At 37.1% G+C, this 72089-nt stretch overlaps 2 protein-coding genes, 1 long non-coding RNA gene and 1 pseudogene across 4 annotated transcripts; 2 read left to right on the top strand and 2 right to left on the bottom strand.

Moving 5' to 3' along the window:
• The first annotated feature begins 12869 nt into the window (after positions 1 to 12869).
• LOC132612899 (uncharacterized) lies at positions 12870 to 13775 on the top strand. Its single transcript, XM_060326973.1, has one exon. It carries the CDS (start codon positions 12870 to 12872, stop codon positions 13773 to 13775), a length of 906 nt encoding a protein of 301 aa, XP_060182956.1.
• A 19296-nt stretch (positions 13776 to 33071) lies between these two features.
• On the top strand, positions 33072 to 53989 carry LOC132614173 (asparagine synthetase [glutamine-hydrolyzing] 2). Of its 2 annotated transcripts, XR_009572199.1 has the most exons (15): positions 33072 to 33292; positions 34769 to 34907; positions 37582 to 37677; positions 37870 to 38011; positions 48171 to 48266; positions 49128 to 49222; positions 50455 to 50616; positions 51431 to 51511; positions 51614 to 51835; positions 51915 to 52049; positions 52809 to 52889; positions 53162 to 53248; positions 53343 to 53450; positions 53629 to 53847; positions 53938 to 53989. XR_009572199.1 is itself a non-coding variant. In XM_060328557.1 (14 exons), the coding sequence occupies exons 1-14, from the start codon at positions 33213 to 33215 to the stop codon at positions 53791 to 53793; spliced, it is 1689 nt and encodes a 562-aa protein (XP_060184540.1). In that variant the 5' UTR covers positions 33073 to 33212; the 3' UTR covers positions 53794 to 53889. The 2 variants fall into 2 exon arrangements, 1 of the variants encoding a protein (XP_060184540.1); XM_060328557.1 differs by lacking the exon at positions 53938 to 53989 and having other exon boundaries at positions 33073 to 33292; positions 53629 to 53889.
• On the bottom strand, positions 41901 to 48061 carry LOC132615135 (DNA (cytosine-5)-methyltransferase CMT3-like; annotated as a pseudogene).
• Positions 53990 to 54285: 296 nt separating the features above from the next.
• Positions 54286 to 56808, bottom strand: LOC132614174 (uncharacterized). Its single transcript, XR_009572200.1, has 2 exons — positions 56620 to 56808; positions 54286 to 56026 (listed from the first exon to the last, which is right to left on the bottom strand). It is a non-coding gene; the product is annotated as an uncharacterized LOC132614174 (long non-coding RNA).
• Positions 56809 to 72089: the final 15281 nt, after the last annotated feature.

The raw sequence follows: 72089 nt of genomic DNA, 5'->3' as shown, positions 1-72089 counted from the left end.
ACAAACTAAAACTATTCCCAGAAATTTAATATCGTCTGCTCATGGTTTTTATGTCGTACACCATCTCTTTTACACACGGGCAAAGTTCGTACGAAAATTTCATCTGAAAAATCATTACACTTTAGATCATAGGTAATTTTCCCATAGGCTCTTTTTTGTACAAAATAGAGGTGATCAATTTATGCTCCCTGTGGCTAAAATATAACATGTTGCCTCATGGGGTCTTACATTAGAGTTATCATCATCATACCTGTGGCTACGTCTGAGGATGCCCCTGAGTCCTGACGACCTGCTAGAGCATATAAGTGGTTCCGACCTCTGCCTCAAGTATCCTGTCTTGCTGAAGGACAATCCTTTGGATAATAAACCTTTTGACCACATCCAAAGCAACCATCCAAGCCCGAACGACACACTCCTAGGTGCCTCCTACCACACTCATTGCACGTAGGGTGTTTAGGACCTTAGTGGCCCACACTGGCCTGTGGTTGTGAGTCTGCTGCTCCGTAATCTTGATTTTTCTAATTAAACCTGGACCTCAGGACTAGTGCATTAGCTATAGAAGGAGAAGGTCCTGACGACCCATTCTTAAAGAACTGCACGTTTCCACCTTCATGAGATTCCCCATAGTTGAAGTTACCTATGGACTTAGCTGTCTTGCTAAATTCCCTATCTTCCTCTTTCTGCAGATTCCCCTCTTCTTGTATTCTATCCTCATTACCTTGGGTACCCTGTTTTGCTGATGGGCAATCCTTCAAATAGCGACCCTACTGGCCACACCCACAACACCCATAAATGCCTAAGCGGCACTCCCCTAGGTGTCTCTTATCACACTTGCTGGAGATAGTATTCTGAAATCCCCCTTTTTCTCATACTAGCCTGAGCTAGAACACAGTGGTACACAGAGCAGGCCCTAATGACCTACTGTTGAATAACTGTCTAATTCTATCTCCCTGTAGTCCTTCTGGGTTAAAGTTACATGCAAATCCTTAGTCCCTGGAGCGAACTCCCTGAGTCTGAGAGTCCACCGCTGGGGTAGCATCAGTAGCGTCCCTTTGGCTTGTAGCTGCCTTTCTCTTAGTAGACATTTCTAAAAGGAACAAAATACGCATGAGTTAGAAAAATTCCTAAAGGCATAGCTCTAATTGCACGATATAGAGTATGGAAGAAGTGAGATAATCCTGAATGTCTTGGTAGTTAACCATTTATATGCCTGGCTGGCATACATATAAAGGAAACTCTACTCGACACGGCTTCATAGACTCCCTAGGACACTTGAACTTAGTGCTCTGATACCAAGCTTTGTCACACCCCGGACCTGGGCCTGGACATAACACGGCACCCGGTGCCTGACTATATGTGACCGAGCGAACCAACTAGCTGGCTGAATCAACACGTGATATCATAACATGCTGAATGCGAAAAATAAACAAACACATGCTGATATACTGAAAGTCTGAATGATATAAATCAAAGTGCGGAAACGCTAATATAAGTCTGAAGCATAACTGTAACCAACATAGCTTAACCTGAAAAGTCTGCGACTCTGTCTAACTGTTACTCTAGTCTATGAAGCCTCTAATAAAGTACTGAAAATACTTCCTATTTCCGGGACAAGCCCCGGCATACCTGACTGTCTGTAAATACTGAAAGATTGTAAAGTAATGATAAGGCCCCGAAAGAACTGGGGCACACCAATCAGCTGATACTGGAGATCCTAGCGAACAGATGTGTCGTCCTGTAAATCGTTACCTGCATCGAGAGATGCAGGCCCCGGGTAAAAGGGACATCAGTATATTTAAATTGCACTGGTGTGTAAAGCAATTGAAAGAAAGAACTGTAAGTGAGGTCTCAGGAAAGGGCGGCCCAATAAATAAACAGGTAATAAATGTTGAAACCATAAACTGAAATGAACAAGAGAAATGGAGTTATGAGTACTTCCTGTTCTGCATCTGAATCCCCTGTTTTCCTGTATTTATATGTGGGACCTTGGCCTAATAATAACTGCACAAAACTATGGCATTGGCCAAGTGAGTGTGTCAGTCTATGGCCTTGGTCATGTAAACGTATACATGAGACTGTGCCCTTGGGCAAAAATACAAGAGTTTCCCTCGGGCAAAATACAAGGGTGGCCCTCGGGCAAAATGCAAGAGTTCAATATTCAACAATTATTATTACAGAACTGAGACCCCTGGAATAATGAACATTACTGAACTGAGACATGTATTTTAGAACAGATTATGATACTAGAAGTCTTAACTGTTTCTACGCATACTGAGTTTCTACACTGAGACTCATGAGTATAAAACACGAGTCTATTTAGATTACGTTCTATGTTCAGAACGTTCGAAATGAAGTCATGAACAAAATACAAAACTAGAGAATAGAGGTTCTGCAACTATTCATGGAACTAAGGAAACAACTTAACTCTAAGGCAAATCGTAATAATCAATAAACCATATTTTAGGGAGAATTATTAGCATTCCAAAATTTAGAGAGTTAACCTCACATACCTTAATTTCCGGCTCTTGAGCATAAAACGACGTTCGTCAATCCTTTCATCTTTAATCTATAGCAACACAAGTCAAAGGAATTCCATATTCGCAACAATTCTCAAGTTCTGGCCATCTAGGCATTTTATCAAACATTTGGTGGACATAAAGCTCCACAATATTCTTTAATGGTGTTTTCTTCACCTAATTCCCATTCTCTTGCCTCTAGGTGATTGTACAACCTCAATTAGATATAACTAACACCATTCTTCATCACCCATAAGATTACAACAATCCTAAGTCAACAATCCAAAACCCTACTATAGTCCATATGATTCTCTTTATCAAACCCATTAGCTTATCTCAAGAATCTGTGGTTTATAATCATTAATACAATTCTATACTCAACTAAGGGATAAAAATGATACCTTTTTGATGTTCAAGAAGATTAAATTCGAATTCTAGGGCTCCTCGTCCAACAATGACGTTTCAATCGAAGTTCTATGGATTAGAATGAGTTTAATCAAGTTAGAAGGGTACTAGGGACTTGAATTCATGCTAGAATCATTGAATAAATTACCTTGGAGGGTTCTTGAGGCTTGGTACTTGTTATCTCTTCCTTTAGGATGATTTTTCATGATTACGGGTATTAGGGAAATAACCCCAAGCTTAAATAGGAGTTAAAACACGAAAATCCGACTTTTTGACTCGAAACACAACCTTTTCTGTGACAAGCCCGCTACGCATGGCCATCGCGAGACCCCCTGCAGGTCATAGTTCAAAGAGGGTGATTTTGTACACTAGGCCCGCATCGCGGGGCCATCGTACGCGCCCTCACGAGCGACGTGTGGCTATTGCAGTTGGCCCGTGTCGGCTTCTGCGTAGTGTTAGGTAAAATGGTCATAACTCTCAGCAAAGAGCTCTGTTTCGGCTACATAATATATTGTTGGAAATTATTTCAAAGATCTACAACTTACATATTTTAAGTTTTCTCAAATTCCCAACGGATTTTCACAAAATCTGGCTGGAAGACAGACGTATCAAAAACTTGGCTGATTCTATCGAATCTTATGCACCTCACTATCTGTCTTGATTCCAAAACAACTATTTACGCCCATACTCATCCCAATAGTACTTCACATGTCTAAAATTTCACGTTAATACTCATTTAACACCTTCACACCTAATCGGATTTACGGAGTGTTACATTTATGATCGGCTTAAATATTTTGCAGGATTTATGATATTTCAATACACCCCTTGAGTGGATTTGAGATTTCAGCTCATAACAGTAAAAGTGACTGTGAATGGAAGATTGATATTGAATTATTAAGATAAAGGCATTATTACTCTCGATTTGGAAGGATTAATGTTCATCTTCAGAAAAGGGACTTGAATTCGAAGCAATGAGATTACTTGAGTGAGTTATGGATTATGGTGGTGTTATCTGCATCATCCAGTTAAGGTGTTAATAGATAAGTATGATTGAAAAAGGAAGTCTACGGACAATTTGACTAAGTGTATGACAAGTGTCATGGGGCTCTGCGATTGGTGATTGTTGAGGTGCAGATTTCGGATGACTAGCATGACAAGATTGATGAGGAGGTAACTTGTGCAGCACCAAGATTGGTAATTTCATGACTTCCTTGAATGAACGAGTGTTGACACCCAATTTTGGCCCTCCATATTCTCAATTAACTAGTCATAGTTCTTTAAATTTAAATAGAGCGAAATAACCATTTTTCTATAATTAAAAATACCATATATGGTTATTTTTTCATTTCATTTGGCAAAATAACCTAATTTCTAATTAATACATTATATATGTTATTATAGTATTAATTATGTTTATTTTGAAAATCAATTCACATCAAAGATGTTTTAATTGAGAAATTGTTTTTAAGTGTCAAATCAAGATTATTTATAATTAGTATAACTATTATAGTAATTATTCTGCTATGTTAAATTAAGTAGTTTAATTGCATTGATTTGTTATTAGTAGTTCATTTTAATCTTTATTTATATGATATTAACTGAAAATGAGCGTTTTCAATTAAATGATTTTTGGTTACTTTTTGAACTCCATTGGTCGTGTTTTAAATGTTTTGGTCGTACTTTAAATGCCAAGAGGCTATTTGTCACGACCCAATTTCACTAAGTCATGCGGGCACCTACCTTTCCCACCTGGGTAGGCGAACCCTTAACCCAACAATCATAAATCATATGTAAAGCAGAAGAAGATAGAATAATGTAAGTCCTGCGATAATAATATAAGAAAGTGCGGAAGTAAGAAATACACCCCAGTATCTGTTCTGGCCATATAAGAGCAACTAACTAACTACTTCAAGTCTGAATGATAATAAAACATCAATAGTCTCAATATGTCTCAGAATATCAAATAAGACATAAATAAAAAGGAGTCTCCAGGTAGCGAAGCGTCCACGTGCTCACTCCAACAAGACTCGTATCAGCAACCTCGAACTCTCAGCCATAAGGGGTAGACGTCGATCCCACCTGATACTCTGCATTCATAAAAGAATGCAGCAAGTGCATACAACAAAGCTAGATAAACACATAAACCAACAAGTACAAGTCAACACGAATCTATATCCACAGAACAAGTCATCTCCTATGTTATAGCATCTAAACCCAACTATGCCAAGTCTCACTATAATCAATCTGAACCAGTACATCACAATAGTATCACAAGAAGTCATCACCTAGGTTATAGCATCTAAGACCAACTATAATCAATACCGAATCTGTATATCACAATGGTATCACAATAAATCACAGGAATATCACAGGAAGCAAAATGATACAATGCAATGCAATAATCTATGAAGTGTGAATGCAATACATATGCATCGTACACATGTACTCCGATGATGGAACATCACATCTCGGCAACACAACCCATGGGGGACCTGCGAAGTCCATGTACCATTCACTTCAGAATATGACCTTGGATCACGAGCACACTCTTACGATCCCTGTAGAGACCTCAAGCATCGGACACTCCATCGTTCCCATCAAGAAACCTCGGGTAACGAAGACTCATCTATCTTTTACGCTCTCCGGCAGAAACCTCGGAGGCTACACTCTCTCACATATCATCATCAGTACAAGAACCATGCATATGTCTGTGTATCATGGAAATGCGTATGAATATGGTAAAATGTTATATCAACAACCAATTATATCTAAAACAATACCACACATAGCACCCAATTAGTATCAATAATAAGGCTACACAACACGCCACAATGGAATCATTATTCTCAACAGTACTTCCCAGGGCACACAAGTAATATCAATGATAAGGCTACACAATAAGCCACAATGGAATCACAACTCTCAACAGTACCTCCCAGGGCACACAAGTAATATCAATGATAAGGCTACCCTAGCCCCCAAATCACACAACAAGGCCCAACCTAAGACAATATTCAACCCAACTTCATACCCGAAGTTTTACATGCATCCTCCGACAATATCATCTAAACATATGCTTCGCTAATCGAGGTCTCACCATAAGGTAAACCATAGCCAACCTGGAAGGCCGAACAACTAAGTCTCCAATAATCACTCCTTAGTCTTCCATTTCCTTTGAGCCTCGAGATAATGAAAGACTAACATATCCAAATCATGGAATTAGAAATAAGAAGAACATCATTCAAACCCTACTTCTATTCAAGACCTAAATTCCCAATCTACGGAAAGGGGTTTATGAACTAGAAGGGATAAATTAGGAGTCTAAAGGTCTCAACATGAAATTAAAGCTCTAGGTGATCAATTCCCATCAATATCAAGCTAGAATAACCAACAATTTACTCAAATTCGGATTCAAGGCAAAACCCCCAAATTTGGGTATAAACTCTAACTTCCAATCCTATAATTTAGCCACTAATTAGGAAGAAATCATGCAATTATAGGTTCTAGTCATCAATTCTATGCTTAAAGAAGCTAACCCAATCAATAAATCAAGATTAAAAACACTAGAATGAAGAACTCATTGAACCCTCTTTTAATTCTTGAACTCTTAGTGAACTAGCATAATAATGGAATCCCAAGGTGATCATGAAACCATGGAATAGGAAAGAGGATAGAGGGACTTACCACCAAGATTTTCCCCTAAGAAGCACCTTGAAATGCTCCCAATAACTCAGTTTTTGAAATAGTAATGAACGGGGAACATAGGGCTTTTAACACTTCATTTAAAGAAATTAACTACTCGTCACCCGCTTCCGCGACCACTATACCGCTTTGGCGGTCCTGCCCAAATCACTTAGTCCGCTTCAGCAGCAGGGTGACTACTAAGTACTGCTGCCGCGGTGCTGGTGCCGCCAAAGTGGGCACTAGTCACCAGAAATTCCCAAGTTTTTCACAAACTCAACCCAAAATCCCGACTATCACCCGAGGCCATCTGCTCACATACCATATATGCAGACATACCTAAAAACATGCTATGAACACACTCGTGGCCTCGGAATTCCCATCAGATGTCTCGTTGACTGAGTCATCCCCTGATACCTCAAAACTAACTTTCCAACCCAAGTCCCAAAATGCACCTCAGTGAATTGGGAATCGAACCGAACCGAATATATACGGAAGTTCTAAATGAACATCCGGACCTCTCAAAACCGATGAATTTTCGATAAAGATCCATTTACCCAAAAGTCAACTTTGAGTCAAACAGTTTTCACTTAAACGCCAAATTTTTCAAAAGTCACATCAAAACTCTCTCCAAGACCCAGGGAACCGTGCCATCTGCCCCCGAGGGCTAAAATGGTACTAATAAGGCTCGAGGATGGGTCAACGGGGCAAAAAGGTCAAAAACGCAATAACGACCGAACGGGTCGTTACAATATTGACTTATTTAAATTATTGCACAATTCGTTAATTGAAGTGTCTAATGTTAATTCCCAATTTTGGGTTATTTTTTACTCGTACCCAATCCAAAACTCGTTCAGGCCCACTCTTTTAATCCTGACTCGGCCCATCAACAAGTTAAATGGAGATTCAACCTCATTTCTGATTTCATTTCTACGAACATCCAAGGGTCAAAACCCTAACTCCTCTCGTCACTTTGCCGCCCCCGCCGTTGCCAAAAATAGCAAATTTCAAGGCGTATTGCAACGTTTAGTCTATGTTTGTCCAATTCGGGCAGGAGAAATTAATGTTCTTGCCCTCTTAGTCCTATCTCCACCCAAAGGTAAGGATAATCCTCCCTCTCTCTTTTCCTTTTGTGCTCCACAACTGCTATAAATACAGTCAAAAAATTTACCTTTTATACATGAGATTCATGACTTCCCAAATGACTTTCTCTATTTTTCTTCTCTAGTTTTCATTATAAAAACGTATTTTATGAAAAACTTTGTTTTTGAAAGGCTTCATAAATCATGGAAAGTCCTTATTCATGGCAGATCAAACATCTTGAAAATCAAGCCTACATAATTCGTTTTCATGGTTGATGCAGCAAGGAGGGTGTTAAGTTGTTGCTCATTCTAACAATGGTAAAACTTCAATACGAAATATTTTGTTATACTTTTTTATTTATTATATTTTAACATAGTATTGCATCATAACTTGCATTCTTTCTTTATTGGCGCTTCTTATTTTTGTAGATTTTATAAGTTTCTTCCTTGTCCCTCACAAATTTTTGGCTTAATATACACTTTACCTTCTTAATTTGAACAAAAGGTTCCTTTTACACATAAATTTTTTAACATTCTCTACCCATTTTACCTTGTTATTTTCATAGTTAAAACCCCTCTAAATAGCCTAATACTATTTTCTGCATGACACGTGCTCAAACTTGGGTGAGGCTCATTTGATGGGTCAGTTTGGGCTAATGATTTGTGATGGGTTAACTTGGGCTAGCCCAAATTAGCTCAGCTTTAAAATTACTCTAGTCCAAAATCATTAAAATTTGGGCAATTTGGGCGGGTTAAATGAGTTTGGGATATGATGGACATTTCCCTAATGAAAGAGTATGTCCGACATAATTCCTTTCATATCCTTTAAGTTTGTTGAGATTAAGAAATTCTTGTGTACCATTATTTGTACATAATTTGTCACTGATTATATATCTAAGCAGAAACAACTTCTAGGATCATGGCATCAATAACAGCAGGAGAGATCAAGAAGATATTGACACTGAAAAACTAGCAATAACAAGGAATTTTATCTTGAGGAATCATTGGCCTTACAGTCTGAACTTATTAAGAACATGGTGAAACATGAAGGCATGTCCTGCATCCCATTGTCCATCATGGTCAAGAGAGAGGTACTTGTTAAAATCATCGAATACCTTAAGAAGTATGCTGACATGACCGCCTTCGATTTTCCAGGAGGTCCTGACAACTAAATCCCATTTTTTAGGAGGGTCCTGACAAACTAAATCTCATTTTACATGACTGTCCTGATGACTAAATTTCATTTTCCATGAGGGTCCTGATAAACTAATCCCACTATCCAACAGGAGGTCCTAATGACTAAATCCCAAACCTCATTTTCCAGAAGAGTCCTGATAAACTAATCACATTATCTAGGAGGCTCTGCCAACTAAATACCATATTTTTTAAAATTTTGTCCATAGTCAGAGAGTGCCACCTAAATTGAGAAGGAGGGAGTAATATTTATGTAAATTTTTAAAATTGTGTATAGGAACAAACTAGAGACTAATCTATAGCTAAGCGGTTCTCCTCCCTCCGTTTTAATTTATTTGTCTTATTCTCCTTTTTAATTTGTTTAAAAAAGAATGCATCTTTTCTAATTTGATAACTTTTTAATTTCAACATTTCACATGTTACACCTCAAAAAATTTCGCGTCGTTTCCGTCGTAAGTAAACTAATGTAAGTTCTAAGAGGTCATGGAACCCTTATAGTGTTAAGGAATACCTTTAACAAGTGTCATTCAAGTGTCTAAAGGTGTCGGGATCAAGCAAATCGAAAAAATTAAGTTTGTCGAAATTTTGGAAAACTTGGCAGAATTTTGGACAGGAAATTCTGGTCCAACTTGAGGGAGGTGTATCTCCTAGAATATGAGGAGTTATGGAATGCATAATCTATGTAAATTGAAGATCATTGAACCTAGTTTCCAATGCAACAAACTGTTCGTCGATACGACATCGGAGTAGAATGTTATGGGCGTTTCAAGATAGGCTGCCAGATGGCTTCTCCGGGGCCCATTTGGAAAGTCAGTGGAACCGACTTTAAAATGGTATAAATACCCCCATTATTCCCCTTTTATCATCATTTACACTTATTTTGATCTCTAGAAACATCCATATGCTTCTCCTAAACACTTATAGCCCCTTAGATCAAGAATTCAACAAGATTACACTAAACTAGTTCATGAAAAGTGATTGTTATTGCTTCTACTTGATGTTGTGGTGAGTTTGGTCTTGAAGAAAGTTGGTATGGCTAAATTTCTTCAAGTATAAGGTATGTTCTTCATCTTGAATTTGATATTGAGATGTTTTTGGAGGATTTTAATGGTTTAAAGTGAAGGAAAACATAGTATAAAGGTCGTAGTTTGATATGTTGATGTTGTTGGCTTATGGGTTGATTTTCGAAGGAAGTTTCGGACGGATTTGTATATGTTTTTCATGTAGTATCTTGATTATATTATTGTTGATATTGTTAATGATGTTTGGGAGTTGTTTTGGAATTTGGAGGAAGTAGATGATATAGGGGAAATGTTGTCCGAATTCTGTTAACTTATTAACTAGCTAAGTTTGAGTGTGTAAATGTTCTTATGGCCTGATTGTTGTATGAATCATCTTGGATGTAGATTTGCAGGCTCGGAAGGTAGACTTCGAGTGGCTACGTAAGCACCAAGGTATGTTAAGGTTGTCCCTTTCTTTCTTAAGGCATGACCCTATTGTTATGAACTTTCACAAATGATGTCCACAGTGTCCCTATTCCTAGAAATACTAGAAGCCTATGGTTCTTGATGTTCTTATGATATCATTGATGTTGATCTCATCATATGATTATTGTTCCTTCAAGGTGAGATATATTCATGATGATAGCTCCATAATGAAAATCGGAGGTATAACGACCTTACGTCACTCCGATGAATTCAGAAATGTGTTCTCAAGGAGTGTGTTGTAAGACATGAATAGTATGCTAGTTATAAGATTCTCTAATGAGGTACTTAATGTTAGAACTTATGATGTATCCAGAAATTGACTAAGGATTAGTTAATTAGGAAGAAGTCTTAATGGCCTGGAAATGTGTTTATAAGTCTTATGAAATCATGTAGGCATTAACGGATAAGTAATGATCATGAGAAGTGCATAGAAGTCACCCATAGAGGTCTGGTTATGATGTTGATTATACTTACCACCGAGCTACGGCCGGTTGGGCAGATATGTATTTACCACCATGCTACGGCTGGTAGGGCAGTTATTAACACCGAGCTACGGCCGGTCGGGCAGATATGTATTTACCACCATGCTACGGCTGGTTAGGTAGTTACCACTGATCAGTCGTGCAGATGCGCTCTACCATCGGGCGATAATCGGATAGGCAGTTACCACTGTGCTAGGCCGGTCGGGTAGTTACCACTGATCAGTTAGGCAGATAGCACCAGGATGATAAGTAGGTTAGAGACACAGTATTGTACATAGATGTAGTTAAGAACAAGAGAGTATAGAGAGAGATACATGCTAGATTCTCATTGGTAAGTTAGAAACGCCAAGTTGATTCTTATTCCGCTTCTTTCCAGTATATGTTTATTATGTTTCCTTTCCGCCTTACATACTCGATACATTATTTGTGCTGACGTCATTTTCTCTGTGGACGCTGCGTTCATGCCCGCAAGTATAGACAGACAAGGCGAGGATCCTCCACAGTAGACTGCCTCCAGGTACCACCTCTGACTGGTGAGCTCCACTTCTTCCTGGAGCATTGCCGAGTCACGGATTGTATATGTGTATTTTTGTGTTATGGGTACGTCAAGGACCGTGTCCCGACTTATACGCTTTGGTTATGTTCTTAGAGGCTTTGCAAACAGTTTCTTGTATATAGCTTAGGCATGTCTTGTCAGTTGTTATGTTGGCCTCGTAGGCCCATTGTATGATATTATTTTCATGGTTGTCCTCCTTGGCCTTATTTTGTCATTCGAGACATAGACGATGCGAGATATATTTTGGTTCGCTCGGCCCTAGTAAAATGCCGGGTGCCAATCACGCCTCACCTAGGCTGGGACATGACATCATATATCATGTTTGACATTACATGATTAAAGGATATTTTAGTATATTATAGTCCCTCCGTCCATTTTTATTTGTCGACTATACTAAAAATAGTTATCCACTTTTACATGTCCAGTTTGAAAAATCAAGACAATTTATCACTTAGTTTTAAATTTACCCTTATTTTATTCCCAATGTATTTTCCAGAATATTGAATTATATTCAAAGTGTGATGTACTAAACTTTTCATTTAATTAATTACTTCTTAATTAAGGGGTGTACCAAACCAACCAAATATGGACAAGAAAAAATGGACTGAGGGATTATATAGCATTAGATTAAAAGATCACAAGATTCAAAAGTATTCTTTAATTTCTTAAACTTCGTGTCCCGTCAAACTAATAACACATCGAAATTGAGAGTATATTTATGCAAAAATAGAATAAAAATGTGGCTTCTATAAATTCCAAGGCAAAACCGAGAATAAAAACTAGAGTCAGAAAAATCTAAGGGGTTGTTTGGTACGCTGGGCAAGGTGGAATATCCAACAATTAAGTTCGGGATTAAATTTTGGGAAAATGGCATTTTTCGTCTACGTGTTATTGCCTAATAGGGCTTTTAGTCCCTAATAAAATTGTTCTTTTATATTTTTTTAGTACCTAATTTTTTTTTATCTTCTTTATTATGGATATATATAGCATATCAAACAAAAATAATATCTTTTGAAAAATATTAGAAAAGCTTATATAAAACAAAAAAGTTATAGTAACTAATGATTTCTCACACATATATGTTGTTCATATATTTTAACTCAACAAGAATAATTGATATTCCTATATCTGCTTTTCTATACTTATCTTTGAAATTTCTTGCTTGAGATAGAATTTTGACACATAAAATTTATGTGTTATAAACTCGGTAATCTCATTTTACTTTTAAAAAATCACGATTTAGATGAGATAGTATTATGCATGAGGTGGAAAACCATTTGACTCGAAGTTAGAAAAACACTCTCTTCTCTCTCCTAATCCCATGCAAACCCTAACCCTATTCCAAACTTCATGGCGGCGCCGACCACTGGTCAGCCACCTTTGGTGGTTGGCCACCTTTGGCTACCTCCTCTACACTACAATTCCCTCCTTTGACCATCCCTTCTTCATCCACGAACCCTCACATGGCAGCATCTTCCTCAACAAACCCTAAGAACCCCAACCCTAACAACTATGAAAACTATGCAGAAACGATGACAAAAACTAAGAACTTTGCAGCAATAGTGAACAATGATGGTAATGCCACCATGCAGACGATGGAAAATGTAATTGATCCTATTCCAATCAAACCAGTCGAGATAGTTGATGGAGAACACGTGGTGGAATGGAGAGAAGAAAAAGTTGATCGTATGAACATAATTGAGAAGCTCCAATATGTTGTAGTTGGTAAGTTTTCATATGGCTGGCCGGAGCTTGAAGAATTGAGAACTCAGATCCCATTGCAATGTGGGATTAAAGGAGATTGTTGTATTGACTTGTTTAGAAATAGACGTTTTCTTATGAGGTTTGAAAGGTTTGAAGATTATTTACAGATGATGGCAAAGACGGCTCATTACATCAAATCGAGAGATGGAGGAATGTACCAGATGAGACCCTTGTTATATAATACTAGATTCAAAATTGATGAGGAAACTACAGTGGCGATGGCTTGGATATCTTTTCCAAATCTATTGCCAACTTTCTTTATGAAGAACTCGTTATTTTCTCTAGCATCTGCAGTTGGTAAACCATTGCAACTGGATATGGCCACTATTAATAAAACTCGACCAAACTGTGCTAGGGTTAAAGTTATAGTAGATCTTGCTGCTAATCTCCCAAAAGTTGTTAACATGAAGATCACATATGAGAAATCTGAAGTTTCTAGGATTTTTAAGGTACAAATTCAGTATGATGTATTGCCAAAATATTGCACAAGATGTAAGTTGCAGTGTCATAATGAAGAAGGTTGCAAGATTTTACATCCAGAACTGAGAGTGGTACATGCAGAAAAAAATGACAAGGGGAATAGTTCAGAGATTCAAGCTGCTTAGCCAATTAAGGGTCATTATAGGAATTTTAGAAGACCTGGGGGAAGCTATGGTGGAGTTCCTGAAGATTGGAATACTGTCAAAGATAAGAGGGTATTTACAAAAGAAAAGAATCCAGACAAGTTCATAGATGGGAGACCCATAAATGGGAATCTGGCATAAGTTCAAACTCAAAATGCTTTTGAAGCCTTGCAAAATGAAGGTGTTGTGGAACAAGGAGTTGAATCATGCAAGAATTCTGTGGAGGATGAACAAAGACTTCAAGGTGTGGAGGAGGAAGCTAACATAATAGGGTCTAATGCTAATAAAGTTGAAGATAACTTACTTACAACTGAAGTCAAGGAGAAGGAGGACAAGGTTGAAATGGTTGATAGTGCAACAAAATGCAACAGATGAAGATCAAGAAGTTATGCCAACTTTAGGTACATCCAATGTAGAAAAAGGAGTAGACAATGAGGAGAAGATCAAAGTAGATAAGGAGGAAGTTGAGAACAAAAAGGAAACTGGAGAAGTTTTCAGTAATCAAGAGGAGGTGGTTGATGATCATGATGGTATATTAGAAGTTAGTAATCATTCTCCTTCTAATAAATGGGGGGATAGGGTGGATGAGGAAAAGATTATGGGAGGAGTCAATCATGTGGTTAAAGGAGATAGGGTTGTTATAGATGATCCAGGTGGAGGTGGTTCTTATTCACCTCAAGCAACTGCTAAAAATGCTATTATTCTCAGCAGTCCTTTGGCTCAGCCCTTACAGTTATTGAAGAATGATTCCCCTAGGCAGAGGTTACATGATATTGTCTCTCATAATGCTGAAAAAGTTGAAAGTCATTTGGAGGATAAAGAGAATTGTCACATCAATGAGGATGATTTGGAGGAGTCTGTTGAGCAGAGGCTTAAGCAGGCATGCAAACAAGTTGATATTTCTCCAAAATCAAAGGTCAAAGGTGAAAGGAAAGGCAAGAAACAAGTTGGTACAGAGCCACAGCAGCCTACCAGGGTTGTGCCAAAGAGATCTGCTACTAATAAGTCAAAGTTTTAAATGATGATTAAAACATTCATTTGGAATATTAGATTAGTGCAAACACAACAAGTTTTTCACAGGCTTCAAATGCTACATAGACATCACAGGTTTATGTTAGTTGCTTTGATGGAGCCTTTTCAACATGTTATATATATATAAAAATTCAAAAGGAGGTTAGGGATGCATCAGGCTGGTGCCAATTGTAATGGAAAGTTATGGTTCTCTGTAGAGGAGAATGTAGATGTGGAAATTTTATCTGATACAGCACAACAGATCACCTTGAAACTATTTCTTCAGGAGCACAGTAGATTTCTGATAACAACCTTGGTTTATGCTAAATGTGATGAAGTTGAAAAAATGCCTTTATGGATAGTATTTATCAATTAGCTGGTTCTTTTGACTTGCCTTGGCTGGGAGGGGAGATTTAAATGTAGTGATGAATAAAGAGGAGAAAATTGGTGGAGTTCCTGTAGTCCCTCGGGATTATGAGGACTTTGCCTTTTGTATCAATTCATGTGATTTATTTGAAACAGGTTTTAAAGGCAGTCCTTTTACATGGTGGAATGGCAGGGCTGGGGATGATTGTATCTTTGAAAGATTGGACAGAATTTTCTTTAACTTATAGTTTCAACAATGGTTTGGTCACATTGAAGTGGAGCATCTATCTAGGACTGGATCTTATGATGTCCCACTTCTTATTTCTTTGTGTGAGGAAGTTCAATATTTCATAAAACCATTTAGGTTTTTGAAATTTTTAACTGAGCATAAAGATTTCCTGGATATAGTGAAGCTAAATTGGTTTGAGGAGAGTGAAGGCAATCCTTTTTTGGTTTTTAAACAGAAGATCAAGATAGTAAAATGGGCTCTATATGCTTGGAGTAGACTGCTTTTGGAGATATCTTCAAACAACTTATCATAAGGGAAGATATAGTGAGAATTAAGGAGCAACTTTTTGAAGATGACCCTTCTGCAGAAAATAGAATAGTATTGCAGCTTTCTTAAGCTGAGATGAAGAAGTATTTACATTATGAGGAAAATTTTGGAGACAGAAAGCAAGATACACTCGGTTTTCTGAAGGTGATAGAAACACCAGGTTTTTTCATAATTTAGTAAATGGAAGGAGAAAAAAGTTACAGGTGAATAGAATTCAAATATCTGATGGTGATTGAATAGAAGATAAGGAGCAGCTTGCAGCAAAAGCAGTTATATTCTTCCAAAAACAATTTACTCAAGAGGAGAAGGCTTTAGATTTTGACATGTTGAAGCACATTCCTGAGATGGTTTCCTCTGAAAGCAATGATTTGCCTTACGCACTTCCATCCTTAGAAGAAGAAAAGAATGTTGTCTTTGAACTTAAAGGAGAGAGTGCTTGTGGTCCTGATGGATTATCATGAACTTTCTTTCATTCATGTTGGGACATTGTAGGAATGGGTGTATTCAGAATGGTTCAATATTTCTCTGAAGGTAATACTCTCCCAAAAGCAGTAACTCATACTAATTTAGTGTTGATTCATAAGAAATCAGAAGTCCACACTTTTGGGGATCTTAGACCAATTAGCTTGAGTAACTTCATAAGATTCTGCCAGGCTTGATCTCTAGTAGCCAATCTGGTTTTGTGAAGGGAAGAAGCATTATTGAGAATGTGTTGCTCACTCAAGAAATTGTCACTTAGAAAGAGAGGTAAACCTGCAAATGTGGTGATTAAGTTAGATAAGGCTAAGGCATATGATAAAGTGTCTTCGCTATATTTAACTAAGGTGTTGAGAAAAAGGGGATTTGCAGAAATCTTTGTGGATCAGATATGGAGGCTGTTGGCAAATAACTGGTATTCAGTTTTATTAAATGGGCAATCATATGGTTTTTTCCACTCTACAAGGGGTGTGAAGCAAGGTGATCCACTTCACCTGCTTTATTAATACTATCAGCAGAAGTGTTATCTAGAGCACCTAATTCTTTATTTGAGCATGATCAATATAGGTGCTTTGGTATGCATAAATGGAGTGCAAACCTTAATCATCTTGCTTATGCAGATGATACCATCATCTTTGCATCAGCTGATAAACTATCTTTGGAACTGACTATGAATTTTTTGAGAGATTATGAAAAGATGTCAGGTCAATTGATAAATAGAGAGAAAAGTTTCTTCTACGTGCATCAGAAATCAGCAATGCAATTATGTCAAGAAGTTGAGCAGATAACTGGTTTAACAAGAGGCATGTTTCCCTTCAAATATCTTGGTTGTCCTATCTTCCATTCTAGAGAAAGGAAAGTTTATTATAATGATCTGATCAAGACGGTGAAAGATAGGCTGCAGAACTGGAAAGGAAGTGTTACACCTCGAAATAAATCCCCCTTACATGTACTGAGAATAGGACAACGAAGGTCATGACGTATACGGTGTTTTGATGAGTTAGGAATAGTGTTTGATAACCCCAAACGAGATTTCAAAACCATTCGAGATAAGGGAAGGAAGTTGTTAAGGAAAGCGAGTCGTAAGTCGTATATAGAGCAGGAATAACGAGCAACGAGTTGGTGAGGGCATAATGGTGTCTTAGAGATATGAAATGACGTCCCTTAGATTGGTATTGAAGTATTAAACAAGTGTTAAGAAGGTTCCATAAGGATCGGAGATCGAACGAGACAACGAGAACGAAAACGGAACCACTGGGCATTATACGGTCCAACCTACGGACCGTATAATTTATACTGGCCGTATAATTGGCCAATGAAAGGACCAGCTACTGGACCAATTGTACGCCCATACATACAGTTCGTATAAATAGTACGGACCGTATGTTGGTCCGTATAATGGGTCTCGGCCAGCTTTTAAATTAAGTGTAAGGGGTCATTTTTCATTTCACCCATTTCATTTCCCACCTCTTCCAACTCAAGAAGCCTCTAGAACTTTCCCTACTCTTCAACCACAAGATAAATCCAAGGGAAACTAAGATCAACAACACATAATCCATGAAATAAAGTGTATGAAAACTAAGTAGGGTTCATCTTCCTCAAAGAAAATCAAAGGAGGTGAAGAAGGGTTTTGATGCTAAGGTAGAAACTCAACTCAAGGCTTGTTCAACCAACATCCAAGGTAAGTTTTATGATCATTTCATGTTATTTAAGGTATTGGAAGGCTTAGATACTTGAAATGTAGAAGAACATAGAAAGTGGCTCATTATTAAGTGAATAGTGACATAATCGAATGATAGTGGGATTGAATCATGAAGGTTGAAGAGTTGTGATTATGACTACATTATAATGACGTGTATATCATGAAACAAGCATTAAATGCATGAAAACACAAAGACGAGCTATAAGTAGAAATATGGGGAAAATTGGAGGAAAGTGGTGGATTTTGCTAAATATGCATAAATGGTGATTGTTGATTGTGATATGGTGAGTAGTATTGTGAATGTTGGGAATTGATATAGAACATGGAAAAAGTAGTATAAACAAAGGAAGTGCTGCCCAATTTTTCCTAGAATTAACGATGCGTTTTGTAGTCAATTAACTAATGTTAATTCGAATTCTCTCATGAAGGTGACGACGTGATATCGAAGGAGATCAAGTGAGCGATAGCTTAGTTAAACGACCAAGGTATGTGAGGCTAGTCTTTTTCTTCTAATGGCATGAATCCTATAGCGTAAACTCTTTATCCTCTTCATGAGTTTCCATTTTCCGAAAAGTTAAGAGCCTACATTCATAAATGTCTATATAAGATAAGAGATACGATATGATGATGTCATATTATTAATGATGTTATTTATCGCTTACACTCACCTTATGTACTAGTTCCTTCAAGGTGAGGCAGAATGTCAATAATTGCTCCATAATGATATCGGGGGATCACGACCTTACGTCACCCCGATAGAGTAGAAATGATCTTGAGCTTTATGCATGTACTATGAAAAGATAAGCATGTTTTGACAAGTATATGATAGTAAGTATTTTATGATGAGCATGACATGATTGCATCACACCGGGCCTAGTTGGTCGGGCAGTCACCGCCAAGGCGGGCAGCTATACGGATACACCGTGACCTTTTGGCATGGGCAGACACCACTAGTGGGCGGCATGAGATGGTACCCCGGACGCGGGAGGCCTGGACGCGGGCTAATGTTATTAATTATCACACCGTTCCGACATGGACGGGCAGCTTGCATATTATGCATATATGACATGATGATGAGTATGAGTAAGACAGCATGCATTACCTCCCATATGATTGTTATTCGATTCCAGATGTTTCATATCGATGTTCTCATTATATGATTGATGTCTTTCTTCATTGTTTATGCCTCTCATACTCAGTACAATATTCGTACTGACATCTGTTTTCTTTGGACGCTGTGTTCATGCCCACAGGTAGACAGGGAGGTGAGCTTGGCCCAGATCCTCAGTAGCGGTCAGCTGATAGAGAGCACTCCATTGTTCGGAGATGCTTATGGTTATTCTTTTGGTACATATGTGTATTTTGGGGCATGACGGAGTCTTGTTCCGTCTATGTATCTAGTATGTCAGTAGAGGCTCGTAGATACGCAGTGTGGGTTATATGGACTCACATGATGTTGTTATGTATATATATATATATATATATATATATATGTTATTTTGATAGCCGAAAGGCAAATAAGTATAAAGCATTTATGTTTCTACAAAAAATATGCTTTCTTACACTTCCATGAATAAAAATTTCAAAAGGGCTTTAGATGAGTAAGATGAGTAGTAAAGTGAGCAGTGCTCGGTAGCTAGCTCCGGGTACCCATCACGGCCCCTAGTTGGATCGTGACAGGAAGGTTGTTATCACTTGGAGGGAAGGCAGTACTTATCAATAGTGTTTTACAAAGTATGTCAATGTATCTTTTATCTACAATGGCACCTACTAAGTACACACTAAATGAACTGCATAAACTTTTTGCAAGATTCTATTGGAGTAACAAGGAAGAAGGCAAGAGTAGACACTGGTCAGCTTGGCTAAAAGTTTGTGTTCCTAAACAGGAGGGAGAATTGGGATTTAAGTCCTTCTTTGATGTATCAAAAGCTTTATTCACTAAGCTATGGTGGAGATTCAGAACAGCTGGTACATTATGGTCAACATTCATGTGGAATAATTATTGTAAAAAACATATTCCAACCAGGGTTCAATAGAAAAGAGGCTCACAATTATGGAAAAAGATGCTAGAAGCAAGAGATGCAACATAAAGGGAGATATGGTGGGAACCAAGAAATAGTTCTGCTAACTTTTGGTTTGATAACTGGACTAAGCTTGGTCCTCTTGCTGAGCTTATGCCACCTAATTTCCCTATGGATGATAGTATTCAGGAGGTTACAGATGTTATGGAGAATGGGAATTGGAGTTATCAGAAATTGCAACAAACGTGCCAGAAGATGTTGTTGATCATATAAGAAAAGAGGTGCACATTGATACTCCCTCTGAAAATATGGACAAGGCCTGGTGGATGCTCACTAGTAGTGGTAAATACATTGTTAGTAGTGCATGGGAAGTAGAAAGACAAAGAAGTAACTCAAACTGGTGTTATAAGCAATTCTGGACAAAAGGTTTGCCTTTCAAGATTGCTTTCTTCTTGTGAAGAGTGTGGAAGCAGAAGTTACCTATTGATGATGTACTTGCCAAGATGGGGATATCTATTGTGTCTATATGTAGGTGTTGTGCTCAGCCTCAACAATAAACAATGAATTATATGTTTGTGACAGGTCAATATGCTGCAGATATTTGGAAGGTGTTTTCAGCAGCAGCAGGTGTGCAAGGCCCTTTTATTCAAGTTAATCAAGCAATCAAGAAATTGTGGGACACAAAGTGCTCTTCAAAGTTGAAACCATTTTATCAAGCAGCTCCTGCAATAATCCTTTGGCAACTTTGGAAAAGAAGAAACACAGTTTTGCATGGTGGTAACATGTCTAAGCATAGGGTCATATATGAGATTAATCTTAATCGCATTCAACTGGCCAAATCTAGATATCCATGGATGACAAATTTGCCAAACTCTTGGCCTTAGCTGGTACAGCATCTGGAATAATATAGGCCTCAGATACAATAAACACTGGTGCAATGGATTAGTCCTCCTGCAGGGTGGTTCAAATGTAATAGTGATGGTGCCTCCAAGGAAAATCCTGGTCCTAGTGCATCTGCATTTTGTGTGAGAAATCATGAAGGAGAGTTTATTCATCCTAGTGCTAGAAGGATTGCAGATACAACTTGTCTGTGTGCAGAGGCAAAAACAATGCATGATGGAATCATTTATTGTGTAATACAGCAGCATCTACCATTGATATTGGAGACTGATTCACTTGGTTTAATGAAGACAGTAGAAGGGGATTGGGAAGTTCCATGGAGTATTACTATGGAGGTGCAGAAGATCAGAGAATGGAGGAAGAAGGGAATGATACAAGTTGGACATGTGCTGAGAGAGGGCAACCAGCTTGCTGATTTTTTAACTAACTATGTTTTTGATTTTGCAGGTACTCTTAACTTTGATCTATTTACTGAACTACCAACTACAGCTAGGAGACTTGTAAACATTGACAAGATGCATTTGCCAAGCTTCAGATTTAAAACAGTAATTCCTAGAGAACGAGATTAAGGAAAGCAATTCAAAATTCCAGATGCAGCAACACTGAAGGCTGCAGATCATTATTGACAGGAATATATCAAGGTGGAGGAAGATCAAGATTAAGTTTATCTGCTCTTGAGTATGCTGCTAAGCAAATTCTATCCAATGTGTGGTATTAACTTCATGTTCAGCCTGTTGGAAGAATCTCCTTAGTGATAGAGGATAAGTATAGATAAACTGTCCCATGCAAGCATTTCATATCAAAGTTCAGGAGACTCAGATTATATACAGCTTTGGCTAGCATAAAAGGCCTGATTTTGCACAGTTGCAAGTTAGAAGGATACTTCTGTTGGCATTAGATTACATAGCACTTGGTGAGAGCTTGAGGTGACTTGAAATGGAATCAAGCTAAGACTTGGAATGTTGATGCATATATTAGGCTAGATATAGCTATTTAAGTTGTTTTACACTTGGTTTTTAGGCACTTTTGGCCTTGTAATCTTTCCTGCTTGTTGCTTTTTTCCTTCTTTCTTTACTGCTTACCTGTACAGAACCTTTGATTTATAAAACTCATAGCTATGCCTGGTGCTAGTTGTTTTGATTAAAAAAAATATTACACATGAGGTGTCATATTTTTTCCCCGAGGCAAATTATTAATTTTAGAAAAGAAAAAAATAGTACTCTAGGCTAATTTCACTCAAAAAGTTTACTTTTTACGACACACTTCCGAAAAGGAAATTGTCCAAATATAACCCAACTAAATTATGAAAAATCATCAAAATTGGCCATCTGTTAGTAATTTGGATTTCATGTCTTTCCATTACAAAATTGACTTACATTTATCTTTATTAAGTAATGAAGAATATTAACGGTTAATTAGTCTTTTATTAAATTAATTATAATCGGAGTTTTTCACGTGTTCAAACACGTCGCTTAATAAAATCCAACTTTTTTTAATCCTTACCCCTTTTAAGATTGAATCCACCCAGTATAAAACACCGTCCCTTTCCTGATTTTTTCTTTTTCTCCTTTTGCTGCATTCCCCCACCACCATTGTATTAACTTTAAAACTTACTTTTTCAAATATCAATCAATTTATATTCAAACGCCTAAATTGAAAAGTACCCAAAAAAAAAAAAAAAGGGACCAATTCATGTTCAATCTTCAACACTCGTTGCTATTTAATGATAAAATAATGCTCTTCAAAAACTAATAACACCTTATGGATTAAATCTAAAGCAATTATTCATCTAACTAGTATTCGAACCTGCGCGATGCGCGGCAGGTCTCAAAGAAAATTAATCGTAAAAAATATTAACTTATTTGTTTGATGTAATAAAGGTTTTGACATATCGCATTGACATATTTAAAATCAATAATTTTTTTAGATAATAAATATAACTATTAATATACTAAATTTGGCTTCATCAATGATTTATATTTAAGTAAAAAGTTTATATTAAAATTTAAATTGACACTTAATATCCTATCACAATTGCAATTATTTTAGATGTTTTTATATAGAAAAAAAAAATATTCTTATCATATCCCATTGGCATATTTAAAAAAAATTATGATATTAAAAAATAATTACTAATTAGTTGACTTCTATATTTATTTGTTTAATCTGTTAAGACATGGGAATATAATTTTATCTTTTAATTCTAATTTAATATAATCTCCCAATTCAAATTTCCAAGCAAATCATACTTAGTTTTAAAAAATTATTGTTAATTACAACTCAAAAACTAACCTCACTTAACTTTATTGTATTGCCTATTAATATTGTCAAAAATTGTTATGTCGCCTTTTATTATTAGCTTATAACTTGACTTAATATCTTAATCAGTATTCTCCTTTTAGTATTGGGGTAATTTAAGAGAGAACAGTGTTCAATTTTTCTTTCATAACACCAACTTCTTCGAATATTTGTTTTATGATTATTTACCGTTGGTTTATTTTAAACACAAAGATGGGATAGTACGGCGAGACTAATAATAATAATATACATTTCATTTTTAGATATCTAACCCGACTAAAGGTTTCGACCACTCTTTATTTCATGTTTAAAACATTTTAATTTGACATGCACATATACCATTATCTTTTCAAATCAAAGTCAAAATTAAATACAGTTAATTCAATAATTTATCCTTCAATTCGAAGTGAAAAAAAATAACCACACTAGATTCGATTTCTTTTTCCAATACTCTTTATCATTATTCAAATATTGTCATGTCACATATTCACATAGTATTTATGATTTGTAGTGTGCAACTTCCGTTGCGTAATTGAATTATAGAAATAATCTATCAATTTGGCTGCATCTTCTTTCTTCTCTTTGTTATTATTTGATTTCTTCTGCGCACCGTCCAAATTTAACAGCCTCCTCCAGTGCTTGCTTACATTTTCAAGTGACAACAATAACTCTAGAAATTTTAAAATGATTATATTCATAGCGTGTCCCATATCCTTGTGCAGTATGTCAAAAAACATACTCCCGCAGGGAAGACTCGTTTAACAATGCCCACGGACTCCAATAATCAAAACAAATGCTTCAATGGCTCCTACTGTACCTCATATACATCATAATATGCATTTTCTTATACTTTCCTATTTCTTATGGCATATTTCTTTTCATACATTTAGGACAATACCTTGACGCACTTTTCATTAAAACACTTGATTACTGTGGACATTGATTCAATATCACGTAAAACAATTCTATAAGAAGTTACTTGAGAAGAGATGTTACACACACACACATTTATATATATATATATATATAGCAAGATGTTGAATATTGCTTTCAGTTACTGCAGTAATTTTCTTGTTAGAATAATAGGTAGATTAGTTCTAGGATGAGTCTACTTTATTTGAATTTAAATTTTAGAAAGAGATTAGATTGTTGAGTTTTATTAGGCTTTTTAAAATTGTTCTGCAGATTTTAAGCGGATTTTCTGTTATCAAGTTAGTTGTTTAAAGCCCTCCTATGCTTAATAAAATTAGTGAGAGATTTTTTTAATCAACACTTTCAACCCTTTTTGCACCCCATCTTTTCAAAAACCAACACGAGAACAGAAACGTTTTCATAAAATAAATTCATGAAAGATGTAAAGGCCATGCATCCACCTAAATGACACTTGGAATGATAAACTTACAATATATGACATTCACAAACTTATCATGCATGGAAAACCAACGACCTCCTTGAATGATGGTCTTGATTCTTGATTAACTTGAATTCTTGATAGATATATGCCATGGATAACACTTTGGCCGATCAATAAATCTTGCTATATATGGTGCACAATTCCATTTGTATATTGTTCATTTCAATTGTCACCGTTTGTGATAATGCTGAAATATACTGGTATAGTTTGGATAAAATATTTTTTTAGGAATAGTAGGGCTTTAAGAAGATGTGGGTGATGGAGTTAAGGAGTAGTTTTTTTCTTTAAATACGTGGGTTATGAGGTTAGGTCTTTTCTAGGCATAAGGTTACTAATCTTGTGAAATTCAAAATTTTAAATTAATTATTTAGAGATTTAAACTTTGAAATTAAAAAAAGATCTCTCTACACAACCTGACATTTCTTACCCTAGAGAAAATACTCAAAATACCCCCCAACGTTTGACCAAAATCCCAACTACACACCTAACCTTTTCGGGGGTCCTATTACCCCCCCTGGACAAAAATTTTCAGTATCAAAATGCCCCTTTTTTGCTGATGTGGCAGTCCAATATGCCAACCCCCAAATATTAAATGGCGCTTGTCCACACGCGCCTGGCCCACGTGCCACATCTTTAATTTCGCCCCATTTTTGACCCGTAACCCGACCCGTACCCACTTCTTTAATTTCGCCCCATTCAGCCTCAATTCTCATATTCAACAAAACCTAGCACCTATCCCAAATTCGACGATAAACACCATTTTCAGCCCCAATCTTTGTCAACCTATTATCACGACTATATTTTCGTTGCTGCTCATTGTTCATCTAGTAACGGTTAGTTTCGTTACATTTTTTTGCTTTGAAAAATCGATACTACGATTTTGTGCATATTGTTTGAAATCTGGACTATAAAGAACAAATTTTCAGAGTTCCCCAACTGTAATCAGCATACTTATATCATATTGTGCATATTGTTTGATTTGTTTTTTTCAAAAAATGATGTAGTCTAGGGTTTTTAGTTATTGTGCATGTGCTTATCATTTTTTTGATTCCGTTTGACATTAAGTTGAATTAGGTGTTATTCTTTGTTTTTTTGTTTTGTATTTAGGTAGTACATGGTTGATTTCGTGTATGTAACCTTAAGATGGTACCATGGAGGTGTGTTACACTTAAATAATGGGGAGCCAATATATGAAGGTGGGGAAGTTACTGATATATTCAATGTCGATGTTGATATGTTATCTTTTTTTGAGTTGAGAGACTTTATTAAAGAATTAGGATACGCAACTACTTGCACATTCAGTATTAAGCCACCTCATAGTGGCATTTTGGTAGATGTTGATAATGATGAGGTTATTTTAAATATGACTGTGGGTTTGAATGATGGTGATACTGTGGAGGTTTTTGTCAAGCACATGGTTGATGAAGCAGTTGTTGACCCACCTTTATTAGAATATGTTAGTCATGGGGATAGGGAGGAATCTTGTTCCCCTTTAAATAAAGGGGCTGATGACATAGGGGCTGATGAAAGATGTAGTAATGAAAGGGTTGTTGAGGAGCCCTTAGATTATCCTAATACACCTTTGTCCTTTTCTACTCAAACTTGTGAAAAAACACCACCTCCTACCTCCTATACACCTGCTGCTACTGCTGAAAACACACCACCCCATTCCTCTTTTACTTCAATTTTTTTTGTTCCAGAAAAAACACCTCCTACCTATCCTACACCTGTTGTTGCTCCTGAAGAAACAACACCCCATTCCTCTTTTCCTTGTGCTGATACTACTGCTGAAAATACAGCAGGCCCTTCCTCTTCTACACCTGCAGCTTCAGTTGAAAATAATTCACCCATTGTTCTTTTACTTGTGCTGCTAGTGCTGCTGAAAATACAGCAGGCCCTTCATCTTCTACACATGTTGTTCATGAAGATCTTGAAGATGTAGGTCCAGTTGGATCTGATTCCTTAGATGAGGGTTCTAATTTCTCAACTGATGATAGTGAACAATCTGTAGATGACATAGAAGAGGAAGGTGAGGATGAATATGCAAGTGATGAGCTTGATGAGGTAAGAGAGTTGAGGGCTGAAAGGAGGATTGAGTTTCAGAGGAGAAAAAGAAGTGAGAGGGCAAAACTTGATAGTGAAGAGGTTCCAGCAGGTGAAGTTGGTGTGGATCTAGGATTTGATGAAACTACAACAGGTACGGTTAGTCTTGAGGGTAGGTTAGGAGGTGATGAACCTTACATTGATAGTTCTGCTGATGATAGCTTTGAAATAGATGAGGATGAGGGTTGGGATGATGAAGAGGACATTGAATCTGTTGGGGTAAATCTGCCAAGAAGACAAAGGTTTACAAGAAGGAAGAATGATAAGAACAAAATCATTCATGACCCCACTGCCAAGAAAGTTGTATGGCAGTTGGGTATGGTCTTTAAAGATGTTGATGAGTTTAGGAGAGCAGTAACAAAATATGCTGTTAGGAAAGGGTTAAGGTAGAAAAGTGGGTGAATGAGCCTACAAAGGTTAGGGTGAGGTGCAAGGATGGTTGTCTATGGATATTGTATGCTAGGCTTGATAAAACCACAGATGATTTCCAAATTAAAACTTACATTCCAAAGCATACTTGTCTCCAAACTACCAGAAACTACTTGTGTAATGCCAAGTTTATTGTTGAGACTTATAGAAAGAGAATAACTGAGCAGCCAAACATTAAAGTTATTCAGTTGCAAAAGCTAATTAGGACAAAGTTTAATCTTCATGTTGGTAAGACCACAGTTAGAAGAGCAAGAGCAAAAGTACTGAAAGAAATCATGGGAGATCACATTCAGGAGTTTGGAAAAATCCTTGACTACAGGGATGAATTGTTAAGGACCAATCCTGGTTCCACTTGTGTAGTTAAACTTGCTGAATCAAATGCTGATAGTAGGCCTATTTTTCAGAGTTTTTATATCTGTTTTGATGCTTTGAAGAAAACATTTCAGCACTGTAGAAAATGTATTGGTTTAGATGGTTGTTTTCTAAAAGGGGTTTATAGAGGACAGTTGTTGGTAGCTGTGTGTAAAGATTGGTAATAACCAAATGTTGCCTCTGGCATGGGCTGTGGTGGAGTATGAAAACAAGAGCACTTGGACTTGGTTTATCAGAATTTTGAAGGAAGATTTGGCACTTGGAGATGGGACAGATTTAACATTGATAACAGATATGCAGAAGGTATGTTTCCTTGATTTTTGTTGCAATTGTTTTTTCATGAAAACTCATGTGTATTCATCTAAACTAACTGTTAGTGTTTCAGGGACTATTTGTTGCTATTCAAGATCTTTTACCTGCTGTTGAACACAGAAAGTGTACTAGGCACATCTTGGCTAACTTTAGCAAAGATTGGAGAGGTCTACAAAGAAGACAGCAGTTTTGGAGAATTGCCAAAAGCACCTTTGAGTCTCAACTAAGGAGAAATATTGAGCTGATGAAGTTGCTTGGTCCAACGAAAATGATGGACAAACTGATGTATTACAACATAGATTATTGGTGTAAGGTCTACTTCAACACTAATGTAAAAGTAGATTCTGTAGATAACAATATGGCTGAGTGTTTTAATGCTTGGATCTTGGCTGCCAGGTATGAGTAATGCATATTTACCTTGCTGTGTGTTTGTTTTTACAAACTGTCTGTAGATAACAATATGACTGTTTGTTTATTGGCTAACTGGTAGGCACAAAACTATAATAACAATGCTTGAGGAGATTAGGGTGAAAATGATGGCAAGGATTGGAACATTGAGGGAGTTTGTAAACACTTGGAGATGTAACTACTGTCCAATGTGTACGAAGGTGTTAGAGGAAAATGCTAAACTTTCAATGCAATGTAACATCGAGTTTAATGGAGTTGCTGGTTTTGAAATTAGGGAAGGACTATATCAACACACTGTGGATATTTCTAGAAGGCAGTGCAGATGTAGGGTGTGGCAGCTAAAAGGCATTCCATGTGCACATGCTTTAGCTGCAATTCAGTTCAAAAGGTATGATCCACTTGGCTACATTGACCATTGCTACAACAAAGAGACTTACATGAGAATATATGAGCATGTTCTTCAACCAGTCACAAACATGGAAATGCGGCCTGTCTCTACCCACCCTAGTGTGGCTCCACCAGACATAAAAAGCATGCCTGGTAAGCCTCAAAAGGCCAGAAGGAAGGAGGTAGGTGAAATTCCAAAGTCTGGGAAGATGCCAAGAACTGGAATGGCCATGACTTGTAGCAACTGCCATAATAGAGGCCACAACAAGAGAGGGTGTCCAAAAAAAGACTCAGTAGCATGGACAGAACCAGCAAGTTCTAGCAGGGGAAGGGCCAACACATCACAACCACCATCTTCAAGCAAGGTCATGGGGAGACCAAAGAAACCTGTTGAAAAGAGGCCAAGAGGAAGACCTAGGAAAACTGCCCAAGCAGTAGGAAATAGCCCTGCACCAAATGAAGTTCATGTTTCATGTTCTGCCCTTGCAGCAACTAGTGCACAACCCACTGCTAAAAGAGGAAGAGGAAGTGGCACTAGTGCACCATATAAAAGGCCTAGAGTAATGGGAATGGGTGTTTTCCAGGCTGAAAATGGGTTCAAAGCTGTTAATGTGAGTGCCTTAATAAGCACAAGTGTTATTTTATGTGTTGTTTCCATTACTAAGTGTTATTTTATGTGTTCTTTCCATTACTAACTCCTTGTTATTATTTGTGTGAACAGCCTGGCATGTCAAGCAGCAGGATGGTGTCAACTAGTAAAGCAAAGGTCACCAGATTAGTAGAGGTAACTGGTGACATTGGCTACAAGCCAAGTGCAAATAGTAAGCTGAAATGGAGAGGCAATGAAGCAATCACAACCAGGAAACTACAAGAGATACAGGAGAAAATGACAAAAGGTAGAGGTAAATCAGCAAACCCAAGCCAAGAAAGCACTTGTTCACAGTCCAAGCAGCCATGGAAAATCTAATTATGATGAAAACTGTCCCTCCAGTTCTTAAATGTACAAATTTATGGATTGACATTTTAGTATTTTGTCTTGTTCGTTTAATCAAAACAACATTACAGTACATAGCTGTTTAACGTGTTCCAATTCCATTACAGTATATAGCTGTTTAACGTGTTCCAATTCCATTTTGTCTTGTTCGTTTAGCGTTTAATCAAAGGTTATTCAAGACACTAAATCCGACATGGTCAAGGACCATTAAATGGCACTAAATCCGACATGGTCAAGGACCATTAAATCGCACTAAATCCGACCTGGTCAAGGACCATTAAATGGCCTATTAATTCGGTTGTAACCCATCTATATAACATAACATACACACACACCATATCACACATTCACTACACTAAACTACAACAACAACATCAACGTGCAACTAGCAGCAACCACAACAAACACAACAACATACCAGCAGCAAGCACAACAAACACAACAACATATAACATCTACATCATACCAAAAGAAGATGCTAGCTTTCTTTCTGAAAAAGTTAACCCGTTCTTACGTGCAAACCGATGATTTTGTAAGTTTTTTTTTTATATTTGTTATTATTATTTGATTTACGTGAAAACCGATGATGTAAACTATCTTTTTTGTTTATTGAAGATACTTCCACATGAACATCATGACATTTTTCCAACGAGAACAACGCATGCCGTGTTAAAGTATCAGGATGACACCGTTCACAAGATAACGTTCAATATTGGAAAAATGCTCGTTTATGCCAAGGGTGGAAGACATTTATAGATTCAAAAGGTTTGAAAGAGGGAGACACACTAGAGATTTGGGTGTGTAAATGGGAGTGTGGAGATGGCATAGGGTTTCATGTATTTAAAAAAGAGATAGAGATCATAAATATTGACTAGTAGATCTCTATTATTCAATTGTCTATGTTTAACATCTCCATGTATGCTACTATTTTGATTAAGACAATGATTAATGTTATGTGGATGTGATTTTGATTTTAATTTCGGATAAAACACTTCAAAACACCTTAACATCAAACTTCTTCATTCATACATGATAAAATAGATGTATATGTTACAAAATTTGCCATAACAAAAGGCAAACAAAACATAACATAGCCGAGACACTACCACCACTACCACTATCTATGGCAATTTGATTTTTTCATTGTTTGAATTGCCACTACGGAATACAAAACTTATGAACACAGCAATAATACAAACAACAAAACAAAAAACAAAATTCCTATGGAACCTACCCCCTTTAGTCTTCCTTGTGTCTTCTTTTTTTGGTCCATCAACCTCGACCAAACCCATGTCAACACTAACCGAATTATTATCGTTAGTAGTGATCTCATCCAATTCCATCTTCAAACTCTGATATTGCACCAATTCCTTCTTTAAATCTCTAATTTTGTTAACCAATTTTGGGAGGATAAATTTTGATCTTGGATCAACTTCATCTTTGTCCCTCCAACGAAAAAACTTGCATTTTTTAGCCTGAAAAATAACAAAACAGAGCATAATTTTACAAATTGAATTTTTCAATAAATCAAAAAATAGGAGCAAGACCATACACCATAATAGGGACAAGACCAGTATCTTCTTCCAGGGTTGTTTTTAGACCAAGAAGTTTGCATTTGCAACAAATTCCCGTGTTGACATTGGACCACGGTTCTAAGCATAGGATCACTCTCATCCATACACAATCGACCAAGGTCAATATTTTCCATAACAAACCCTAAGAAATGAAAAATGACTAAATATGAGCAAGAATTACTCAAGAAATTTAAAACAATAAATTTCACAGGAACAAATTTAAAGAGAAATAAACCCTAACTAACGAACCTCTTTCCAACGATTGGAGCGATTAAGGTGTTGATTTTTGGAGTATAACGATTGGAGTGGTTGAAGTTATGGAGTTGTTTGCTTTTTTGACAAAAAAATGGAGATGGGTATTAAATGGGGTGAAGAAGAAGATGAAGTAGCCGTTTGGGTGTAAAAATGGAGGGAGTTCAAAATTAATCTATGTGGCAGCTTAGTTGGCGCTCCAAAACTCGTCAGATGCTGTTTTTTAAAGGCTATAATGCGCCACTGAGCGGTGCATCACGCTCTTGTCCACATCAGCAAAAAAGGGGCATTTTGATACTGAAAAAATTTGTCCAGGGGAGTAATAGGACCCCCGCAAAGGTTAGGTGTGTAGTTGGGATTTTGGTCAAACGTTGGGGGTATTTTGAGTATTTTCTCCCCATTAAACATTAGTAGTAAATTATTGGTTTGTGTAAATTTGCAGTTTTTGTGAATTTATATATTTTTGTATTTTTATTATTTGCTTATTTTCTTATAGATTTGCTCAAGCTCCTAGCATTTTTTTTAACCGTGCACTTTATAATTTTTTCAGTTTTAAAATTTTTTAAATTCTATTTTGTGGTGGTGACACTTGTCATCTTATTCGTCTTTTGCCTCTTCTATTTTATGTAGATAGATAGATACTTATAATATAGATTCTTTTGTTTTCATTCATGAAAGCTTCTGCAATATAATTTCTGCAAAGAGGTCAAATTTATCCCTGGGCATGTCTTATACGTCCATACAAGTTTTTGAAAGGACATTTACAAAATTCGGTCATCTTTGGACATATATTTAGTCCAATGTTTCCAAACTATTTAAGTTATCCGTTTATCGTTTATTTTTTGCTAAAAAATCTCGACCTCTTTAAGTAGTTTCTAGCATACCCATAATATTTTATGAACTATAGAAGAAATGGAGAAATTTAAAATAATATATTAAAAATAAAAAAAATGTAAGAAACGAGATAATATGAAATTCTATTTACTTGTGTCGGGTGAATTTGATATATTTCTACCCTAAAATTGTTACCGAGAAAATTATAAGTAGCCAAAAAATGTATATTTAGGTGATGTGGGGTAGGCTTAAATTAACAAACTCCCTCAATTTCAATTATGCGGTGATATTTGAATAAATATAAAATTGATTAAACTTCTTAAAACTTATGATTTAAAATCAAAATAAATTATTTTAAATAAAAAATATATTTTAGGTAAACTAAAATATGTCACACAAATTAGGATGAAGGAAATATTCATTCTGTCTCAATTTATGTAGCACACTCCTATTTAGTCTGTCCCGAAAAGAATGTCACATTTATATAATTAGAAACAACTTAGCTTTGAAATTTTCCTTTTACCATTGATGAAATGATTTATAGCCGTATAAATGTGTAAGGTTTGTTTTCAACCACAAATTTGACAGAGAGTTTAGGGGAAATTTTCAAAAATATGCAGCTTTTGAAAAATTTACGCCACGAAGCTCAATATATAATATTATACAACATTATACCTGGGGCAAAAGCATTATACATAATGTGTCTACCTCGTAAAAAGTGTATAATAATATATAAAAGGTATGGGCTACGTGGTGGAAATATTTTTCAAAAATAGACACGGAGTGTAATTTTGTCCGGAGGCGCAGATCCTAAATGGGACCCGTCTAAGCGAATCTTAATCATCGCTTAAACCCTAATTAAAGTTGGAATCTTTCCAAAACTGGTCAGAGAAATTAACGGCTCTGATTAATTTAAACTCAACATATATATATATATTAAACAACCTCTTTCCTATCATTTCGTTGTAACCAGTAATCACTTTTCTTCATTTCAAAAGAGAGAAAAAAAATGTGTGGAATACTTGCTGTTTTTGGTTGCATTGATAATTCTCAGGCTAAACGTTCAAGAATCATCGAACTTTCTAGAAGGTTTTGTATATTTTGTTTGTTTTTCCGTTATTTGTTTTGAATTTAATACCACATTGGGTGTTGTGTTGGCAGTTTTCATGTCTACATATACACATTGTATGGATGTGTTATAGATTTAGTATTCGTGGATTTGTTGGTCTTAGATTTGTTTTTGTTATAGTTGTTGTTTTCTTTTTTCTCTTTTGAGTCTCAAATGTATTATATTTGATTTCCTTGACAAAAGTTACACTTCTTTCCAATTTATGTGACACAGTTCGGATTTCGAGAGTGAAACTTCACTGTGAATTCGGAAATACAATCTTTAAGTTTTTGAAAAAATAATTTACGTATTATAAACTACATAAAAAGTACTATAAGTTACAATAATTAACAATTTAAAATATTTAAAGGGCATACGAATAAATCGCGATAAATTTTTTTCTTGTTTGACTCTCGAAAAGTGAAAAGTGTCACGTAAATTGGGACAAAGGGAATAACATTTTTTGCTTGTTGGGTTATGAGTGTTAGTTATTGAATTGCGTTAAAAAACTTGGATCAAATATTAGAATACTAAAGAATCATCTTTGAAAATGGAAGTTGTCACTAATGCCTGGAAAACCAGCTACATATTTTTAGTCAGAAGACAGATTTACCAGATTATGTCACTGTGAAATTGGTGGGGATGTTGGTTAAGGCATGATATGCTCTGCTATTAGGTTACTGAACAGATGATAACATGTGAGGCTTTTCCCCCAAAAAGTAGCTTTGAAGGACTTTCATCTTAGTTAATAGATGGAAGAAAATCTAGTCTGCTTTGAGGCACATGGTACCAAAAGGTTTCTTTTCTTCTTTGGTGTTGTTTCTCACGAAATGAGAGATTTAATAACTAATACAATAGGATGTAATTAACTTTCTCAGCTCTTCCTGCTTTTCTGAGAGTTTTCAATACTTGAGAACTGTTTACAGGTGATATTTTCCCCTAAATAACATATACTTTTCCATTCAGAATGACTTCCTATACGAGACTTAAGTTTACTCTTGTGTCTGAATTAAGCATCTTATTAACAGCTTTTGGAGACTTCATACTTCAAAGAAGTAGAACTTGGAGGGACTTCACCGTTCTCTTGCTGTGTGTCATATACATTTTTTTTTTCTCACAAGGGACATTGTTCCAATCTTGAGGACAATCATGTAAAACATCTCAATCTTGAGGACAATCATGTAAACCATCTCATTCATTTTGTAGCCATGATGCTAATGCTGATCCACAATGTCTTTAGTATCCCATCTTTCAACTCCCAATTCTAATATTATAAATTGCGTACTTCGTCGCTTCTCTTAATTGATCTTGGGTTGGGCTCTGAATACAATTCTCTGGGCTTTTCGAGTTTGATGAGCATTAATTATTACTACTGTCTCATATTCTACGTTGTAGTAGACAGGATTTTTATTACATGAAATCTTCCTAACCTGTCTTTTATGTGATGTTAATTGTAGGTTGCGCCACAGAGGACCTGATTGGAGTGGATTGCATACCCATGATGACTGTTATCTTGCTCATCAACGGTTGGCAATAGTGGACCCAACTTCTGGAGATCAGCCACTGTATAATGAGGACAAGACCATTATTGTTGCGGTAGGAAAATATTTACTGTATAATACTTAAATACTTCAATATTATAGCAGTAAATGGACTTTGGACAAAGTTTGTGTCTTTTGATCTTCTATAGTACACACTTTTCTTTTAGGGTAAATTTTCTCTACTTTACAGTGACTCCTGTAAAACAAAGGATTTGTGATTCAAAACTTTTAGTTCTTTATTTTAGCAACATCTGTGGTAAAGACAAGTAACCAGGCAATTGACTAGGTGAACATAGAGAATTTACCGTTATCATTATTTACTCTCAGTTTATTGAAACATCTGCGGGTCATGTAGCAGTACAACTTGTCTATGCAACACAAGTTAAATCCCATTCCCCTGAGTTTCACTTTCCTGACTTGTTTTATACTTTGAGGTTGTGCAATGCCCAAAATGAATTGCTTTTCCAATTTGTGATCTTTAAAATGTTGATGTGAAGGTCTAGGCGGTATTTTGATCAACTTATCAGCAATGTATTAGATACAGAGCACAAACTTGTTTGCGTGCCTAACTTGATCTTTTTAAAGAGTTGATGCAATGAATGGAAATATTAACTAGCAAACATAATGGGATACTGGATATAGAAAATGGATGAAGGAATTGAGGCGAAAAACCTTTTCTTCTTTTCCTGCTGAAGTGGTTATTAAGAGCATTATGAAGGAAAAAGGTGATAAGCTTTAAGGGTAGTGTTGCTGCATAACTATCATGCTTTCACTCAGTTATTAGTTTAGCTTATGAATTCTTTCAAGAAAGCAGCTCCTTTTTATCTGCTGTTTGTTTTATGTCTTTCATACCCTCAAAATTTGTTATGGGTTTTAAATATTCCTAGGACGAACGCTATGGCCCTGTGCCCTTGTAAAATTCAAGTCATTTGAGAAAAATGATCAATTAGCTGAACAGTGGTAAGCAAAATTTCTTCCTGCTAGCAACTTATCTTCGTATATGAGGTGAAGCCACACAATCTAACATAGTATTAGACAAAAAAAATTGTTTTTGACAGAGCGGATGGAAATCTTGGGTTTGAGCTGCACTCTCCTTTCATAATACGATACCCTATCTTCTATAAGTAAATCAGATTCATACAGAATGAATAATTCTCTCCTCGCAGCCATATATTACTCCTCCATTCCATAATATGGAGAATTATTTCCTTATTAGTCCATCCCAAAAACAATGATACCTTCTATATTTGGAAACAATTGAATTTGATCTTCACCATTTAACTCTTAAAGACATGCTATTATAGCCACAAGATCTCATGTTTAAGACCACAAGTTCAAAAAAGTCTTTTCTTTCTTTGACTTGCTACTATAGCCACAAAAACCTCATGTTTAAGACCATAAGTCCAAAAAAGTCTTTCTTTATTTCTTAAACACCGCGCCCATTCAAATCGTGCGACATATATTGAAACGCAAATTAGTAGCATAACACTAAAAATTGTGCTTTTGCAAAATTTGTTAAGGTGAGCGATTTTTTTTAATAAGTGTCCGTTGAAGTGGGGTGATTAAGTAATAAATTGTGTGAGTTTTGTTTAAAAGAACGTAAACAATTGTGTGAGCTTCTCACATTGTCAGGATTATGCCAACTCATCTATTGAACTTTTTGAAGCACATTCTTCTTTTGTAAAAGCTTTTGGTCTCTTCCTGAAAGCTGCTGCTTCTCCAAATTACATCCCCTGTATTTTTCCTTTGTGCTTTATATCAACCGGGATGAATCTGGCCTTCGTTTTTCCAAATTGTGGTTGCGTTACCTTTTAATTAAAAAACAAAAGCCATTAACACAAATTTGAGGGTCAACTTTAGGAGAGATATGTAGCATTATCAGAGAATGTGGTTAAACAACATTTAAACATTGGCACTATCCAATCTGATATGACACTATTGCTATTTAGAAACCTCAATAGTTATTTCTTTTGACTACAAAATTCTCAATATTTCTTGAATACTTTCTCTATTTGTGCTTTATAGTGCATTCATGCAGTATCTAAATAGGTAATTTGTTTAAGTGGAGAAGGATAGAGGGGTGGGCTCATTATTTTTTTTAATTGTTATGGGCCGGGCTCATTATTTACTTATTTGGAACTGTTCACCACTGGCTCTTGGGGATTCTTCAGTTATAAAAAAGGGTAATTTATTTTTATTGGATCATCAATTACTGAAGCAACACACAAACTTAGATGGTTTGATCTTTGTAGTTCAAATGGTATCATTTGTGTTAGGATACAGGAATGATGTGCATGATTGCATTTTTTGGGTTGAAATTCAAAAGATAAATGTGCAGGCAAAAAGCTTGCAGAAGATATAATTCTGTCATTTGCTGAGGATTGGGTCTCTTTTGTTGAGAATCATATTTAGGTGAAGATTCTCTCCTTTTGGTATACGGCTTGTATACGGGGATTTCCCCATTTGTTAATAAACTATTTACCTTATCAAAAAAAAAAAAAAGTCTGTCATTTGCATTAACTGTATGATAAAGTGCTAGTGGTGGTATGAGTATTTTTATGATGCGTTATTTTTATTTTTGGTGTTCTAGATAAGTTTCCCTGTCAAATAGCTAAAAACTAATATACACACTTTTCAGGAGCCTTCTTTGTCTGGATAACCTTCTTCCATAGCTTGATTTTGACAAATCTTTCTTCCATAAGATTGATATCTGCTCCTTTTGCTTTTAGGTTAACGGGGAGATCTATAACCATATGGAATTACGGGAAAAACTGAAGTCCCATCAATTTCGAACTGGCAGTGACTGTGAAGTTATTGCCCATCTTGTAAGTACTTTAAGAATATAGTTAGATAAATATACATGACTTCTCAGTTTCTGCTGGTTGAATGATTTCAAAATACCAAGACTTAAAAAAGTTCTCATCTTTAGAGGAAAACATGAACTCTAGTAAGAAATAAGGTTTCCTGTCATAATTTCTATCTTACTGTATATGTACTGTGGGATATACCTTTGGCAGTATGAAGAATATGGAGAAAACTTCGTCGACATGTTGGATGGGATGTTCTCTTTTGTTCTTCTTGACACCCGCGATAAAAGTTACATCGCTGCTCGGGATGCCATTGGCATTACACCCCTTTATATGGGGTGGGGCCTTGATGGTATGTAGCTTTTTTGTATAATTTTTCTTTGGCATATTACCCTTTCGATAAATTGTCTGTTAGTTATGTGAACTTTGTTGTTTCCTCGTGATTTTGCCTACTATAATTCTTATTTATGCTGTCTCACAAACAAATGATGTATAATAGGACACTATCATATATGTAGTTCTTGCTAAAGTGATGAACACTGTAACAAGAACATCTATATTTGCTAGTTTAACCCAACCTTCAGCGAGTCTATCACTCCAGCAACTAATACGTACAGTGTGTGAAGCAACATTAACTTATGTGAAGTCCCTTTGTTGTTTCCTTGTGATTTTTCCTACTATAATTCTTATTTATGCTGTCTCACAAACAAATGATGTATAATAGGACACTCTCATATATGTAGTTCTTGCCAGAGTGATGAACACTGTAACAAGAACATCTATATTTGCTAGTTTAACCCAAACTTCAGCGAGTCTATCACTCCAGCGACTAAAACGTACATCATGTGAAGCAACATTAACTTAACCCTAGCTATACAACGATGTGAGGTACGACTAAGGAACTCCAACCATCAGTTATAAGAGAAATGGCTAGCAAGATATTGGTGTTTGTTTTAAAGTCCTATAAGAAGGCAGCAGCGTTGCCGGCTTAATCACCTGATGGAAAATGTCAGTACATAAATCTGGTTTAGAGCATTTTTAATTTGGAGAAACAGAGAAGAGAAAAAATTGTTAAGTCATGTGTCAGTTTGCTAAATAAAAGGGATCAACAGATGTGATATTCGATTTTGGAAACTATAGGCTAAGAATTTTTTTGTTTTGGGTGGAGCTTTGAGCTTGGGGGACACCTTATTCCTTTTCTAACTGTCATAGAGTTGGAAATAGATTGTATTCTTTGGAGGGAATTGCTATAGATGAAAAAGGGCTACCTACTATTTGATTGTTGGCATTCAGGATGGGTTGTCTAAAGCTGAGGAGGAAGAAAAGGATTTGAGTGGTGAGGACAGTAGGCTTTCTTGGCCATCCATGTTGCCTGGACTTGTTTCTTTAATTGTGATATTTGTGGAGGATTCTTGAAATTGATCCTGGCCAAGGATATATATCGGATAAGATCATTGTGAAGGACCGAAGGAAGGTGACGAGCTAAGTTTTGTTAGAAGATAAATAGTTCTATTATGGCTTTCGCCAAAGATGGGAATGTTAGCCCAAATTCCAGTCATCGTCGTTTTCAGGTAAACAAAACTAAGGCTCGGATTACAGAAATTTATCGTTGTTTCAAATAAAGTAAGGTGAAGTTGTTTGCGGTCATTGCTTGAGAAGGAACCAGGGGCAGAATCCAGACACATCTGCTGCTAACAGATAAAGTTTGCAAAATTTAACACCAAAGTTAGCGCGGGCCTGGTTCAAATTTTGAACTGGTCCAAAACAGGTTAAAAAGTGTAGGGCCTCATTTTGGTCCACAAAAGGGTCGCTCAACAAAAACGTGGCAAAGAGTGAAGGTGAAATTCAAACAATTGAACAAACTAAGCTTTAAAAAACAGTTAATAATTTGAATTGAAAAGGAAGAGTGAGCCTATGGAAAGAGCCTCAAACCCAAAAACGATTAGATGTTCAATTGAACATGTCTTGTAATGCATGTAGCAAAATCAAGTTAGCTCTGATATTCAAGAAAGATCAGAAGAAAAACTTCATTGGACCAAACACATCAAGCGAATTCTAATAATGGAAAGGAGATGAGAGGAAGATGTAATGCTGCATGATGGGTGAATAAGACACTCTCTTCTAAAGTTCACCTTCCCTGATCTTTACAACCTCATTATGGATGTTGGGAAGTCAGTGCTTTGGTGCTGGAACTATGGCAACTTGAATTTGAAATTCAGAATGCAATGTTTTGATGAGATACCAAGATTGACCATATTGCTGCATGACTCGAAGGTTGTGACTCTTACGGTTGAACATCTTGATTCTCTTATTTGGAAGGTGCAAAGACAAGGGATTTTCTATGTAAAATCCTGTTACACATGGTCGAACAGGGAAAACAACTTTTTCCAAACTGGCTCTGAAGGAAAATATGGAAAACCAAAGCCCTTACAAAGTGACTCGTGAAGCTTGCCTTACTGAGAGCAATCTCTAAAGAAGGGGCATAGTTATGAGCAGCATATGCTATCAGGTAATTAACATGACGAGAAGGAAGCCACCTCTTTATACACTGCCGGATAGGTTAGCAATTTCTGGCATCTCTCTCAGTTATAATTAAACTGAATTGGGTCATGCCTAACTTTGTGAAAGATTTACTGCTATGTTGGAGCCTTAACGGAAGAAACAACAAACTCAAGAAAATCTAGAAAACGATCCCTGCCTGTGTATGTTGGGTACTATGGAGAGAAAGAAGATCTAGGTGTTTCGAGTGTAAAGCAACTTTTGAGAATATAATTAAGTAAATAAAAGTGTGCTCTCTCTGACAACTTAAACATTTAGATGAGATGATTACACTCTTCAATATGGTATCAAGGCAGGCAGAAGTCCTGGGTTTGAGTCTTTTTGCCACTCATTATCTAAAAGAATTTCCATGCACTTGGACCGTGAAAAGAATCAGGTCCTCATTTGAGGAGACATGTTGAGAATACAATTAAGTAAATAAAAGGCATAATACATAAACAGGCCCTTAAACTTGGCCTCAGCTGGCAAGTATGCCCTTTAACTTTGGGTATGCACAAGTAAGCACCTCAACTTGTCTAAAGTTGAACATATGAACACAAATGCTGACGTGGCACTGATGTGGCACATAAATTTTGGAGGGCCACGTCATTGGCATGTCATTGCCACGTCAGCATTTGTGTTTATTTGTTCGACTTTATACAAGTTGAGGTGCCTAGTTGTGCACACCCAAAGTTGGAGGGCATACTTGCCAGCAGAGACCAAGTTTAAGGGTCTGTTTATGTATTATGCCTAAATAAAAGTGTGCTCTTTCTAACCACTTAAGCTTTTAGATGATATAGATTGCACTTTTTTAATAATGGTAACATTTCATTAAAAGAACAGCACAAAGTTAGTGCTGGTAAAGGAAAACAGAATACAATCTCCAGAATATCAAAATATGAAATCCCTTACAACAAAACCTATAGGGATTCTATGATATCAAGCATGGAGTCAGGACTTCCTTATCACCAAAAAGGAAAAAGTAATATATAGTTCAATTTTATTCTCTAGATGGAGTTCCTTTTGTCCTCAGAACACCTGAAGTTCCTTTCCATCCAGACTGTCCACCATAGGTGTGCTGGAATCTTTTGCCACTATTTCTTCTGATTAACACCACCAACTACTCCACCCCAACATCTCAGAAGTTCAACTGATACCTTTGGCATAACCCAGTTCATATTAACAGTACTCGGGAACGTGTGCCATAATTGAGAAGTAACAACACAGTGTAGGAATAGATGTGAATATCTTTTTTCACATAGATAGCATCTGGAGATCAGCCGGTAACCCCTCCTTAAAGTCTTGTCTATCCCCTAGCCATACAAAACATAGCACCTTAGAAGGTGCATTTATTTTTCAGATCTGTTTTCAGGCCCATCCTCTGTCATCCTGGCTGTTGCCCATCAGAATTCTGTAGGCTGAATTAACTGTAAACATCCTGGTATTTGACCCTTTCCATACCAATGAATCATCATAATCCGTGAAGCCTTGCACCTGATGCAGTTGACTTAACAATTTAGCAACTCTATCCACACCTTTTTTTTCTTCAAACAATTGCATTCAGTTGCATTCATTTACGCCAATCTGAATATAGCAATAAATGATACATGCAAGAACTCAATTCCTTTTCCAACTTCTCCATTGGCCTAATTTAGCAACTTAAAAAATATAATGCAGAACTTCCATTGCAACAACTGCTTGAAGTAAACTAATGAATGATTGAAATTGGAATGATCGGCCCCAAATTCTTCCAAGGGGTGAATAGCTTGTGTGATGGTCAGATAATTAGAGTTTATCTAGAGACTCCTCATTGGAGACCAGTTCTTGTAGACATGGAAAATTAAGTGGCAATGACAGTAACGGTTTCTGTCCGGACAATCATTTCAATGCCAATGCTAAAGAATACCCTAAACTAATTGTTTGTACCTTTCTTTTATTGGTCCCGTAAATTTGTAGTAGTCAGGGAGACCTTGCAACCGTGCATTTTCATGGATAGTAAGCACTCTATCCTGCAGTGGATGTCATATGACCTGATTGTGGGGCTCTGCTCTTGTAACAACTGTTGAAACAATTTCGTCACACCATAAACGACCAAATGGCCTTGGTGAAGTTCCACGAACAAAACTCATCGCATATTTGGGGACCAAAGGCTTTCCCCAAGTAAGTTTTACTTTTTCCACATTGGGATCCCATTCAACAACATTGTCAGCACCAACACAAACCCCGGGCAAGTCCTTGAAGTTTGCACCCTATTGCTTGGGAATTTGACATGCACGTTGATTGTCATCTTCATTTAACTGAAGAGCCCGATGATCATACAAAAGAGTAGTCAATGCACCACCCCTCCTTGATCTTATGAAACCTTGAAAGTCATACTTGGGCTCATCAATATATGGCATTTTGTCCCTTGGCTCATTATTTTCAACGGGAGGAGGATCTGAGGGTGCATCGTCAAGAAAAAAGTTTCTTTGGCTTGACCTGTAGGCCCTCTTCATATTCTACTGCATTTAATCAGATTCTGTGGGAATGCCACCCCTCAGAACAACATTATGTGTGGGCAACAGATATTGTGAAGTCCATAATTGTGGAGCACCCTAGCTACCATCACTCCCACCATGCTTGGTAGTTAATTCCAACAAGTCTGCTCAATGCCTATCTTCCGAGGAAACCATGTGCAAACCTGACCAAGTCCACCACATTTTTCATTAACACGAACCTTGGATTCAAGAACTCCTCAATTCTCATGAATACTTCAAGCTGTTTATTTTTCGGCTGTTGTAATGGATTCTTTGAGTTCCTAAAACGATTAAATACACTTATGCCTTGGCAAGGAGGGCCCCTATATATGACGTCTACTTTCTGGGTAATAGCAAAACACTTGCTTTGAAGCCCTTGGTCACAAAGTCCTTTATTTTCTTTTTGCCAACCATCTAAGCTCTCTATTGGCTCCCAAGTGTCTTCATCATGGCCATAACCTTTCCAACGTACCTTAAAGTATTCTATTGGCAACCATTTTGCCCCTTGGCTTATTATTTTCCACGGGAGGAGGATATGAGAGTGTATCCTCAAGAAAAAGTTGATATGAGAGTGTATCCTCAAGAAAAAGTTCTTTTTTTGTCTTGACCTTCAGACCCTCTTCGTATTCTACTGCATTTAATCAAATTCCCCTCACAACAATATTATGTGTGGGCAACGGACATTGTGGAAATTTCTCTGAAGGAAGAGCACCCCACATGAAGACACACATACAAAATTATGGAGGTCCATACACCCTAACTACCACCATTCCCATCCGTGCTTGGTAGTTCATTCCAATAAGTCAACTTAATGCATATCTTCCGAGGAAACCATGTGCAACTGACCAAGTCCACCACATTTTCCATTAACATGGACCTAGGTTTCAAGAACTTCTCAATGCCCATGAATACTTCAAGCTGTTTATTTTTCAGATCTTGTAATGGATTCTTTGAGTTCCCAAAATGATTAAATCCACTTATGCCTTGCGAAGGATGGCCCCCATATATGACGCCTACTTCCACGGGTAATGGCACAACACTTGCTTTGAAGCCCTTAGTCAAAAAGTCCTTTATTTCTTTTGCCAACCATCTAAGCCCCCTATTGGCTCCCAAGTGTCTTCATCAGGGCCATAACCTTTCCACGTACCTTAAAGTATTTTATTGGCAACCATTTCGTCCCTTGGCTCATTATTTCCACAGGAGGAGGATCTGAGAGTGCATCCTCAAGATTTTTTTTTTCTTTAGCTTGACCTTCAGGCCCTCTTCGTATTCTACTGCATTTAATCAAATTCTATGGGATTACCACCCCTCACAACAACATTATGTGTGGGCAACAAATATTGTGACAATTTCTCTGAAGGAAGAGCACCCCACATGAAGACACGCATACAAAATTGTGGAAGTCCGTACACCCAGTAACAATCATTCCCATCCATGCTTGGTAGTTCATTCCAACAAGTCAACTCAATGCATATCTTCTGAGGAAACCATGTGCAAATTTGGCCACGTCCACTACATTTTTCATTAACAAGAACCTTGGTTTTGAGAACTCCACAATGCCCATGAATACTTTAAGCTTTTTATTTTTTCGATCTTGTACTGGATTCTTTGAGTTCCTAAAACAATTAAATTCACTTATGCCTTGCCAAGGATGGCCCCCATATATCACGTCTACTTCCCCAGGTAATGGCAAAACACGTGCTTTGAAGTCCTTCATCACAAAGTCCTTTATTTTCTTTTAGTAACCATTGAAGCCCTCTATTGGCCCCCAAGTGTCTCCATCAGGCCATAACCCTTCCAACGTTCAAGTGTTCTATTGGCAACCATTTCATCCATTGGCTCATTATTTTCCACGGGAGGAAGATCTGAGTGTGCATCCTAAAAACAATTTCTTTCTTTAGCTTGACCTTCAGGCCCTCTTCATACTCTACTGCATTTAATCAAATTCATTGGGAATGGCACCCCTCACAACAATATTATGTGTGGGAAACGACTATTGTGGTAATTTCTCTGAAGGAAGAGCACCCCACACGAAGACACACATACAAAATTGTGAAAGTCCATACATCGCCGCTACCATCAGGCCCATCCATGCTTGGTAGTTTATTCTAACAAGTTTGCTCAATGCATATCTTTCGCAGAAACCATGTGCAAACCTGACCAAGTCCACCGCATTTCGAGCTGTTTATTTTTCGGATCTTGTAATGGATTCGCTGAGTTCCTAAAATGATTAAATCCGCTTATGCCCTGGTATTTGGGCCCCATATGTGACGTCTACTTCCCCAGGTAATGGCAAAACACTTGCTTTGAAGCCCTTGGTAAGCAAAGTCCTTTATTTTCTACTGGCAACCATCGAAGCCCTCTATTGGCTCCCAAATGTCTTCATCAGGGCCATAACCCTTCCAATGTACCTAAAAGTATTCTATAGGCAACCATTTTGTCTCTTGGCTCTTTATTTTCTGCGGGACGAGGATCTGAGAGTGCATCCTCACTAAAAAGTTCTTTCTTTAGCTTGGCCTTCAGGCTCTCCTCTTATTCTACTACATTTAATCAAACTCTTTGAGAATGGCACCACTCACACCAACCTTATATGTGAGCAACGGATATTGTGGCAATTTCTCTTTTGGAAGAGCACCCCACATGAAGACATGCATACAAAATTGTGGAAGTCCATACACCCGAGGCACCATAATTCCCATCCTTGCTTGGTACTTCATTCCAACAAGTTTGCTCAATACATATCTTCTGAGGAAACCATGTGCAAACCTGACCAAGTCCACCACATTTTCCATTGACACGAACCTTGATTTCAAGAACTCCTCAATGCCCATGAATACTTCTAAGTTGTTTATTTTTTGGATCTTGTAATGGATTTTTTAGGTACCTATATTCTTTAGCTTGACCTTCAGGCCATTTTCATATACTTTTGCATGTAATCAAATTATGTGGGAATGCCACCCCTCGCAACAATATTATGTGCGGGCAACGGATATTGTGGCAATTTCTCTGAAGGAAGAGCACCCCACATGAAGGCACGCATACAAAATTGTGGAAGTCCATACACCCCTCCTACCATCATTCTCGTCCATGTTTGGTAGTTCATTCCTACAAGTCTGCTCAATGCATATCTTCCGAGGAAACCATGTGCAAATTTCTCCAAGTCCACCACATTTTCCATTAACACGAACCTTGATTTCAAGAACTCCTCAATGCCCATAAATACTTCAAGCTGTTTATTTTTCCAATCTTGTAATGGATTCTTTGAGTTCCTAAAACGATTAAATCAACTTATGCCTTGCCAAGGAGGGCCCCCATATATGACGTCTGCTTCCCAGGTAATGGAAAAACACTTGTTTTGAAGCCCGTGGTCACAAAGTCCTTTATTTTCTTTTGGCAAACTTCGAAGCCCTCTATTGGCTCCCAAGTGTCTTCATTAGGGTCATAACCCTTCCAATGTTCCTTAAAGTATTCTATTGGCAACCATTTCGTTCCTTGGCTCATCAGTGCATCATCAAGAAAAGTTCTTTCTTTAGCTTGACCTTCAGGCCCTCTTACTCTACTGCATTTAATCAAATTCTGTGGGAATACCACCCATCACAACAACATTATATGTGGGCAATAAATATAGTGGCAATTTCTCCGAAGGAAGAGACACATACAAAATTGTGGAAGTCCTCGCACCCCCGCTACCATCGTTTCCATACGTGCTTGGCAGTTCATTCTAACAAGTCTGCTCAATGCATATCTTCCGAGGAAATCATGTGTAAACCCGACCAAGTTCACCACATTTTCCATTAATACGAACCTTGGTTTCAAGAACTCTTCAATTCCCATGAATACTTCAAGCTGTTTATATTTCGGATCTTGTAATGGATTCTTCGTGTTCCTAAAACGATTAAATCCACTTGTGCCCTGGCAAGTAGGGCTTCATATATGACGTCTAATTCCCCAGGTAATGGCAAAACACTTGCTATGAATCCTTTGGTCACAAAGTCCTTTATTTTCTTTTGGCAACCATCAAAGCCTTCTATTGGCTCCCAAGTGTCTCATCAGGGTCATAACCCTTCCAACGTACCTGAAATTGTTCTATTGGCAACCATTTTGTCTGGATGAGGATATGAGAGTACATCCTCAAGAAAAAAGTTCTTTCTTTAGCTTGACCTTCAGGCTCTCTTTAGATTCTATTGCATTTAATCAAATTCTGTGGGAATGCCACCTCTCAAAACATTATGTGTTGGCAATGGATACCGTGGCAAGAACACCCCACATGAAGACACGCATACAAAATTGTGGAAGTCCATACACCCAAGCTACCATCATTCCCATCCGTGCTTGGTAGTTCATTCTAACTAGTTTGCTCAATGCATATCTTCGGGGGAAACCATGTGCAAACCTGTCCAAGTCCACCACATTTCCATTACCACGAACCTTGGTTTCAAAAACTCATCAATGCCCATGAATACTTCATGCTGTTTATTTTTCTGATCTTTTAATGGATTCTCTGAGTTCCTAAAAACGATTAAATCTACTTATGCCCAGGCAAGGAGGGCCCCCATATATGACGTTTACTTCCCCAGGTAATGGCAAAACACTTGCTTTGAAGCCCTTGGTCAGAAAGTCCTTTATTTTCTTTTGGCAACCATCTAAACGGTCTATTGGCTCCCAAGTGTCTTCATCAGGGCCATAACCCTTCCAACACACCTTAAAGTAAAGGCCAGGCTTCTTTATTTCCTTTGGGTCTCCTTAACAAACTTCTAGAAGCTCTTCCACCTCAAAAATTTCGCCTTCATCGTCACCAGATCCTCATCCTCATCTCCACCATCATTGTCATCTCTTACTTTTAGTGGATGGTTGATTTTATGTGTCCCTTTGATCGTAAATGGTAATGAATGTCAGATGCGCATGTCATTTCATTTTTCTAATAGATGCAGCTCTTCATTCTCTTTATGGTATTACTGTGTTAGTCCTTCCAAGTTTAGTCCATCTTTTTAGTGTGTGTAGCCCATGTATACATTGGACTACACTTTGTATTCATATGGATTGCAAAAGCCTTACTGATTCTGAGTTGCTTCTTAATGCCTTGAGTAGAAAAATGAAGTGTGTTTTTGGTGTTACATATTTCACTTTCAATGGAAAAGGAGATACATAAGGTAGAATGTAGCTGTTTGACTTGGAAGCTTACACATTGAAGTGGACAGATATGTTTGTTTTATTTCGAGTTGTTTTGAGTAGTCAGTCTAAACAACTGCTGATGTACATTCACATTGTTGCCCATATCCATAATTTTATCTTTCCACAATTTGCTTTCAGCTCTTTCTGCATATACAGGAAATAACAAAAGCTTCCATTGGATCATTTAATTTAGTCTTTAGACTGCTTGAGTTTAAAATTTAAACAACTTTGCATATGCATATGCAAGCAATGACTTGAAATAAATATTACTTTTATGTTATGCAGGGTCCATATGGTTTTCCTCAGAGATGAAAGCCTTAAGTGATGATTGTGAGCGATTTGTTAGCTTCCTTCCCGGTCATATTTATTCAAGCAAAAATGGTATGCCCATATGAAGTTCATCTCTATGCTTGTATTTCGTTCATCTTGATAGTTGATCATGTTTCCTGTATGGTCAACAGACTTTTCCTGGTTATTGCATATTTTTTGGACCCTGTTGTAAGCAATCTTAAAACCCTTAATGAAGGTGTAATTAATTATCTCTTGATCAACCATAAGAGTAAGATCTACATGTTATTGTTGGACAAAATTGTTTCTGCCACCTACTTGTGCTGTTAGGAGGTAGCAAGTACCCTGTGAAATTAGTCAAGGTGTGCAAGCTGGTCTGGATACCACAATTATCAAAAAATAATAATAATTGCTTTTCGGGTAATCAATGCAGCTTCAAACTTGAGGAGTCTTTTGGGATTGTGGGGTGCTAGAATGTATTTTTGGTGACATTAATTGACATAAATCCTTTTGTTTTGCACTTATGTACTAGCTAAGCAGATTATATTTTACGTTCGAACCCTCTATGGATTAAAAGAAAATTGTAAGTGCAATGAGTCTCCAATATTTAACTTAAGATAAGATTCTATTTGCCCCAGATAAAAGAAGGTCAGTGTAATGAAACCTCAATCAAAAGGAGCTATTGAGTTTTTAAACTAGAGGAGCCAGTAGATAAAATACCAAATAAATTAGTATTTCCTCTGATTCAAATGACGGGAGTATTATTTATATTAGCTTAAATCATGGAGTATGTGATGGGGGAGCGCAGCATTTCGATTTTTGGATAGACATAAAGTGAACCTCAGTCTTGGTGTGAAGGGAATGTTTAAAATCGTCAGTGCTATCAAAGTCATCCTTCCAAGTGTTTGCTTTCAAGAACTATTCATGCTATGTCTGAATAGATTATATGTGTAGGAGGACTTCGAAGATGGTACAACCCACCATGGTTTTCGGAAACCATTCCTTCTACTCCATACGATCACCTTGTCTTACGGAAGGCTTTTGAGAAGGTCAGTTTATTCGGGATGTTGCTTGTTTCTAAGTTGCATAAAAAATTGCGGTGCCACTATGAGTTGCTCCTTAGACATGTTTTTTTTGCCATAGACTTGATTTTTAATTTGACCATATATAAAGGACATAGACTTGATTTTTGATGAATATCCAGAGCCCCACATTGTGGGATTTCACCGGGTATGTTGTTGTATCCAGATCCCTTCTAGCCCTTTAAACGTCCTAAAGAATAGGCGCCTTTCACTTTGTTCTGTTTTGAACTTCGTCAAAGTCCTTGGGATTCTTTGAGGACACATATCCCCTTGACTAATATCCTTGACGTAGCGCTAATTTTGATTGTCCTCTCGTTCGTAATACTTTCCCCTATAAAAAAACCTTTGTTTGTCAAAAGTAAATGATAAAATGCTAAAGCAAGTTGTTGATAGATGTGGACTGTAGAGTATACATCATTTCTTTTTGACCTTCACGTGCAAATTGTACAACTTTGTGTGAAATGTGTCAATAGCTTTTCCTGGAATTTTCTTTTTATGTACCCACTCTAGTATCTGTCTATTACTACCCATTTAGTACATTAAATGCTACTTCTTTGTACTCCTTTTTAATCTGTCCCAAAAAGAATGTGACCTTTCTATATTTAGAAGCAATTTAACTTTATGAGATGATTTACAGCCACACAAATATCTAAGGCTTATTTTGGACCACAAATTTCAAAGTCTTCCTTTCTTTCTTAAACTCCGTGCCAAGTCAAATGGTGCCACATAAATTGGGACAGAGGGAGTAACTTTCGTTAGTAAACCAAAATAGAGAACGCTGGGAGCAGTTTCACTAAAATAAGAAAGCCATTACAAGCTATGTAATGCGCTAACAAAATAGCCGAGCTATCATTTACAGCTACTATGGTCATGTTGCACCAAAATCTAAGTTAAGATATACAACTGCTTTTGATTTTTGGTAAGGATTATTCTTTGTTCCCAAAAATTTTCTTGTTTATTTCCAGCCAAATTCCACTAAATGGCTGCTGGAACTGTTCCAGAGAGAGTATGAAGCTTTGTGAATACCCTTTCTGTGCCAACCATGAAGGAACTGGAGAGTAGTTCTAGGCATACACACCCTTAGGCCCAACATACTGAAAAAGAAATGCCATTGCTGAAAATAAATTTTACTATGCAGAAACAGGTGGTTGATGCCCGCATTAAGTGCTAATTTTATTCTTTACAATTACTTTTTACAGGCTGTAGTTAAGAGACTCATGACGGATGTACCATTTGGTGTGCTTCTCTCAGGCGGACTGGATTCTTCACTTGTTGCTGCAGTGGCTAACCGTTATTTGGCTGATACAGAAGCTGGTCGACAATGGGGATCACAGTTGCATACGTTTTGTGTGGGCTTGAAGGTGATGATGCTTCCTTACGCGAACTTGCTCTGTTTTGGAAATTGATAGCTTTATTATAACATGGAGGTTCTGGACCCGTTCACCTGTTCCATATACAGGATTGGCAAAGTAATAGCAAAACGGAAATTCTCCAAATGAGATACCAAATGCCTTTGCACGAAATGAATCTTACCATTAGGATTTGTCTATTTCCTTTTGGCCTTGTGGTTAATTCTGATATGACTTTAGTCTATCCTGGATTTCCTTCTCTTGTTGTTTGAGTTTATTTCTCTTGTTGCTGTTGTATCCTTCTTGTTTTCATGTCTTGCTTACTTTGGAGATTGGAAATTTAACTCCGGTTGCAAGGTTTGGTACTATTAACTCGCTTATTTTTTTCATGATCGGTCCTGAAAAGGTGCTACTATCTTGTATATGCGGGATTTTGGAATCTTCTGAGTGTCTATTAAGTATTAACTTTAGAAGATGATCAGAACTGATCACAGTCATTGCTCTAAACTAAACCTACATCTGTTCAAAATTTTCTAATTGCTGCACTTAGATTACCTGTGCTTAACTCTGTCAACACCTCTCATGATGCCAAATTTGGCAGATTTAGTGTACTTAAAACTGTTTAGCTTCCTTATTCAGTAGGTCTGTTATTGTCCACAACCACACAAGATTTAGAGATTTTTCGGAAGCCATTTGGTGTGATTGATGGAGTTCTGAGACGAGCGTTTTATCCATCTTTTTGATATTTGTAGCATATTTTTTCTTTTGTTTTGTTTTATATTTTGCTTTTGTCAATGTAATTTAGGTTGTCTTTCTTTGATTTTAGGGTTCTCCTGATCTGAAAGCTGCCAGAGAGGTGGCAGACTACCTTGGAACTCGCCACCATGAGTTTCACTTTACAGTGCAGGTAACTTTTCCTAAAGAGACATCCTAAGCTGATTTTCCTTCTCAGGAGTATAACTGCTTAAGTTAAAAATTGACTATATACGTGTTTGCATTGCTACATCAGGAAGGAATTGATGCACTAGAGGAAGTCATATATCATGTTGAAACATATGATGTGACCACTATCAGAGCCAGTACACCAATGTTTCTCATGTCTCGGAAGATAAAGTCCTTGGGTGTGAAAATGGTTTTATCTGGTGAAGGTTCTGATGAAATTTTTGGTGGTTATTTATATTTCCATAAGGCACCCAACAAAGAGGAGTTTCACCAAGAAACTTGTAGAAAGGTGGATCACATTATCATTTTTACCAGAATTTTTCTTTGAACTATTTCTAGCTCTGATGGATGCTTTGATGTTAATCCAGATTAAAGCACTTCATCTTTATGATTGCTTGAGGGCCAATAAATCTACTTCTGCTTGGGGTGTTGAAGCTCGTGTACCTTTCTTGGATAAAGAATTTATCAATGTTGCAATGGACATCGATCCAGAATGGAAAATGGTAATTGCTTCCCTCTCAATCCTCTAACCCCACCGAACCACCAAAACAAGATAAACAAAGACCAAGAAAGAAAGAGAGATCCTTTTCTTCCTTCAATGAACATGGGAGTGAAATGACACTTTTGATAAAGATATCAATAAGATTAGCTGCAAGTTATGTAGAAAAACAGTCTTCAGCGTCATGAGAGACCACGGTTCAAATCTCAAGTTAAAAAAAAATGTTAGGTAATTTCTTCTCATATGTTTAATCCTTGGTGGCCAAAGTTACCTATTAACATGAGCTAGTAAGAGGCTGCAGGTACCTGGTGGATTAGTTGAGGTGCACACAAGTTGACCGAAACCACCATTATTCAAAGAGAAAAAGTTCAATTTTGATCCACCATGAATTTATGATGTGTCGACTTTCCTGTGTTTACCTCTAAATAGATGAGAGTGTTTCTGGATCATGATTAAATTTATTTGGCTCTTTTGACGCTCCTGAAGCTATTTCTAAACTCAAGCTTGTTTCAACCTATGTTAGGTCTAGAGAATTTCTGCCAAACAAAAAATGGAAGTTATACTCAAGTATTTTTTTCTCCATATTACAAGTTCAGTGTTACTTGAATGGGTCTGATATATGGAATTGGATATAACTTCATACCCATAACCTCATTACGATGTTGCTGATCTCTATCTGTGCATCTAGTATGATCCTACAACTTAATGTATCTCTGTACAGTGACTAAAATATGCTGAAAAAACTCTTCTTGAAACATTACAGATCAGACCTGATCTTGGAAGAATAGAAAAGTGGGTTGTACGCAATGCTTTTGACGATGATCAGAATCCTTATCTGCCAAAGGTTTGTTAGTTTTCTTCTATCAGGCCCAAAAAACTTGCATAAACAGGCAAGCAGACCCCAAGTACATAGTGTACACTTATGCACAGATGTGCGAGATGCGTATTGTATGCGTCACATATAAGGGCATTATATGTACAAATTCCACCTTACATATATATATTCATGTAAAACATATGCATGTGTTAATCGTGTATATATATCAGTTCAAGCTCTAAATGACGATGAAAGGACATTATGATCAAGTTGTTGAGCCTCGTCTGTTTTTCTTTTAGCATATTTTGTATAGGCAGAAGGAACAGTTCAGTGATGGAGTTGGCTACAGTTGGATTGATGGTTTGAAAGATCACGCAAACAGTCTGGTGAGCTTTTTTGTTCTTTTCTCTTCCTTCCTCTTCCATTCTTTCTCCCTTCCTTTTGTGCTATTATTGAACACATCTTGTATATTTGGTCCAGGTTTCTGATTCTATGTTAGTGAACGCAAATTTCGTTTACCCGCATAACACACCCACAACAAAGGAAGGGTACTACTACAGAACTATTTTTGAGCGATATTTCCCCAAGGTGGGTGTTTCATATTTTCTTTTCCTTGTTATTCATGTCCAATTTATGATACATTGTCCCAAATAATCTTTTCTTTTTCTGCTTTCTTTCCCATATTCGTTAGGCCATTAACATGCTTGCTTCTATCTTGATATTTATTGACAAGGTTTATCATATATTTAACTGTTATTTGGAGCAGAATGCTGCAAGGGAGACGGTTCCAGGTGGTCCAAGTGTGGCATGCAGCACTGCAAAAGCAGTAGAATGGGATGCAGCTTGGTCCAAGAATCTAGATCCTTCTGGTCGAGCTGCTCTCGGTGTTCATGCAGCTGCTTATGAGGATAAAGCTGCAGTAGCTGTTTGATTGTATATCTTCATTCACAGCTTGAAGTTCATCCTGGTGTAACATATTCAAAAGGTGACTTGTTCCAACTGTCAATTTATTTAACATCTTTCACGAGTTTGAATGCCTTGGTGTTTTTCCCTTATGTTTCTTTTCTGGTTGTAGATGCTCTTTTTCACAGTTTACTTGAGAAGAAATATGCATGACTTGTGAAAAATGTCTTGGGCATGACATGGCGACAAATTCATCATGCATTGAATGATCCAAGGTCGTAAATCACTATAGCTACTATGAGATCTCCAGAAAGCATAGCCAATCTCATGCTCAAATAAACAAAGGGTATTTGGTACTTTAGCAACCAACGCAAATGGTCTAACTATAATTAGAGTGATCGGTCTGTTTTTGTCATAACGTAATTGCAGTGTAATTCTGAGTGAAACTAGAGATCCTATATGAGGTTAACTGAGTCTAACGATATCCACATTGCAATATAAAACGAATTGGACTAAAAAATCAAGCAAAAAGTCAAATCTGAGCCTGGTGGTCAAAATCATAACTTTATTACATAAGCACATTACCCATACTTGTATGAGTTCAAAATTGTACTCAAAACAAAAAATCCGATATCAAATCCTCAAAATTTCACTCTTTAGACCGAGGGCTAAAATCTCAACGCCCACATTCAAATCCATGAATCTAGGCATGTAAATTAGTGGTATCCTTGCAAAATGATCATTATTGAGTTAGAATCACTTACCCAAAGTTTGTAGGTGAAAAATCCCTCCGATTGAGCTCTAAACTAAAAAATGGTGGAAATGACATGTTGTCTTGAAAAAATTTATTATAATACCTTAATGAGCCTCCTTCGCAATCGAGAAGCTTCTTCCGACGATCGTGGACCAAGCCCGAGTTTTCCCCTACGTGTTCGCGTTGCCTTCTTCTTGTTCGCGAATGACTGATCTACAGATGATGCACTAGATGACAACTGAAAATCTCTGACTCTCAAATTGCTTTAAAATGGTCAGAGACATATCAAACGTACTCGGAATTGGACGAAGCCAATTTGTATAAGTCACAAAAAATGATACGGACCTAACATGTGGTCGAATTACTCTTTTGACCACCAATGAACAAAATGAGGGGTTGAGTTTCTTATATTCCATTCAAAATGCAATTTATGCGGAATGTGTTCTAAACCGGCCCGAGCCACCTCAGAAACTAACCAAAATTTACAAACACGTCCAAAATCATCCTACGAACCTTTTAGAACCTTCATTTACTCATGAATTCAAACTCTCAAATAGTTTGGTCAATTCTTATGAACTTGAGGTTTCGAGTGAAAAAGTAGGCATACCAAATTGCTCCCGAGCCCCACGGGGCTCATGCTACCGATACTTGCAAGTTATAGATCACCCAATGAACCTCGGAAAGTCTCAAATTGGTGAAAGAGTTTCTAAAACTCAAGACGGCCGATTGAATCGTTATATAGATAAATTTTCTGTGTCAAGATCCAATCTCAAGAAAGAAGTTTACAAAAATAAGTAGACTGGTGAATTAACATTACAATTACATTAAATCACTCTTTTTTCATTAAATCTCTCCTTTTCCTTTTATTTTTTATTTTTTATTTTTATTCTTTCTCACTCGTTCCTTTGCAATAACATAGATTGAAACTATTAAGTTCATTGGTTGAGATAAAATTCTAAAGAAAAGTAAGTCATGTGAATGAAATTCTCATTATTATTACATTAGATTGCTCATTTCCCTTCTTTTTTACTTTTTGGATTTTTCCCCTTATTCGGCAATATCCGTAGATTGGAAACGCATTTATATTCAACTACTTGAGACAAAAGACTAAGGAAAGTAAGTTAGGTGAATGAAAATTATCATTTCATTAAATCACTTCTTTTCCTTCATCTTTTTTTTTTTTTTTTTGTGTTTTTTTCTTTCACTCGTTCACCAGCAATAACATATATTGAAACCGCGTTCATGTTCACTACCTTATACAAAAGCCTAAAGAAAAGTAAGTTAGGTGAACGAAATTCTCGTTATTATTACATTAAATCTCTCATTTCCCTTTTTCGTATTTTTTCCCTCATTCGACAATACTCGTAGATTGAAACCGCATTTATAGTCACTGCTTGAGAAAAATTAAAAGAAAGTAAGTCATGTGAATGAGCATTATCGTTACATTCAATCGCTCCTTTCCCTTGAATGAATTTTCATTGCTGTGGAAGCCATATCAACGTCGTAACTGTAGCAATATACTTAAAAGTCATCAAAAAATAAGGAAGGAAAATGCAAAAAGTTAAGATGAAGGCCTATTTATTTCCCATACAAATTCAACAATAGTATTTTCATGTTTTAATGTGTTATGATTTTTCACAAGTGAATGATAATATCCTAATGATTTTCTCGGCGATCTACCATTTTTTTGGACGATATGTAACTTCCAAATATGAAAGGAAAAAAGTATATATATATATATATATATATATATATATATATATATATTTCTTACTCTTGAGACGTGTCACTCCTTGAATGGCACGTGTCATGCAGAAAATGGTATTACGCTATTAAGAGGGATGTAGCTATAAAAAAATGCAAGATAAAATGTGCAAAAGAATATCTATAAAAAATGTGCGTAAAAGGAAATCTTTTGTTCAAGTTAATAGGGTAAAGCATATAATAAGCAATTTATTTTACGAGGGACAAGGAAGAGAGTTATAAAATTTACAAAGATTGCAAGCGCCAATAAAGATAGAATGCAATTATAAGAAAATGACAAGTTAAAATCTAATAAATAAAAAAGTATAACAGAAGAATTTACAATTAGAGTTTTACCATGATTAGAATGAGGGACAACTTGACATCATCCTTGCTCTATATTTCATGAGAAAGACTTCTCTAGAGTTGATATTTAACATATTTGATATGCTATGAACAAGGACTTCCCGTGATTGATGAAGCCTTTCAAAAATAAAGTTTTTCATGGAATGTTTCCTTATAGATAAAACTAGATAAGAAAAACATAGAAAGTCTGAGAAGTTATGAATTTTCATGTGTTAAGCTTTGTGATTGTATTTATAGCAATTTTGAAGCACATAATCCATGAAAAGATTATAATCAACTATTGTATTTAATTTATAACTGCCGTGGATTATAAAGTTAATGAGAAGATTGTATTGATATGATTGCATTTATTTACAACTGCTGGGAAGTATAAAATCTATGAGAAGATTGTATAAATATTATATTTATTTATAAGTAGAATATATCGTTAGCCCCTTAAACTTGCCAGTAAATCTATTTAGACACTCGAACTACGATTTGTTTCAACTGAGCACCTGAACATATGATGAAATGTTTCTATTAGACACTTCTGGGTCAAAATTTTTGAAAAATCTTTTATGTGTGTTCTCAAGCGTCCATTACGTATTTAAGTTAACCACGTAAAATATATCACCTCCTTTAATTATACGCATTAACCTCAATAAGCTGAAAACCTCATGCATGGTTCAGTTCATGCTGATGTGTAAATAAGAAGATACATATTTTATGTGATTAACTTATCAACGTAACAGAGAACATGCACAAAAACTTATTCAAAATATGAGCATAAAGTGTCTAATAGGAGCACTTTATCATGTATTCATGGTACTCAATTGGATTGAGTCATAGTTTAAATGTATAAATGAAATTTACTAACAAGTTTAAGGGGTTGTCGATGTATTCTGTCTATTTGTTATATATCCTCTTGTCACGACCCAAAATTGTAACACTCCATCGATCCGGGTTAGGTGTGAATATGTTAAATGAGTATTAATGTGATATTTTAGCCATGTGAAGTCCCATCAGGATGAGTTTGGGTGTAAATAGTTGTTTTAAAATAAAAAAGAGTGAGGTGCATAAGATTCGGTAAAACCGACTAAGTTTATGATAGGTCTTCCTTCCAGCCTGTTTGCGTGAAGATCCATTGGGAATTTGAGAAAACATAAACCAAGAAAGTGTTAAGCCTTTGAAATATCTTTCCAACCATATATTGACCAGCTCAATCGGAGCTCTTTGCTAGGAGTTATGCCCATTTTAATGAACATCATCAGTTCAGTGAAAATTAAGGTGTGCGCGTCTCGGGCCGCGATGCGCCATGCAAAATTTCTAGAACTTTGAAAAATATGTAGGCTGAGATTTTTTTTTTCGCTTGGTACAATTTTTTTCGAATTTTATATATCTCCAACTCCGAAAAACTTTTCTCACGACATTCTAACTTTTGGAGAGAAAACACCCTAGGGCTTCCCCAAAACATCCAAGGTGAGTTCCTACTCAAACCCCATTGATTATTATAATTTCAATCTAACAGAGATTAACACTAGAATCCTCATCTATTCCACAGATTGTGAGAATTCGATTCAAGAACGGTTGAAGAAGAGAATCGTTGGGAATTCATCGTAAGGTAAGTTTCTGCGATTCTAGTATAGTTATGGGGATCTTTTGGGGTTTATATATCATCTATGTATCGTTAGAAACCATGGGTGAGTCGTATGCAAGCAAGAACACAAATTTGGCTTAAAAACCCTAGTTTTCGAAAAGGGTGGAAATTTTAGAGAAAAGTGTAAAGTTATAATCTTTATCATTTAAATCAATAGTAGAGTGATTGTTGAACCTTGGAAATTCCGTTTGGGGGTGGTTTAGCGGGAGTTTGAGGTATGTAAGGCTAACTCTCTACGTGTGTGAATGTTGTTGATCTTCCCCACGCACGTTTTTTCACTATTACTACGAATTGCATAAGAAATATAGTTATGCCCTAGTTTAATGAAAAGCTTCAGAACTTTAGTTTTATGAAAAGTTTCGCAACTTCTATTCTTTAAACAATATAGTTTCGTAATTCGTTCATGATTGCCATTCCGAACATCGTGAACTCAGTACATAATCAGTGTGGGATCATGTTTGATATACCGTGAGTCTCAGTCATGAAAACCCAGAATTCTTATGAAAAGCTAACACTCTAAATTCTATAAACAGTCCATGATTCCATGTCTCATGATAGTAATGCTCGGAATCCATGTTAGAACTATAACATGACAAACCTATGAATTCACATACTCATGTCATAAATTACAGAATGATGAATGCATATACTTGGGCCCGAGGCCACATGTTAAATAGGCCTGATGCCACATGTTATCACGGCCTGAGGCCACATGTTATCAGGGCCTGAGGCCACATGTTATATGGGCCCGAGGCCACATGTTATATGGGCCCGAGGCCACATATTATATGGGCCTAAGGCCACATGTTATATACTATTGCATGGGCCCGAGGCCACAGTTTATGAACTCAGATAAACAGGTGAATTTCCTTATGTTCAGTTCTCCTTATGTTTTAGTTTCGGTTTAGTCTTCAGTTTTCAAATATATCTTATGTTTATGTTTGGCCTCCCCATTCCTCCGAGCACCCAACATCTATTTATTCTTTCAATTGGTTTTACATACAAGTACAATTGAAATGTACTTGCGTCCTTTTTTGCCGGGGACCTGCATTTCACAATGCAGGTATAGATATATATGGCTACAGGACTTCTCGCTAGGATTCACTTCGTTTCAGTTAGTGAGCCCCGCTTCCTTAGGGATATCATCGTCTACTTCATGGCAGGTCATGTTAGACCGTTAAGGTATGCTGGTGCCGTGTCCCAGGGTGGTTCAAAGTTGGTGAAGCAGAGTTGTTAGGGCCAAAGGTTTATCAGGCTATGGAAAAAGTCAAGTTGATCCACGAGCATTTGAAAATGGCTCAGAGTCTCCAAAAGTCCTATACGGACATGCGGCGCAAAGATTTAGAGTTTCAGGTTGATGATTGGGTTTTCCTAAAATTCTCACCTATGAAAGGTGTTATGAGATTTGGAAAGAAAGGGAAACTTAGTCCCAAAGTGGCCTATGAGCTTGAGTTACCGCAAGATTTGATTTTGCTGCACCCAGTGCATGTATCCATGTTGACGAAGTGTGTGGAGACCCGTCGTTGGTTGTTCCTACTGAGACTATAACGGTGAGGGATTGTCTAGCCTATGAAGAGGTCCTTGTGGCTATTCTTGATCGTCAGGTTCGCAAGTTGAGGACTAAGGAAGTTGCCTCAGTAAAAGTGTAATGGAGAGTCAGAAGGTTGAAAAGGCTACATGGGAAGATGAAGAGGACATGAAATCTAGATATCCGCACTTATTAAAGGAGCAAGCAAAAAGTATCTAAGGTGAATACCTTTCGTATCCATGTCATGTCCACTATATATTCATGTCTCATGTTTCACGTTCATGTATTCATTACTCATGTCCCAGTATTCATCTTTCCATGAAATCATGTCATTTCAGTCCCTATGTTCATGTCAAGTTTCCTCACATTCATGTACTCCAGCCACGTTCGTAACCATGACCCATAATTAGACGATGAATAATCTGAAGGGGGAGATATTGTAACACTTCATGCCTTCGGGCTAAGTCTTGACTTGTGATTTGAATTGTACGATGGAGACGATGTAACACGCTGGAGTGATATGGGCCGCATAAGGTGGTACGCAACGCAGATCGAGATATGCACCACATATCTTGAGTCAAATCCCCGTTCTAAATTTCCCAGCTCACTGTTTATATATGCGTTTGCATATGCGTTCGCATAACACATTATGCGTCGCATATCATGATATGTAACACACTTCAAAAATAATTTATCATTCATGAAAGTTGATATGCTTACCATCTGAGCAGCATAATGCGATATGCGCTGCAGACGACCACACAGATCGTTTTTCGGCTTTCTTTGTCACGTTTTTCAATAATTTTATTCAATTTTTTAGTTCTCCAAGCCTTAGGACGACTTTTATCTCTTCTCCTCGTCCTCCTACATCAAGGTAAGCCTACTTCAAGTGTTCCTAAGTGAATTCTAACCTATACACATGGATTCTAAGTAGAAACCCCTTGTTTCTAACCTAGGGTTCTCAAGAAATCTCTACGTGTGGGAATATTAATGATTCTCTTATTTCTAACCTAGGGTTCTCAAGAAATCCCTTTAAGGCTAAATCTCTATGTGTGGGAATATTAATGATTCTCTCCATGCCACGTTCTTTTACGACTAATATAAATTGCCTCAGAAATAGAGTTAAGCCTTAGTTTCATGGAAAGCTTCAGAACTTCTATTCATAAAATGATATAGTTTCGTAATTCATTCATGACTGTTATTCTGAATGTCTTGAACTCAGTAATCAATATAGACTAATGTTATTATATCTAATGGGTCTCAGTCATGAAAACTCAGTATGCTTATGAACAGTTAATGTTTTAAACTCCATAATCAGTTCATGAATACGTCTCAGCATAGTAATGTTCAGTATTCTAGTGTTATGCATTACAGTATGATTCTTAGTTTATTAATATAAATTGTTGAATGTTGAACACCTGTATTTGGCCTCGAGGCCACAGTTTATGTATACGTATAATTGGGACCGAGGCCACATATTTGTGCACTTATTTTGAGCCTGAGGCCACAGATTATTAACTCAGTTGAACAGGTGGTCCCATATTCAGAACAGGAAGTACTTATGACTTTACTACTCTTGTTAGTTCAGCTATCAGTATGTTCAGTTTCAGTTTCTATATGTTATCTGTTTATTGACTTGGGCTGCCCTTTCCTGAGCACCCAACATCTATTTATTCTTTCAGTTAGTTTTACATACTAGTGCAATTCAAATGTACTAACGTCCTTTTTTCCCGGGGCCTGCATCTCACGAAGTAGGTAACGATTTACAAGATGACGAATCTGCTCGCTAGGATTCTCGTATCAGCTGCATGGTGAGCCCCAGTTCTTTCGGGGCATTATCTTATTTACAGTCTTTTCAGTATTTTAAACAGTCATGTATACCGCCGTCCTTGTTCCAGTAAACAGTCAGTATTTCAGTACTCTTCAGAGGCTTCATAGACTAGAGTAATAGTTATTCAGAGTCTTGCAGACTTCTATGTTAGCCATGTTGGCTACATTGTCATGATTCAAACTTATCTTTAGTATTCTACATTTGTGATTATTTCAGTCAGACTTTTTAGTAGATCGGCATGTGTTAATTTATATTTCCACTTTCAGTATACTTGTATACCTCATGTTGATTCAGCCAGCCAGTTGGTTCGCTCGGTCACATGTAGTCAGGCATCGAGTGTCGTGTTACGCCCATGCCATAGTTCGGGGTGTGATATTTAGAGTACCATCATCTTCCCCTTGCACGAAAGCCATGGATTTGTGCTTGTGAACCCCTTCCTTTCGTTATAATAGATAAGGATCATGTAATTGATTTCCTTTTGAGCTCAGCTACTAAAGAGGATTTAGCTCTATTTTTTTCCAACAAATCTACCATCTTAGGGGTCCAAAATTCGAACTCCTAGATTTTCTAATCGATGAGCTTCTTTCACCATAGTTCTCTTATCACCTTCAACATGAGATAAACTTTCCATATTTGATGTCTTTCTGAGGTACTTCACGAAAATACTCACAATATTATTGTGCGCGAAGTCCTTGACCAGCACCCTGAAGATTGGAGTCTCATGTAATTGTACCATCCATGTAACACTTGACTTGGCATAATCTCATAGCTTTTTTGTGATCTCCTAATCGACAATAAATAAGCTTAACAAGTCGATCGACGATCATTCTACTCACTCCGTGCTTCTTGTGCACGCGAGGCACATTCCTTATGGAGACTATCTCTGTTACACCTCAGAATTTCAAGTTGTTGCGCGGTAGACAGACTAACGCAAGTTATGGTGTTTACGGTGTCCCCACAAGTAAGAAGGGATACTTAATAATTTTAATTAAGATTCCAAAGACACTTGAGGAGAGAGAGGAGAGCTTGTTGGAGAAAGTTAAGGAAAAGAGTGTCTTACCCTGTGTACAAGTGTACCAGCAGGTATTCCTGGTAATTTATAGGACTATAAGTTGAGCGGATCAAATCGGCGAAATCTGAACTGAATTAGGAAAAAGTCTGCAGGCACCAGTCACGGTCGATGGGCCGTCGACATGTCGACGGACCGTCGATGTGTACCGTCCCTGCGTTTTTGCGATCAAGCATTTGCAGGCGTGAGCCAACGGAGCCAGTCGACGGACCGTTGACACGTTGACGGGTCATCGACCCGCCCGTCGAACCGCCTTTCTGGAATTTTCTGGTTCCTGCTATAAATAGACGAGCCATGCTCTTAACTTTCAGATTTCATTCTCTCTCTAAGTCTTGAAAGCTCTAGAATGTTCCTCACATCATATCATTATATATCCAAGAAAAATCAAGGATTAAACACCAAGAATTAGTAAAAATCAAGGGTATAGATGCTCACTAGGGTTTGTGGAGATCAAGAAGCCCTTTTGTATTGAAGTGGAGTTTTCTCCAAGTGAAGTATTATCATCCAAAGTTCATTTCTACATCATTAAAGGTGAGTTTAATGTTCAATTCATGTTATTAAAAATATTGAGTGGTTGAAAGACTTGGATTATGGAAGGAAGAAGAATATGGAGTGCAAACATGGAAATAGTGATATTCTTGAATAATGACTTGACTTGAATTATAGTTCTTGACATGTTATGAGTACAATCTTGTGATGAATAATACAAATGATGTTAAAGGAGTAATATATGAGAATGAATAGGGTGTTGTATTATAGTTGTGGTTATGGATGATTTTGAAGGTGGGTCTGAGAAGTAAACAATGTTAACTTAAAAAATCTATTGATTATGATATTATGGATGTCCTTATTGATGTTTGGGAGTTGTCCTATTTTAGGGAAGAAGTTGTCAAAACAAAGGAAATGCCACAAAATTGCCATTAAATCTTAGTTGCTTTGGTTTAAGATGAAGTATGTTTCCGATTGTCTAATCTTAGTGCAAATTCTCTTGAAGGTAGAATCGCGAGCTTGAAAGGCAAAAAATTAGACGGTAGAGTCAAAGAGATATAAAGGTATGTAAGGCTAGCCCCCTTCTTTCAAAGGCATGACTTCTTTCTATTCCCATGACCTTCTTACATTCCAAAGTCGAAAGTTAAAGATTCTTGAGAGCTTCTTATGAGATAGAGATGAGATATATTCCATGACAGTGATGATGATAATGATGCTATGATGAGCTTGATATTCTTATACTTATGATTCCATTGATGTCACTTCTTGTTGTTACCTCATCTCATAATATAGTTCCTTTGAGGTGAGACCTAGTGATGATGTTCCATAATGTAATCGGAGGTTCCCGACCTTACGCCGCTCCGATGGATTTATAGCTTTTATTTGAGCTTCCATGCATGCTTTAGCTTATGTATATGTATGACTGCACCACGCCTAGCTGGCCGGGCATGACACCACTCCGGTGGGCGGCTTATGGATAATGATAACACCGTGCCTATTTGGCCGGGCATGACACCATTCAGGTGGGCGGCTTATGGATAATGATAACACCGTGCCTATTTGGCCGAGCATGACACCACTAGTGGGCGACAAGGTTCGGACGCTGGCTAATGATGTTATTGATTCAGACAGCTTATGAAAGTATATGTGATATGTTTTAAAGGTAAAAGTGAGCATGCATGTTTTCGCCTCAAGAGGCAAGCAGTTACAGTTATATTTATTTTTATGCTTTCCATATTTCATTACTATGTTATTATACATGCCTTACATACTCAGTAGATTGTTCGTACTAACGTCCTTTTCTTTATGGATGTTGTGTTCCTGCCCACAGGTAGACCGAGAGACGGCGCAGACGCCTAGGAGCTTATTCAACAGTTTTGCAGGAACACTCCACTACTCCGGAGTTGCCACTCCTTGGTACATTCTTTTGTGTATATATTGGGCATGGCGGGGTCCTGTCCCATCCTTATGATTTCAGTCTTCAGTTAGAGGCTCATAGATACTTATGCGAGGGTTGTAGGTGTTATATGACTTCTTCATTGTAGATTATATACATCATTTTTGTAGCCTTATGGGCCTATGCTTATATATGTTTTGGGAGATGTTGGAGATTGTTCATGATAAGTTTGTGTTGAAAATGATATATATGCCCAAGTTGAGTATGTTAGTCAGTATGATAAGCGGTGCCAGGTAGTCAGCTCCGAGTACCCGTCATGGCCCCTAGTTGGGTCGTGAAAATCTCTTTATGCCCTCATTACTAAACTGAGGTTTTTCATTTCTCATGCTAACCCTTCGAGTTTTCAAAGATTCAACTGGACTTATCGACGATGTATACATCTCTCCCTTAGACCAAAGGTTAAGATCTATACTTACGGATCATGCTCTCTTGTTGGGACCCAATCGACTTTGCTTATCTTCTGTAATTCTTTGCACTTTACGTCGCCGACGACTCATCTTTCGACTCCCTTCTGAGTAATCTTTCTTGCTAGGAAAAACCGAATTACTTATGTGGACTGGGAACTAATATATTTTTAACTGATGTATTCTGCCTTAACGACTTAACTCTGCTCACACTGACAATCTTAGGGAGACCCTTTTTGATAACTCTAAAAGGTTATTCTTCTGTAGTTTGCTCTCTTATGGCTTAGCTGATTTCTCCTGCAACTTATCACTATACTTCGAATTTAACTTAAATTCTTTGGGTTCTAACACACATTTGATGTATTCAAAATGATACCCACTCACTAATGTTAACCTAACTAAGGAAATCAAATCGTACCTCTACTAGCTCTGCTGAAATTGCTAATTCACTGTATTTACTCAAAACTTACTTATTGTTCTTCTACTAACCACTTGCTAGCATCATGTTCTCTTGTTCTGCTCTGAATACTAAAGTGAAACATAAGGTTATTTCAAACTTTTCTCATCATCCAACCCTAATCTACGGTCATATGCTATCTTTTCTGAGCTATAGACATGGATCAAACTTAGGGCAATTACGTCTCTCTTAATGAAAGATTGAAATACCTAACCCCAAACTTTCTATACACTTTATAACCATGAAAAACTACACACATTTGGGGTAAACACGTAATCATATAACCTAAGAGGGAACTGTCACATTTTCTTATCTCATAGTCATGTCTTCTCTTGTACTAACTTACTAACGTAGTACTTTTTAGTTCCGATCTGAATAAACTTGGACAGACTAAAAATAAAATTATTCCCTGAAATTCAATATCGTCGGCTCTTGGTTCTCATTCTGTAATCATATCTTCTTAGTCATGTGCATGAGTCGTACAATAAAAAAACACACCTTTTGTAATATCAAACGTTTCTGACTCCTAGGTATTTTGCCCTTAGGCTCTTTTCTGTTCAAAACTATCGTGAACCCGTTGCGGCTAACTTCATAACATGTTACCCGGTGGAGTCTTAAATATGATCTATCATCCTCATACTTGTGGCTCCATGCATCAAAAATCAAGGAGACTTATTCTGTAAGGTATAGAACATACGTATACCACCATGAAAAAACTTGTCCTTCAGAGGGTACTATCACCTAATAAAATACTTCATGCGCCATTTGGCGAGTCTTAGATCTTAACCCGGACTTAAAACATGCGAATATTTTGCTATAGTCATTGTTACTTACACTTTATTTTAGCACCCATAGGTATCACTGTATACTCACAAGTCACAAGAATTCGGATACATTGAAATTGGAGATCTGATAACTAAATAACTGAATACTGGCGTACTGGACAACTATAACCCTGCTAACTGAAAGACTATATAACTAGTAACTGAGGTAAAATGATAACCATAAAACACGATAACTGCTTTTGTACTTTCGTATAAGGGTTATGCTCTAGTCTGTAGTAACTATGCATTTTGTCCCACTTTCAATATCATCTCAAGTCTCATCAAACAACATACACTTCACATTTAAACCCCGATGGGAAATCATCCTCACTAGACCTTGAATTTGCTGCTCGTCCCTTGCGTATTCGATATGTCCGGAATTCGATTGGAAGAGAAAGTTACCTATATCGCTGACCTTCATGGCACGATCTAGAGTAGAAAGAATAGTAACTTTTCCTAAATTCCTTGTAGCCTCCTAATTATAAGTGTGTCGCGCTTCACACCCATAAGTAGGACTCTATTAGACACGATTTCATAGACTCCCTAGGACACTTGAACCTAGTGCTTTGATACCAAGATTTGTCACGCCTCAAACCATGTCATGGGTGCGACACGACACTCGGTACCTGCGTGCATGTGACCAAGAGAACCACATGGATGGATGAATAAACATGGGACATCTACTGATGTGGAATATAATTTAAAAACATGAATATTCTGAATAAATCATGAGTCATCATAATAATACTGTTGTAAATCCAGTTAGGTGTGAATGTGTTAAATGAGTGTTAACATGACATTTTAGCCATATGAAGTCTCATCGGGATGATTTTAGGTGGAAATAGTTGTTTTAAAAATCAAGACGGATAGTGAGATGAATAGATTTGATAGAATCGACTAAGTTTTCTATAGGTCTGTCTTCCGGCCTGATTTCGTGAACATTCATCAAGAATATGGGAAAACTTCCTTCATGAACTTTTTAGATCTTGAAAATACCTTTCCAACCATATAAGGTGGAGCTCAAACGGAGCTCTGTGCTAGGAGTTATGCCCATTTTACTGAACGATGTCGATAGAGTTGAAAAACGTGAAATTTTGACTAAAATGGACCTAGGAGCTCGCTGAGCTAAGCTCAAAGCGACATAGGGTCATACTATACATCTCGCTCAGCGACGTGTAGGGTCCCAAAATGAAAAATTTCAAAAATACTAGCTAAGTATCAAATGGACAGGTGAGCTCGCTGAGCGAAGCTCAAAAAGAGGTATGACTTCGCTATAGAGCTCATTGAGCAAGGCCCATAGTGAGGTCACCCTTTTCTTTGGAGCTCGCTCAGCGAGCCAGGGTGTCCCAAATGATCATCCTATAAATTCAATACTTAACTCAAAATTTCATTTATCAGACATTCCAACTTAGTAGAAAACCCTTGAAGGTTGATTTTTCTCTTATCTCAAACCCCTACACCAAGGTAAGAACACCTCTTAGATTCTTAATCAATCCTAGCACTAAATACATGATTCTTAACATAATTCTCAAACAAAAACATAGGATTTCCAAGGTAATCCTTCTCAAGTGATTCAAGCTAGGGTTTGGGTGTTCTTCGTCAGAAAAGTGAACTAGTTCGTTGGACTTGGAGCATTCACAAGTATTTAAGACTAACTCTCTACATGTGGAAATGTTATTGATCTTCCCCCCGCCTCATTCCTCATGATTACTATGAATTACATCAAAAATAGAGACTATGCCCTAGTTCATGAACAGTTTAGAACTTATATCCTTTAAGAATATAGTTTCTTAGTTGTTCATGATTATCATTCTGAATATTGTGAACTAAGTACGTAATCAGTATAAGCTCATGTTTGTCATCCCATGAGTCTCCGTCACAGACCACAAAATGCTTATGTAAAAGTACTACTTGAAATCCATTCAATAGTTCATGAATCAATGTCTCAGTTCAGTACAGTAATAGTCAATACTCCACATCAGAATCTCAATATGAATTCATGTCTCAGTTTAGTACAGTAATAGTATGTACTCCATATCAGAACCTCAGTATGAATTAATGTCTCAGTTCAGTATAGTGATTGTCAGTACTTTCAGAACCTAAATATGATTCCATATCTCAACATAGTAATGTTCAGTATTCCATTGTTATGCATTACAGTATGATTCTCAATTCCTTAATATAAATTGTTGAATGTTGAACACCTGTATATGGGCCTGAGGGCAGCAGCTTTATGTATACCTATACTTGGCCAAGGCCATAGCTGGATGCACTTACTTGGGCTGAGGCCACCTATTTGTGCACTTATACTTGGACAAGGCCATAGAATATAAACTTCGTTTAAAACATGTGATTTCATAGTTAGAATAGGGAGTACTTACTTCTATTTTTTTATTGTTCAGTTCAACTATCAGCATGTTTCAGTTTCAATATGTTCATGTTGATTGGTTTGGGTTGCCCTTTCTCCCAGCGCCCCACAACTATTATTTCTTTCTGTTGGTTTTACATACAAGTACAATTGAAATATACTTACGTCCCTTTTTCCCAGGGCCTGCATTTCACGATGCAGGTATTGATTTACAGGACGACAGATCTGCTCACTAGGATTCTCGTATCAGCTGCTTGGTGAGCTCCAGTTTCCTTCGGGGCATTATCTATCTTTCAGTTATATATTATATCAGATAGTTAGGTATGCTGGGGGCCTCTTCCCGATAATCAATCAGTACTTCACTATTCTATAGAGGCTTCATAGAGTATATCAGCAGTCAGTTAGAGTTTAGCAGATTTGATGTTAGCCATGTTAGCTACATTTCTATACTTCAAACTTATTCGACATTTATGTAGCTCAACATGTTATATATTATATTCCGTATTCAGTATATGTCCATGTTGATTCAGCCAACCATATGGTTCACTCGGTCATATGCAATTAGACACCGAGTGTCATGTCGCACCCAGGCTATGGTTCGGGGCGTGAACCATGGCCTAGGCGTAACATGACACTAGGTGCCTGATTGTCTATGACCCAGCGAACCACATGTGTCACAACCCAATTTGGCTAAGCTGTGCAAGCACTTACCTTTTTCACCTCGGTAGGTGAACCCTCAACCCAACGATAATATAGGCATAAATAAATAAATCAATTAAGCGGAAGAGAATAAATCACGTAAGTCTTACGATAATAGTATAGAAGAAAGTGCGAAAATAAGAAAATACACCTGGTCTAAGCCATACAAGAGCATCTAGATCCGAAATATACAAGTCTGGAATTGTAATAATACATCAAATCCATATATGTCTCAGAATGGGAAGTAAGACATAAATAAAGAGGAGTCTTCAAGGCAGCGGACATCTCATGCTCACCTTGTAGACTTAAAGCAGTCCTGATAGCGACTATCAGACACAGAAGACGGAAGAAGATCCAACCTGAAACTTTGCACTCATAAAAGAATGCAGCAAGTGCAGGTTAGTACAAAACCTCAGGACTGGTAGGTATCATAGGCCGACTAAGTATATAGCTAACATAATTCAGACAATAAAGCAAGATAGGCAGATAAAATAACAAGTATAAGTCAAACATAATCGGAACCAAGTACACGTCATCGCCTAGGTAAAAGCATCTAAACCCAAGTGTGCCAATGTCTCAATATATCCAATCCGAATCCAAATAACACAGTAAATCACCAAATCATCACAATATAAGCCATAATGCAATGCAATGCAATAATGTCTGAATCCAAATGCAATGCAATGCTGTGTACACATGTACTCCAGACGGAAGTATCGACGTCTCCGTAGACTAACCAAGGTGACTCGCGAAGTCTAAGTGCTACTCGTCCCGGATCTTTGCCCAACAGACAGACGAGACTCTAGATCTTTTCCCATGGAGGATTTTCATCAGCACCACCCTGGGGACCCACGGAGTCCATTCACTCACCCAATCCACGATTTCGGGACAAACATTTGATATCGGACTCTCACATCATTCTCATCCAAATCGAGCCTAGCTCATCACAATATTTCATTAAGTATCAATAATGTTTCAACAGTATATCATGAAAGATGAGAATGCGTGCAATGTATGTGTCAACATCAATAATTGATCAATATCACAAGTACCAAACACGGGTACGCTAACAATATCATGGAATACTACACAAGCCATATAGAACACTATCCTCGTATCAACATCAACAAGTAAAGTACTACAATATCACAATCAAGATATAACAACAGTCCTCGATATCTATTATCATCACGTGGCATCGAGCCAACAACAATAGAATAATCAAGTCACAACACAACGGGGTGGCTAGCCCCAATCACACAACAGGGCCCAACCTAAGATAATATCCAACCCAACTTCATACCCGAAGGTTTCAACAGTATATCATGAAAGATGAGAATGCGTGCAATGTATGTGTCAACATCAACAAGTAAAGTACTACAATATCACAATCAAGATATAACAACAGTCCTCGATATCTATTATCATCACGTGGCATCGAGCCAACAACAATAGAATAATCAAGTCACAACACAACGGGGTGGCTAGCCCCAATCACACAACAGGGCCCAACCTAAGATAATATCCAACCCAACTTCATACCCGAAGGTTTATATGCTGTCGCCGATAATATCATCTAAATATATGCTTCGCTACACGAAGTCTCACCAAGGGTAAGCCATAACCTACCTGGATGGCCGAACAACAATACACCAACAATCACTCTTTAGCCTTGCCCTTCCGCTGAGCCTCAAGATCAAAAAAATCTAGGCATATTCGAAATCTATATTAGAAATCATGAAGATCGATACCTATATTACTATCATTCAAATTAGGTTAAAACCACTCCTGGAATTTGGGAAAACGCGACCCGCAAGGTCAAAATGGGAAATTCGGGGGTAAGATATCCAATTAACCACTAGGTGATCAAAACCCATCAACTAATTGATAAATTAACTCAAGGATTCATCAAATTTCAAAATCCAAGCAAAACCCCAATTTTGGGTATAAACCCTAACTCTTAGATTCAAGAATCCAACACTAATAATGGAAGAAACATGATTAACAACCTTAGATACATCATATTCTAGCTTAAACCCAATCAATTTAATCATTAAAAAGACTAGATAAAATATCCATTAAATCCATTTTTTTAATCTTCCATTACTAAGGAACTAATAAGGAAAGAGGGATTCTAAGATGATTAGGAATAATGAATTAGCAAGAAGGTTAGGAGGACTTATCACCAAGATTCTCCTCCAAGAATCCACTAGAACAGTTCTCAAGAGCTCAATTTTCGAAATGGTATTAAATGGTAGACTAAGGGCTTTTAACACTTCATTTAATGAACTAACTGCCCTTCACCCGCTTCCGCAACACTACTACCGCTCCAGCGGTCCCATGACTGCTACAGTGGTCATGCCCAATTAGCAAAGATTGCTTCAGCGGCAGGGTGACCGCTTCAGCAGTAACGCTGCCGCGGTGCTGGTGCCGCTAAAGCGGGCACCAGACACCAGAAACTTTCCCAAGTTTCACACTTCAACTAGAATTTTCGACTAACTCCTGACGTCATCGGATCACAAACCACATACACAAACACACATAAAAACATGCTACGAATGCACTCGTGGCCTCGGAATTCCCAACGGAGGTCTCGTTGACCGAGTCAACCCTCGATACCTTAATTCCAACTTCCCAACCCAAGCCCCAAAATGCATCCGAGTGCATTGAGAATTGAACCAGATATACACACAAGTTCTA

This window comes from Lycium barbarum, chromosome 10 (genome assembly GCF_019175385.1).
Source record: "Lycium barbarum isolate Lr01 chromosome 10, ASM1917538v2, whole genome shotgun sequence".
Taxonomy (NCBI): Eukaryota; Viridiplantae; Streptophyta; class Magnoliopsida; order Solanales; family Solanaceae; genus Lycium; species Lycium barbarum.
This window is presented reverse-complemented; position numbering and strand designations above follow the sequence as displayed.

Excerpts from the sequence above, each read along its gene's own strand:
- LOC132614173 (XM_060328557.1), top strand. The coding sequence starts at position 33,213 with ATGTGTGGAATACTTGCTGTTTTTGGTTGCATTGATAATTCTCAGGCT. Across the intron at positions 48,267-49,127 it reads TATTTATTCAAGCAAAAATG|GAGGACTTCGAAGATGGTAC; the intron begins GTATGCCCATAT and ends TTATATGTGTAG. Across the intron at positions 51,836-51,914 it reads ACCAAGAAACTTGTAGAAAG|ATTAAAGCACTTCATCTTTA; the intron begins GTGGATCACATT and ends ATGTTAATCCAG.
- LOC132612899 (XM_060326973.1), top strand. The coding sequence starts at position 12,870 with ATGGCAGCATCTTCCTCAACAAACCCTAAGAACCCCAACCCTAACAAC.